This window comes from Oryza brachyantha, chromosome 6, assembly GCF_000231095.2.
Source record: "Oryza brachyantha chromosome 6, ObraRS2, whole genome shotgun sequence".
Lineage (NCBI taxonomy): Eukaryota > Viridiplantae > Streptophyta > Magnoliopsida > Poales > Poaceae > Oryza > Oryza brachyantha.
In genome coordinates, this window is record NC_023168.2 from 18,460,539 (window position 1) to 18,521,486 (window position 60,948).

Below are 60,948 nucleotides of genomic sequence, written 5' to 3' on the forward strand. Positions count from 1 at the left end.
ATAAAATTTAAGAGTTATATATGAAACCTAACCCTATATAAATCTACTAACTCCATGCAAATTATGCCGAGCAATCTCTTAGTTTTATAAAGATTACTGCTACCTCCGTTTCGTAATGTAAGATCTTTGACTGTTTTGGTTGCAACGTTTGATCATTCGTCTTATTCAAAAATTTAATATAAATATAAAAAAATATAAGTCGTGCTTAAAGTTCTTTTGATAATAAAGTAAGTCACAAGCAAAATAAATGATATTTTCATAGTTTTTAGCAATATTTATTTGTTGATGATCATGATATGTGTACGAAATACTTGTGTGCACATGATAAGTTTCCCATCAGAGTATTAATGTGTTGGATTCCGTTGCACCACAAAATCTAGGTCAATATCATCCTCATGTTTTCGTTTTGTTTTTTCTTATAATCTAAAATTTTAATTTTTAATTTTAATTTTAAATTTAGAGTTGATTTTGGAGGTTTTGCATCGAAGCATATTTTCCTGCCTTCGTTTTAATCGAATATAATTTTTTTTCAAATTTTTTTTGCAAATACGTAATTTGACATTTTTGGGTCGCAAGTATGCCTGCTTCCGACCAACAACGTTATTATTATCATTGACATCGAGTAAGGAAAACTAGCACTTGTTCTTCTTGCGTATATTAATTAATTAATTTGCCGCCGAAAGTACAAATTTAAAGTGCATATATACTCCGTACTTTGTACATATTCAGTGACGCATTGACTTTCGCGTCAACGGATCAGATCGGACAGAAGTAAACGTTAGGTCGACGTCAATTACATTGTGAATATATATGTACCCATCATATTAGGAGTGTAATTTCTCAACGCTTAACGCGTAGAGTCAACTACGAGCGAATTGGATATCAAATCATCCATCGTGCCCGTCAAAATCTAGCTCCATAGCGGGTTCAAGTTGAGAGCTTAAGTTTAACAAATATATTAATTTATACTCGCTCCGTCGCTGACGACATTAACTTTTTTTATACACGTTTGACTATTCATCTTATTAAAAAAATTTAAAATATGTAAGCTATATATATGTATAAAAATATACTTAACAATAAATAAAATGATATGAAAAATAATTAATAATTATGTAAATTTTTGAATAAGACGAATGGTCAAACGTATATAAAAAGTCAACGGCGTCTAACATTTAAGAACGGAGGTAGTACATCGAAATATATGTATTCTTTCGGTGATAAACGATATATCTTTTAATATTAAGTTGTTTGTGGTATGTGGCTTTGTTAATTATAATATATGTTCAGTCTCTTAAATGTGTTTGTAATATTATGTGTCCAACTGTATTTTTTGTGTATGCTTATGCTTAGAAGCCAAATTTTAAATTGTAAAACCTGGATTTTAAGTTGATTTTGAATTCTTTTGTCATAGTTTATTTTCACTTTTTGTTTTTAGATATCTAAGACCACATATAAATTTTTTATCTATAATTTATTTTTAATCATTAATAAACCATTTTGCTTATGTTTAATATAAGCTAAAAGATGAGGCTGCTAGCCACGTATTCCCATCGTATTCGGTCAACATGTCAACGAACTATGTTTCATTTTTCCTCCTAACTTACTCCAGTTCTTCTATAATAATAATTGATCGAAGTCAAGAATCTGGAAGGTCATGGCCATCTACACAAGTCAAACTTTAACGCTGTTTGCTAGCTAGTGCTTAAATTGACACGCACAAAAATGGCGCAATGCGTGCAGCATGCTTGCGAAGTAACGCTAGCTAGGAAAATGTTCGTATAAGCCATTGTCGATGTAAAATTTGATGTACATGATTATCTAAAGTGACATATCATTTAAAATGTTTGAAACTAGAATAAAATACACACTCTTAATGCATAGTTTCATCTTTATAAGATTACATGAAAGATACAAGCTGTCTAGGTAACTGTGCATACATGTTTTCATCTCCATGAACTCATTTCATCTCTCTTCATTAATACGTTATCACATCATCAAAAATATCTACATAACACCCTATTTATTGCTCATAAAACTTCCATTAAGACTGACCTAAGTCGATTGAGACAAGGGCACATTATTAATTTCCTCATGATTTTTCTATATATCTATCTGCACTAGGTATAATAAAATTATATTAAGAGTGTCCATCAACTAATTAAAGTTTTGTTACTGTCGTGGAGAATTCACGTTTTTATTACGTCCCACAGCTAATTACACTTATATGGTGTTTTGTAGCAAAATTTATCTTTTTTTTCACTTATGGTCAACATAAGCCTGACTTTAACACCATTATTAATTGTATATAAACAAATCCAAGATGGTACTCCAAATACTACTATTACTTATGTTTTAGGTTATAAGATGTTTGTATATAAACAATTGGTTCATAGACGAATTCAGAAAAAACCAAACAGAGTCTGTTTAGTTCCTAATTTTTTTTTCAAAAACAACACATGGAATCTTTCGACATCTAAATGAAGCATTAAACATAGATTAAATAAAAAATAATTCTACAGTTAAGTGAGAAATTGTGAGATGAATCTTTTAAACCTAATTAGTTCATGAGTAGCCATAAGTGCTACAGTAATCCATATATACTAATGAATAATTAGGCTTAAAAGATTCTTGTTTCTGTCAAAAATCCTTTCCGACTTCCGAGAAACGAATGATGCGATAACTAAAAATTTTCGCGAAGGGCGCAGTCTAATCACCTAAAGTGGAGGGGGGCAGGAAACAATGATTAACTGATGATGATCCCACTGACCGTACTAGCAGTCAATGGACAATGGCACTCGTTTAAAATAATTTAGCAAACAGTTTAGTCCAGTTAATAACTATACCTGGTCAGAACATAACTGACCAATAATTAACGGCGTGACTGGATTATATTTAGTCGTGACTGGCCTGCTGCATCACATGCACTAATTACTCGATACAACGATGTACGGCGGTATCTAGATCATATTTAAATCAAGTGAGCATGGAAACTCGCCGGTCGTATCGATATCCAAGGTTGATTGTATATATAAAAAACGACTGATCATAATTATTGGTCGAGCGAACACTTCCACGAATTGAATCTGACTAAGAGCAAGTTCAATTATGTACAGCCAACTACTAGCTCCAATTTATCTATAGTCATTTCATACAATATCTATCTACAAAACATCAATACATAGTCCCACATGTCATACACATATTTTGTCTTGGAGCCCGTGTGCCGCTGGCTACACAAATTAGTAGCCCACCTCTCTTCTCTCCCCCTCTTATCTCTTTAAAATATGCTTATAGCTGGCTTATAGCCTGCTATTGTACCTGCTCTAAGGTCATGTTTCCAGAGTTGAATATTTTAAGGAGTAGCCGGTAAAAAAGAATCCTTCATCAAAATATAGAAAAATCGGGTTTACTTCCGATATCAAGTTTATTTCTAGACAATACTACTCTAGAGTCTTACAAACTATGGCAAGTTTCTGACTTTTAGATATTCTGTGAAAAGTTAGAGTTGCCAAAAGTTTCTTAGATATACCCTAACTATAGATAAAAAGACACTCGCATATATCTAGTAGCGCATAGTTATTTTATACTCTATCTTTTTCAAAATATACTTTTTTAGCATTTAAATCTTATTATCAAAATAAGCATTTTCACTCATACCCATGAAACTATTTGTTACATTAGTTACTTCATATGTAAAGTCATTTTCTTCACCCCATCACTCTCATTCTCATCATTGCTTATTTATCAACAGCAATCAAGTCATCTCTCCTTAGATACAATACCACATAATATTTTATTTGTGCAGGTTAGTAAAAGACATTGGTGTCGGGTATGGGCCCAACACTGGATCATGGCACAACTCATCATGGTAAGAGATCGAGGAGGCAAACGCAGCTCACCATGGATGTGCCACCGATGCTGCTAGTTGTAGGCAGAGTCATCGATCAGCCGCATCTTGGCGTCGCTCGCCACGACGTACCACCGTTCGACCCCCATTGTTACCCCTGCGCCAGAGCTCAAGCCTGATCTGATTGGACCGCGCGAGGCTTCAGAAAGAAGAGAGCCAAGAAAGATGAGGAAAATATAAGCGGGAGGAAAGGTGAGGGAGAAATTAAAGGAGTGGTTGAGGGAGAGAGCACCAGATAATATATATATATATATATATATATATATATAGCTCGCATATATAATCTTATGGGTTTTTTTAGCATCCTTAAAAAGTACAAGAATTTTAGTATAAATTTTTGGTATCTCAAGATACAGATATTTTTTTAAGGTTGGTAAAAAATCTCTAATCTTATATACTCGGTTTGGTGCTTTGCATCGGCCTCCCCCTATTGGATATCAGGGCCGGGTTTGAGGGGTAGACGATATTGATGATTATTTTCTTAGTGTGAGCCAAATCGACCACTGTTGAGGTCATCGGTGCCGGTTATTCTAGTAATGGCACTGATAGGGCATGAGATGAGATCGTGAGTTTCGATTCTTTTGTCCAACCGATGCTCATAGCTTGTCATCAGTGTCGGATTATTGGTTTGGGCCGCATGGGTGCATCAAGGGTCCTATACCTCCTATCAGTGCCAGTTTTAGGATAAATGACACTAGGAGTTGATCGAAATGAGGGGTCTGGATGCAAACTTTGCAGTGATGCAGAGGAGTACTGTTCATGCGAAGAGAACAGAAATAATTGCCATAAACAGTGCACAGACACTATAACAACAGTAACCTAAAATATTGTTTATTACTATAGCAGTAACTGCAACAGTGAATCTGATCAATCCATTTTAATCCAATGGTTGAGGGGCATACCAAATGTATTGTTCTCAAATGCAGAGGATCCCATTCCCGAAACGAGGTAGGTAGTATCTGTGGCATTGTGTTAGTATACGTTTAAACGATACAATATACTTATATTCTAACACGAATGTTGTACTTGTTAACAGCTAGCTTCTGCCTGCCTAAAAGCTAGGATGAACGAGTCAAACAGCCAATCACATCTTGAAACATCGGCTCAAATAAGACCTTATTTAGTTGCCAAAAATTTTTGATAAAAGGGTCACGTCGAATATTTGACCGGATATTGAAAGGGGTGTTCGGACATGAATGAAAAAATGAATTTCACAGCTCGTCTGGAAAACACGAGAGGAATCTTTTGAGCCTAATTGATCCGTCATTAGCATATGTTGGTTACTGTAGCACTTATGGCTGATCATATACTAATTAGACTCAAAAAATTCGTCTCACGATTTTCTCTATAACTGTGTAATTAGTTTTATTTTTATCTATGTTTATTGCTCTATTTAAGTGTGTAAAAATTTGATACGATATTTTTAGAAAAAGTTTTGAGAAACAGGTCCTAAGACTCTCTCTCTCTCTCAACCGCGACCTAATTAAACAAGTGGCTTAATTAGTACTATCGTTTTTAAGTAGACAATACCGTTCGGTCTTAGACTTACGATTGACTATTCTTTTTATTAAAAATTATATGATTGTTCCAAAAGTACTTTAAATGACATATATTTTCATTATTTATATAAATTTTAATAAGACAAAACACACATCGCAAATATATGTCAAAAAGGTGAAAAATAGCTATTAAAAACCAGGAGGAGTAACTGCTCCCTCTATCCCGAACGGAATTTATTTTAAGCCTACCTTACATATATCTATACAAAGTAAAAAACATAGAACGCTCTTTATTTTTTTTCAACCACAATATATTATCCAATACCTTTTTATATATCTATACTTTTGCCCGCTACTTCACCAAACTTGGATAAAATAATTGTTGAAAATAAAGTCTTTGAGAGACACCATATGAGTCAAAGATGAAATCTTCTTGAAATGAAGGTAGTATTATACAACTTAATTATGCTACTTGCAGCCATGCATAATTTGGTAGAAAACGCATATTTTCTCAGTCCAAAAAAACTTAGATATTAAGGGAAGACCTAATATATCAATTAAATAGATCGAACAAGGCTGGCTAGCCCACCACCTCGGGAGCTAACCAGAAGACTACTAGGTGTTTCTCTTCTCAATCCCAAAATAGGTTATCATTTTGGTAAATCAAAATTGCCAAAATAAGTGGCTAGTTTGGAGCCTATAAGAAAAGAAACCAAATTAAATAGGAAGATGCAGAAATATTTCACATCCTTTTATCATCAAAATGGTAATAGATTGATGCACGAAGGTTATTCTTTAGAGTACTAATTTGTGTGAAATTTGCTGAACTTCACCATATATGTATTTATGAAGATGATGCTACGTATATATATATGCTGTGGCCCGTACGTCGGTGGGCAACGATGATCACTGCCTCACAGCTGGTTAATTCATTAACTACAGTAATCGCATGCAATGCAGATTAGCAGCTAGCTTATCACTCTCACACACGCCGACAGAACTATTGTTCTTTAACTACATTAATTATGATACTATATATACTGCATTTGTATAGTACTCCAAGGGAGTATCTCGAAAGGAGCATATTTGGCAGGCTTAACTAACACCCGAAGAAAGTTGCTCACCTTTAGTAGTAGTATTAGTGCTAAAATAGTACTAAATCAACAGCACTTTGTAGTGCACTCATGCTGCTTAGATTACCATTAGATATGGTTGATTGTTTGGTTTATTTGAAAAAAAAGTAAAACATCATATTTTAAATAAAAAATAATTTATGGATAAAATGTTTATATACGTGTTTCTAGTGATATAAAAGTTAAGGTTAAAAAATAAATTACAATAAAAAAACTCCCAAAATATATCTAAAATTTAAGATTGGAAATTCAAATTTTGTCTTATAAGCATAAACATAAACGAAATGGGGGCTGATAACCTCTTGCATTTAGAAACGTGTCCAAGACTTGAAAGTGCAACTTTAATTTGTCTTGCCTTAGTTTAATCATATGGTATCATGCATGCAAGCATCTCTCAGTACACTACAATCAACTGTCTATAGCTTAGCTAGCTACTAGTAGTAGATAATCAAAGATCATGTCATAAGCAAAATTAACACGTATGGCTAGCTTTTCTCTCAAAAGGGCCAAAAATTAAAGGGGAATCACTACCACCATTGCGTGACATGGTTTAGAGTCTACACAAAGAAGGGAACAAATTAAGTGACTAGTCCGATTTGGAATAACATAATTTGGCTTTTTTTGAGATTGATGCCAAGAAGGGCATTGACAAATGAGTTTTAGTACATGGCTAGGCATGGAAGGCATATAGAGATGGAAGCTACAAAAATACAGTAATGCCATTTTGTTAGCTTCTAGATTGCACTAGAAAAACATAAGGATCCACACGGTCCAGTTTGTATGCTGACCCTTCGAAACGTGCATGATAGGAATTGGAGAGCCTCATATTTCCTATGCTTATACGTTAAAATTTAAAATTTTAATTTTTAAGTAGATTTTGGTTTTTTATTTGATTTTATTTTCATCGTTGGGTTTTAAATCACTAAAAATCTTTATATAAAATTTTTTTTATCATAAATTAGTTTTTATTAATAAATATGTAGTTTGGTTTTTTACTGAATAATCTAAACAGTCACCTCGTAATTTAGATACATCATTTGTCTAGGTATATAGCCATATTGTATATATGTTGAAACGGATGGACTGTATGGCATATATGTACGTGCACATATATATGTATAACAATCAGCAGGTAATATGTTGTATCAATATACCACCATGCAAATTAAATGCATATGTTGGTTGTTTTAACAAGGAAGATGATTACTTTTGGTCTCTACAAATAGACATACAATTTTTTTTGTACAATATAGATGTGATGGGAAATTAGTTCTTTGATGATATAAAAAACACATTTAGATAAAGTTGATGCTACATACACAGTATGTAGGACATATATAAAGTATTTGATATTGTGCAAGAATGTGCTCTCTTTTGCGTGCATGCTTTGCATGCATGTTCATGATTGCTGATACTCAGAGGATGAACTCCTTTTGGATGGATAAGGATTTAGGGTTAGTTAACAAGGACAATGATTGGCAAATCTGTTGGCTATTACTTTTACTTTGTATGACAAGCTTATAGCATATTGTTTTGTACAATAATGGAATAAAGATACAAATAGCAAGGACAAGCAAATCTAATGCGATGCATTGATCAGGGATGCTAGAGTAAATTAAGAGAAAAAAAATGAGAGGCCCTAGAGGATAAGGCTCAAGCTCTAATCCTCATGTAAATCTCTTGCAAGAGGCATGTAGATATATGGCATCCGTACATGCATAAAGTTATCTGACACCGGTCAGTAACAGGAAGTACACTGGCTAGCTAGCTCAGATCAGATGGCTAGGGTTATTTAGACGAGACTAAACTATTAAATATAGACTAATAAAAAAACTAATTTCATAAATAAGTGGTAATCCGCGGGACAAATTTTTTAAGCCTAATTAATCCATAATTAGAGCATGTTTACTGTAGCATCACATAGACTAATCATGGATTAATTAGGCTCAATAGATTCGTCTCGCGAATTAGTCCAAGATTATAGATAGGTTTTATTAATAGTATACGTTCACTATTTATAATAAGCGTCCAAACATTCGATGGGACAAGAGACTAAAAATAAGTCTCTTATCCCAAACACCACCTAAGATCATTGTTCGTTAAAGTTCAGTAAAGAAAATTTTAAGTTCGTGTAGCATCAGGAATTTTTTTAAACCTTTTTAATAAATAATTTTATTACTAAACCTCGAGTGAAAATATTTTTACCGTACGAACATTTTGGCTTCAGGCTTGTCACGCCAGTGTCGATGGCACGCCTAATACTCTGCGTAGCAGCGTTGTCTTAACACGTTAATGTTGGTGGCATGGTTAAATGGTTGATACGGTAAAAATATTTTCTTTCGAGGTTTAGTAATAAAATTATTTATTTAAAAGGTTAAAATATAAAAGAAGTCCGTAGAATCATTACTCAAAAAAGAAACTGCTGCAAGACTGGATGTGCTCTCCGAATTTTCCAGGGCCCAGCATCCCTTTAGGCCCAACAACAAGCTGGGCTGCTCAAACATGCCGGCCTTATCACTCGGCCCAAGTGAGGTTACTCCAGAACTCTCCAGGTCCCCAAGTGTAGTACACTACTAAACTAAAAATCACACTAATAACGCACTAATTAGTGTGATGTTGTAATCCAATTTCAGGAGGCTCTCATGATCTCATCCACTTCATTTTTGTGATGCTCTGTGTCTGTCAGCTTGAGATCAGTGAGATCCATAGATGAGATACCAACTTTGTGTTGCTATCTATCACTTGTTTGTAGTGGACTACCAGCTCGCCCATTACTGCAGGAAAAAAAGAAAAAGCAAACTCAGTTTGGCTCGCAGAAGAGCAAAGCTGGCAGTTTGGAAGAGGTCCACATTGGTAAGCACCATATTGTCACCTAACAAGAATATGATAATGTGTTGCCAGAATCTACTAGTTGCTTTGACTGCTTGTGTACTTGCCGGAAGTTTAGCATTCTGGTCGAGGAAGTGGGTGGTCTCCAGGGTTTCCGAAACCACGGTTACCGTGACGATTATCGCGGTAATCGTGCTCTCCACGGAGGCATGTTTTGCTAAGCTGCGGTAACAGAGTTTAAATTTGAAGAGAATTTAAAAAAATTGAGGAAATTTAATAAAAAAAATATATGTTGTATATGTTGATATATAATGTAGTTTTGTCAAAGAAATTCATGAAAAAAAATGTATTTTCGGCATAATTAAAAATCATAAGCAAGAATTTCGGGAAACAAAATTAAAAAATAGCCTATTGCAAATAATATTTCATAGGAAGATGGTTAAGAATATTTTATCATTATTAATTTACACTAGACACTAGGGTACATAATGTTGAAATACAAATATACAATGATGGATATATGAAAAATATGTATGGAGAAAAATTATACGTGCACGTTAGTAATAATTGGTAGTAGTTATAGTTGTGATACGGCAATCAAAATGAAGTTATTACTTGTTATTGGTGTGAATTATTTGGTGAATGGTGATATGAGTCATATGACGGTGTATGTTTGTATGTTGCAATATCAAGAATTTAGAAAATGTCATATGAAAATTTTCTTGTTTTCTCTGAAACATGTTCTATTTTCCTATTTTTCTTATGTCACAACTCACAAATATAGTCAGAAAATATTTTCCTATTTTTCATGTATTTTTTTAAGATTTTTTAAGATTTTTTTGCATTTGACATCATACCCACGGTTTCCTCGCGGTAACCGCGGTTTTGGCTGCAAAAACCGCACGGAAAACCATGGTTTCCGCCGTTCTCATGCGCTGTTTCATTACTGCCCGAAACCGCGCGGTAACCGCGTTTACCATGCGGTTTTGAATTCAAATTTTTTGTTTTCAAATTCGTTGCGGGTTTTGCGGTTTTTACGGTTACCTTGTGGGATTCGCGGGAGCGCGGTACCGTGGTTTTCGCGGCGGTAACGGTAAGGAGAACCCTGGTGGTCTCCTTCTACTTGCCCAATCTTTTGAAGCTTTGATCCATTTTTTATATTATAATATAAGATGTTTTAATCGCATTAAGATTTATCCAATTATCAATTAATGAATGTTTTTAAATTTATGTATAGGGTTCATTATAATGTATATAGCGCGTGTAATATGAAACGGAGAGGTTGCTGTTGAATTTTAGTATGAGGTTTAACCATTTGTATTATTAGAAAACTTATTTTAAAAATATAAATTACCCTTAGTTTATTTAAGTTACAACAAAATAAACAGAACTCACATAATATGTTTAATAAGATGAATGATTAAATCTGATGCTAAAAACAAAAGCACACCATCTATCAAAAATCTGATGCAAATTTAGTACCATAATCGTAAAATAATGATATAGGCGTAGTAATATACTGCAAATGTGCCTATATTTCGGGTTGGTGTACTCCGCTACACTAGCAGTATCAAACAGACATGAAAAAATTATTAAAGTGTGAGAATTTGGGAAAAAAAGAAAAGAACAAGAAGAAGAGGAAAACGTTACGGAACGCCTTACCGTTGACCAACCCACTGGAGCCCCAGCGACACACCCGTGCGCCGTCGATCTGCACCGAGATTCGCGACCCCCCAGTGGGCCCCACCCTCTGACAGCCCGCCCACGGCGGCAAGTACGAGAGAGGGGGGCGGCGAGGCCCGCGCCCGCGAACCGCACCGAGCGCGCGGGCCCACCTGCCAGCCTCACAGCCCGGGCCCCCCACACCACCACCACCTCGCCTTCTCTCTCTCTCCGTTGGGGGGCGAGCCCGTCAAACCCAAGCAAAGCGGCCGCGGCCGGCGACGACCTCTCCCCCTCCTCCTCCTCGTGAGCTCCGAGGTCGCCGACGCCTCCCGCCCATGGCGACCCACGAGCCGCTCTCCCTGGCGCTCGTCCTCGTCGTCGCCGTCCTGGCCCTCGCCGGCGCCGCCCGAGGGTTCTACCTCCCCGGCGTCGCCCCCCGCGACTTCCGCAAGGTAGGGTAACGAACAATCATTTTCTTTCTTTCTTGATGGCTATGGCGCGGCGAGGCTCGCGAGCTAAACTGGTGGTTTGGGGTTTGGGGTTGGGGTTGGGGTGCAGAAGGACCAGCTCGCGGTGAAGGTGAACCAGCTGAGCTCCATCAAGACGCAGCTGCCCTACTCCTACTACTCCCTCCCCTTCTGCCGCCCGGGCACCATCGTCGACAGCGCCGAGAACCTCGGCGAGGTCCTCCGCGGCGACCGCATCGAGAACTCCCTCTACGTGGTCAGTGCCCTGCCCTCCTCGCATTTGGTCGCTCAACTGTGTTGAGCGAAAACTCTGACGATCTCTCCGTTGCAGTTCGAGATGAGGGAGCCGAGGCTGTGCCTGATCGTCTGCCGGACCGTGCTGAGCCATGAGGGTGCCAAGGATTTCGAGGAGAAGATCGACGACGAGTACCGCATAAACATGTCCGAGAAGAAAATTTTTTCTAATTTCTTGCTTTGCTCGGCTTGTCTTGGATCTTACTGTCCGTGTTCATTGCAGGATTCTTGACAACCTTCCTCTGGTCGTCCCGATCAAGAGGATGGATGATCACGAGGCGCCTACGGTTTATCAGCACGGCGTCCATGTCGGCGTCAAGGGCCAGTACTCCGGGGTGAGTGATGATCATCGCCCGTCTGATTGCTCGATCGCTGATGCATTGAGACCTGTGTGATATTCAGAACCATACTCTCAATTGGGTTTCAAATGATGCAGAGCAATGAGGAGAAACACTTCATCCACAACCACTTCTCGTTCCTGGTGAAGTATCACAGGGATGAGAACACGGATCTTGCCAGGATCGTGGCGTTTGAGGTCAAACCATTCAGGTTTGTGTGTTCTACTGCACTTGTGGCGTATGATGATGCTCAATGACACTTTGATGCAGTGATGCTCATACTAAGATCAGCTTATTGTGTCCCCTATGTATGCAGCGTCAAGCATGAATATGATGGTGATTGGAAGGACAGCGAGACCCGGCTCAAGACCTGCGATCCGCACTCGCGACGCCTCGTCGTGGACTCCGATTCGCCTCAAGAAGTGGAGGCCGGCAAGGAGATCATCTTCAGCTACGATGTCAACTTCGAGGTGATTCTACAATCTCAAGCTGCTGTGAGCATGTCATTCTGTAGATAGATCATTCAGTTTCAGATGCATTGGTGTGTCGTCCATGGCGGATGATGTGTTCAGGAGAGTGACATCAAGTGGGCGTCGCGCTGGGACAGCTACCTGCTGATGACGGACGATCAGATCCACTGGTTCTCCATCGTGAACTCGCTGATGATCGTGCTGTTCTTGTCGGGGATGCTGGCCATGATCATGCTGAGGACGCTGTACAGGGACATCTCCAAGTACAACCAGCTGGAGAGCCAGGAGGAGGCGCAGGAGGAGACCGGGTGGAAGCTGGTGCACGGCGACGTGTTCCGGCCGCCGGCGCGCGCCGACCTGCTGTGCGTGTACGTGGGCACGGGGGTGCAGTTCTTCGGGATGCTGCTGGTGACGCTGCTCTTCGCCATCCTGGGGCTCCTGTCGCCGTCGAATAGGGGCGGGCTCATGACGGCGATGCTGCTCGTGTGGGCGTTCATGGGCGTGCTCGCCGGGTACGCGGCGGCGCGGCTGCACAGGGCGTTCCGGGGCACGGAGTGGAAGAAGGTGACGCTGAGGACGGCGCTGATGTTCCCCGGCGCGGCGTTCGCGGTGTTCTTCGTGCTGAACGCGCTCATATGGGGGGAGAGGTCGTCCGGCGCCGTGCCCTTCACCACCATGACCGCGCTGGTGCTGCTCTGGTTCGGCATCTCCGTGCCGCTGGTGTTCGCGGGGAGCTACCTCGGGTTCAAGCAGCCGGCGATGGAGGACCCCGTGCGGACGAACAAGATCCCGCGGCCGATCCCGGAGCAGCCGTGGTACATGAACCCGGCCGTGTCGGTGCTCATCGGCGGGATCCTCCCCTTCGGCGCCGTGTTCATCGAGCTCTTCTTCATCCTCACCTCCATCTGGCTCCACCAGTTCTACTACATCTTCGGCTTCCTCTTCCTCGTCTTCGCCATCCTCGTCGTCACCTGCGCCGAGATCGCCGTCGTGCTCTGCTACTTCCAGCTCTGCGGCGAGGACTACGAGTGGTGGTGGAGGTCCTACCTCACCGCCGGCTCGTCGGCGCTCTACCTCTTCCTCTACGCCGCCTTCTACTTCTTCACCAAGCTCGACATCACCAAGGTCGTCTCCGGCGTGCTCTACTTCGGCTACATGCTCATCGCCTCCTACGCCTTCTTCGTCCTCACCGGCACCATCGGCTTCTTCGCCTGCTTCTGCTTCACTCGCCTCATCTACTCCTCCGTCAAGATCGACTAGACCCCTAATTACCTTGCTCTTGTTTTCAGACAATATCAGAGTTAATTAGCTTTCGACAATCTAATTAATTACCCTGCCTGCTTCTTCACAGTTTAGTTAAAAGTTCCAGTAACTTTTGATGTGTAATCTTACTACATACTTACATTAATCACACACAGCTTTCTGATAGTTATCAGAAGATGTAACCGCAAGCATTTGTATTGGATTAGTTCCCATCATCTTTGGCACATAGTAGCTGGGATTGCAAGGGTATAAAGAAATGATTTAACTGTAAAGATGAAATTTTGTTTAAAAAATCAAATCGAGGAGTTCAGAAAACCTAAATATCCTAAACCGTTGGATTCGAACGGGTTTTGTATTGTCCAAGCCAAATCCTCTTCACAATGTAAGAAGAGATGACAGAAAGAGGAGATTTTGATCATGGACAACATGACGCATACACTAATAAGCACAAGACAGTTTACATGGCGATCGACAGGCAAAGGGGAGATTATTATTCAAGCGAGTGATTACTGATAAGCTAGGTGATTAGCGATCTCCTTCTAAGGCCGGGGAACCGGCTGGTCCCCTTGCCTGCCCTGGCCCTCCTTCCCCTTGAACATAAAGTAGGCGACGCCGACGAGGAGGAGGCCGCCGGCGGCGAGCGTCGTTGGGTTGTAGCGCCGCAGCGGGCTGGACGGGTGCGACGCCGACGACGCACGCTTGAGAGGGTCCTCGGCCATGGACGCCCACGCCCTCATCTTCTCCGGCCACATGATCGCCGGCGACGGCGATCCTCTCGGTGTCTATCTCCACTAAAGCTTTCTTCGCTCACCTTTGTTGCGGCTGCTATGCGTTGATGAGGCTGCAACCCGCAGCCGTCTGGCTTTTTTATTGACGTGGCTACGTTAAGCGGCAGGGTGGCATGCGTGAGGTGACACGTGGACGCCGGTCACCTCCACGTGGCGGAGGGCCAGCGTCAGGTCACAGCCTCCAGCTCCTTCTCGTCGTTCGTTTGGTATTTTCAGAAATAAAACTTCTATAAACATGTTATTTAGTAATTTAAAAATAAAGATAGAAAAATAAATTATAATATAATTGTTCTAAAATCAATAATTGTTCTAAAATCAACCCTAAATATAAAAATTTAAAGTTTAACATGCAAGCACAGCTGACGAAAAGATGCAGCTGAACGTTTAGCTCTAGTTGTATAGTAGTCAAACAACATATTGCAGAAGATTTTACAAAGGAACAATAGTAAGAAAGCAGAAATTTCTTCTGTGATTGATTAATCTTATTTCTTATATGCCACCCCCATTTTAGTAGAGGCCTCGTAGTATGAAAATTTTGTTTCTCATTCAATTTCTTTGGTAGGTATGCTGTAGAATTCTAAAAGAATGGTAATTTACATCGGCAGAAATTTCAGGCTTCTGGTCAGGTACCTGAACAGCGTAGATTCGATGATCCTATGGAAGCTATGATCTACAGGGGCATCAGCCTTTTGTACTTGAAGAACCATAGGAAGCCGCAGAAGATGAAAGCGCCGACCACTCCAGTGATGATGAGGGTCCACTGGAATGCATTCTCTATGCTGAAAACAGAAGTCTCGAAGTTCATCCCAAATACCCCAGCAACCACTCCAAAAATAGCGACTACAAATGTCGCTGTTGTGAGCAAAAGTTCAAATTGGATCAGCTGGTTTCGAACATTATCCTGGAAGCACAAATAGGTTCATGGAATATAAATTAGTACTGATACATAGTGTGCAGGATGCCGAGGTGATGACTGTATTGTTGAGGGTAAGAAAGTTGCAGATTTACCAACTGAATGTTGATAAAATCTTCAGTGTCATCAATGTACTCCTTCAGCTGAAAGAAAGAAAAAAAAATCAGCGATCGTCTAGCTCCTAGTAAAAAAATAACAGGATTAATTGGGATTTGAGATAGGTGGCTCATTACTGATGTTAGCTTGTTGAGACTACTGTCGATGACGACGAAATATGCTTCCAATAACATTTCCAGCTCTTGAATATGTTCTGTTGCTGTGTTATCTGAGCTCTTCACACTGTCATGTCTGCTCCTACACAAGCTGAAAGCTTTCTCCAACTTCCGTGATTCTGTGGGAGATGAGACTGGCGATACAGGAGCTGAAGCTGATGTCCCAGCACCTACTGAATTGTAGCCCAACAAAGACTGGTCGCCATAGAAGGATGATTCCATTCTCAACTTCTTCTCAGTGAGATACATCTCGGCCATATCTCCATCGTCATCCATTAGCTGCTCTATCTCATCCCTGACCTATTGAAAGATACAATGCCAATTGGACAGTACGTCAAATGATTATCTGAAAGTAGAAAGTGGCATATAGATCATATGCAAATACCTTCTGAACTCTTCTCGTCAAAGCAACTAGTCTACTTTTTAATCGCCGGACACGTTCCAAATTCAGTGTACTGATTTTGGATGTCAGCTCATCTAACAAGGGATATGCTTCAATTTCCAATTCAGCCGCCTGCAAAAGAGAAGAGAAAAAAAGTTACTCATATCCTAAGTTAAACAGCTCTAAACAAAAATAGCATATTTTACATATACCACATTGAACAGGTAAGAGGGTCTAATTTTCAATAGCCAGACATGTTCCAAATTCAATACCAGCAAAATACACGAGATTGGTAGTAAAGCAGCATTTTTGTTAGCTGATGATGCATATCCTCTAAGCTAACATTGATTTTCCCAAGAACGAGAAGCATCGATTTTAACTATGAGGCATCTAACCTTTTACCACAAAAGATGCTAAAACCTTAATCAATGGTCAAGGATGCTGTCCACTTATAGCCTGTATAAAAACAGAATTCCTAAGAGCTAAAGTACGTAAGGCTCTATTGATCATATGAACAGTTCTTTAAAATATTTATAGCTGACTACTACTGTATTCTCTTTTTCTAAACCCAAAGAAGAATTAACAATATTGGAAACTCCTATCCAATCTCGATAAATCATACCGAATTAAAGCGGAAACATGCAGCACAGCAAGAGACAATCAGGCTCTGTTTCGAAATCAGGAATTGTGAATAATAGTTGTCATTTACAGTAAAGCTTCACTGTTACGATTACCAAAAAAATGTTAACCAATAAATTAATTACTTTACTAAAAGTGGCATGTTAAATTTTTCATATAAAATCAACAAGAGGAAAACCAACTCCACTCACCCTGTCAGTTCCCCACTCCCATCCCAATTTCCAAATATGCGGCTAGGTGAAGTCACTGTACTCATGAGGTAATAACTTCAAAGACAAGAATAGTATTTCTTGCTCTAGCAGAGAACAAAAATAGTAGCATCGCTGTTACACATTTTTCTTAACTGTTCACATTGGCTTTTGCCCAACTGATGAAAGACAGACACTTCAACCCCTATGAGATAACCATAAAATAACAACCAAGCTAAAGCAGCTATATACATCTATAAAGAAATGTTACAATTATGACTCAAGAAGATATACCTAATCGCAAAGGATTTACAGGTCAGGAGTTTAAAGGACAAAAGTATCTTTCTTTGTTCTCATAAGTCATAAACAGCAATAGGCATGAACGAAACTGCATGTGGAAGAAAAGAATCTACACATAAAAAGGTACTGACTTTTGAAAAGTATTATATTATATTGTAAATGTTGTGTTTGCATTGTATGCACAAAATCTAGCTAATCTCGTTCTAAAGCAACATAATTTATTTTCAACATTTACAGCAACCGACCTAACTATTAGCACAAAAGGACCAACTCTGAATCAGCAAGAGAAACCGGCAGAAGGTACTATCCAGAAATTGCTTAAAGCAAATTCGCCATTTGCTCATAATTTTAAATCAGATAGAAGAACTCTTTTGGTCAGACTGAACAATCAGATTGTTGCCAACAATGGATGGCAATGTTGATTGATCCTGAAAAGGGAAACGAAGTATTTCACAATCTCCTTCGATCAGGAGAAGCTAACACAGAGTCACACAAACTTGTTCTACTTTTGTGTTCTATACTAACCTCATATATCACAAAATTAGTTCTGGAATTGTATGATTATAATCACAGCTCATAAACCTACTAAATGAAAGAATTGTAGCCATCCTGGCATATCAGATATGAACTAGACCAACAGTGACCTCAAAAACTCCGTTCCAATCCACACCTAACAAGATATAGAGGAACCAATCTTTCTTGTCTGCTAGGAAACAAGAACTTAATAATATATGATCATCATAAGTTCATGACCCATATAAGATATAGTAACTGTCTAACTGACGGTGATGAAAAAACTGCAAAGAGGAAACTTTCGAACGTGAACTGAATTCACGCGAGCAGCCAAAGCAAATTTTGTGAAATGACAAGACTTGATTTCAGTAGATATGCACCAGCTGAAACGGCTCTGATTCAGGTATAAAATTATAGCAAAAGGTCGCGACATAGAATGGCATAATCGTATTCGTACGATGAAAAGGTTTCCATACAGCAAAAAAAGAAAAAGAAAGAAATTTGGACGGCGTCGGTCACCTGTGCATCGAGGAAGGAGCAGGCAGCCTCGAGGGAGAGCTCGAGCGCCCGGAATTCGAAGGGGAGATCGTCGCCCTCGGCGCGCTGGAGGAGGCGGCGCTGCAGCTCGGCGGCGTACTGGAGGACGTAGCTATCGAGGGAGTTGAGGAGGAGCACCTCATCGGCGGTGATGACGCACCGGATCTGCTCCAGGTTGACGACGATAGCGCGCTCCCTCCCGAGGATCGTGGAGGGGTACACGAAGAGCGGGTCGAGGAGGCGGAGGTCGCGGGCAGGGAGCTCGCACCGCCGCATCATGGTGGCCTTGTCGACCTCCAGCGTCTGCACGGAGGCCGTGGCGGCGTCCACCCGGATCCAGCTCCGCGTGCCCCCGCCGCGCTTCTTGAGGTTGGGGACGTCGAGCCCCCCCGGGAAGCGGCGGCCGGGGCCCGCGGCGGCGACCCCGGGGGGAGCCGACGGGAGGGACGGGGAGGACAGCGACGCGGCGTGCCCCTGCCCCCGCTGGTGGAGGAGGAGCGGCTGCTTGACGGAGTCCGCCGCAGCGGCGCCGGCGGCCGCCATGGCGCTCGGCGGCGGCGACGGCGAGCGACTGATTGGTCCGGCGGCGGCGGTGCCCCTTTTTGCGTATGGGCCCCTGGAGAAGCCGCAAATTCGGTTCGCGTCTCGCGCGGCGCGAATAGCGTGGATTTTGTGGTGGTGGTGTGGAGTCGAAAGGCTTTGAGGCGAACGAGGATTTTGTGTGTACTTTTTAGATAATAAAAAAGGTATTTTGTTTTTAGTTTACTAGTGTTTTTTCCTCTTTCCTTTTGTTTTCTTTATTGAGATGGATACTCTTTTTTTTTTCTCGATGCTGGAACAGGCGGGTAGATGATATAATACGCAATGTGAAGAGACACGCGACACATTTGTGGTCAAGTCCATAGAAGTAGAGTAACAAATAATAACACATTTGTAATATTGATTATCTTGTGACTGTCTCCAAAATCCTATATATATTAAACGTTTTGGTTTTGAAACCATCGGAGTAGTAGCCATGTGATTTGGTGATAGCCATGGGAGGGAGATGGTCGAGAACCTCCAGCCAAAAACACTGGACACATTCTCGAGGGACATCTCTATTTCTACGTGTAAAAATAAATTATATAAAAATTATTTTAAGAAATTAGATTAATCTATTTCTTAATTTTGCAATAGCTAATACTAATTAATTATGTGTTAATAGTTTTTCTCGTTTTGCGTATGCTAATTAACGCTCCCCCTCCCCACACCTTGCGAACCCCACTATGTGCGATGTGGTTTACTTGGACACATATACTACATATAGGGGTGGATAGAAAGCTTGTGGCTCATTGGCTCGCTCGACTTATGAAAAACTTGGCTCGGCTCATTTCATTTTTCTAATGAGCCGAGCTAACATTTTAGCTCGTTAGAGATAACGAGCCAGCTCGAGCTGGCTCGTGAGCTGCTCGCGAGCCTAACGAGCTAGACCAAAAACACAAGATTCACCGGTGTTCATTGATTTCACCCTGTAATGCATGTGTTCATTACTTCATAGGTTCACCATGTGATTTGTTAGTTCAAACTTTAATATTTAAATACAATTTCATATGATTTGTATATTTGAAATGAAAATTTACTTGTATAACCTATTGAAAAATTGTTTAGGTTAACTTTTTATGCATGGCTCACGAGCTTAACGAGCCAGCTCAAGCTTTATAACGAGTCGAGCCGAGCTAGGTTTTTAGCTCGTTATGATAACGAGCTGAGCCGAGCCAACTCGTTATCTTAACGAGCTGGACCGAGCCGAGCCGAGCTGGCTCGTTATCCAGCCCTAACTACATACTACGTAGAGATCAATCGGTAGTAAAACTCATGCTTGAATAAATTTTATCGGCCATCTTAAAATTACCATTGTTCCCAAGAGAGACTATATGACTTTTCCAAACAAAAATTGTGCACGTAGCAAGCCAATCACATGGTAACTTATTACCATCAAAATTTCAAACTTATAGCAAATTAGCAAAAATTACGTCAAAAGGTTACCCCAGTTTTTCTATGGATGAATATATAATAAATTATATATCTTTCTCACAATATTTCGGGATGGATACGAATAAGTTAATTGTTACAATGGTGAAAGGTTGTTTTAAAAGTACTATTTTATTTTAAGATTCTTATATATAGGAAACTTTTGTAAAACCGTACCAGTTAAGAGCTCAAAAAATGTTACCGTGATGCTCGGTTTAAAATTTAGCTTATAAACAGAAGCATAAGAAAAAAGATGATGGGTTTGATAATTAAGACTCACGGTTTACTGTCAACATCTGACAGCAAAGTATGGCAATCAGCAGCTTGCATTGCATATTTGCTATTAACAGTTCTCTACAAGAATAATCTGGCAAACTGGCAAAGGAAAAGATAAATGGAGCAGCAAGGTATGGAGATCCTCCACAAGTGCATCCACTTTAATTGGAATCTCAAATATATATGATAGGTTAGGTAAGGAAAAAGATAGCTAGATGCATGCCTGATTATAGGTTAAGTAAGACAAAGATAACTGAAGTTTATAAAAGGTTAAACCAAAGAGCAAGAACAGAAAATGAAATCAGATTTACAGTTAAAAAAAAACGTGATGCATATGTAAGTGTAAAATAATGTAGAAGATGCATTATCAGGTTATTACAACTATTGTGTAGTTAAACTCCAGAGTCATCAGTCATGACGTAGATCCTTGAAAAATTATGCAATTATGCATTCGATGAGGAAATAAAGCACCACTTCGTTTAATAGTAGTACTAGCTACAGCTTCTGAGAATAATTGGTTCCGGCCGTTTCAGAAAGAAGATATGGTTCCAATCTGTTTCAAAAAGATCCCTGTCAAAACGATGTGGGAACCCTGCAAGCATGCAATTAAAGCATTGATAATTTGATATAGACTTTTGGGAAATATTAGTGTAGTAATCACTCTATTTTATTTTATTTGATACAATTGGTTTTTGGATCTACTTTTTATTATTCGTATTCAAAAAATTACATAATTATTAATGATTCTATTGAATTCACTTTTTACTAATAGCACTATAGGTATGGCTTATAATACTGTGTATTTGCATAACAAAATTTGGATCACATCTCACTTGATTGTTTTTTTTCGGATTTTCACAACAGCAAGTATTGATAATTGCCAGCATTTTGATAAAGCCAACGACATCAAATAAAAAACAGAGGAAATACATTATTTGTGGACACTTAATGAGGCATTGATCCATTGACAATTACCCTCGAATATGGTGCATTATGACATGTAAATATGGTAAAAGAATTAAAAAATATATGTTTGGATAACATTTAATAGGCTTACTAATCATCCACCACAATTTTTGTCAAGTATGGCTGCGTTCGTTTGGTGTGGAAGATGGGTTAGTTATTCGGCGCGAAAAACGTAGTAATAGATTAGTACATGATTAATTAATTATTAATTATTAAAAAAATATAAAATAGATTAATATGGTATTTTAAAACAACTTTCCTATAAAAAATTTCTGCAAAAAATACACCGTTTAGTAGTTGTGCAAAAATACACCGTTTAGCAGTTTGAGAAGCGTGCGCGCGAAAAAAAAGTGAAGTTAGATATCTAACTCTGTGGCCGAACACGGCCTATATAGTATTGTGAAGGAAGATGATAAATCCTCCAGGTAATGAAGGTTCATTTTACCAGAGATGCACTAGAGTATCTTCAATACATTAGCTAATCTTACTAACAAAAAAAGACATAGTCATCGTATTACTAAGACCAGTCTCAATGCATAGTTTCATGGTATAGTTACAAAGACGGTAAACTAGGTAACCGAGCCACATAAGTTTTATGGGGATGAAACTCCTTTCTTTATCTCATGAAATTTCCTCATTTACAGTTAGCAATTTTGCTAATGTAGCACTCTATTTAATGTACATGACACCCCATAAAACATGCATTGAGACTGACCTAATACACTCTAAGAATATAGCCAAATGATGCTATACGCACTTTATACAGTATTATTTTTGGGTTTGAATAGTTAATAAGTGAAGACAGAAGATTACTACGCTATCCAAAATCTTAAATGTCTAGTCTCTTCGAGATAGTATCACGAAAATCAAGTTTTAGACTTTTAGCTCCCCAGTTATGTGGTTTCAATCTCGAGATTTGTGAGGAATAGAACATAGTTTGTATGAAAAACTAGACCAAATCATCTCCAATAGGCGAATAAATTGAGAATAAGAAGGGAAATTTCTCCATATATGAGATAACAAGAAGACCATCGATTGGATATTTGGATAGACCTCAATGCTGATCCATTAACATAGGCCAAATGATTAAACTAAAATCTTGGCCCACTATGCAGATGGGCCAGATTTCGGCTTAGCCGAACAAGGCCCTAGTGGGCTTCAAGTTGGGCCGGGCTCATGCCTGGCCTTCTAAGCCTACACTTTGGATGAAGGTGAAAGAGACCCTACATGGATAAAGCTGAGCTCAATTGCTACTCCACAAAATGGATTTGAGAGCAATTTAAGCAAGACACCACAATTTAAACACAAATATTAGTACCCACAGATCAGTATCATTCTAATTGTACCCTTTCCCTTACAATAAAACCGGGGGAAAGGCATACACACGAATAAACAGATCTTCAGTTCTAGCTGCTGCTACTACTACTGCTGCTTTTGTACAGCCATGCATACAATTTTGTTTGGACACAAATGAACAGAATTTTCAGTGCTATGAACAATATTAGATTCTAATACCAATGACAGAGACCAACGAGATGGGTGCTTCAATCCTCGTCGATCGGTGATCAGTGCAGCAACATCGATCCTTCAGGCGTCGAACCACCCGTCGTCGTCGTCGTCGTCGTTGAGGTAGGACCTGTACTTGTCCAGGTCCTCGTCGTCGAGCCCGTACTTGAGCCTCCAGTACTCCAGCCTCTCCTCGGCCTCCCTCAGGTTGCCCATCACCATCTGCACATGAGCATCGATCAGCAGCTGAATCTTAGGAGTTCTAGCGAGATGCAGAGAGATAGTTCGTGCTGATTTTAATCTGTTCTTGTGTTGTGTTCTTGGCTGATAATTCAGTGTGTTTTTTGTGTGGTGAGGGTGGAATTGGATTTAGTTGGTTACCTGGTAAGCCACGTTGATCCTCTGGAAATGGACGCCGCCGTCGCTCTCTTTGGTAACGTCTGGATGATACTGCACGGCAAGAACAGCGAGAGGATTTTTCATTTTTAGTTCTCAAGAATGGAAAGATTCATGCCAGGTACCGTGCAGATTCCGGCCGCCGGCGACGGTGGCCGGCGGCCGGGGCAAGGCACGCGTACGCACCGTGAGCGCGAGGCGGCGGAAGGCCTTCTTGACCTCGCCCTTGGTCGCCCCCGGCGGCAGCCGCAGCGTCCGGTAGTGCTCCTCGACCGGCCCCCCGGCCGCCACGGAGCTGCACCTCACCTCGACCCTCCCCCTCCCCACCCCCATCCCGCGCCGCCGCCCCCTCGCCGCCGACGCCGACGCCGGCGACGACGACGACGACAGGCACAGCACCCCTCCGGCCGCCATTAACCAAGAACGACGAACACCAAGCTCAAACAAACCTCGATGCACAGTAGTGATGGCCGATTTCAAAAAACCTCTTGCTCCGATCGAAGCGGGTGTCGGAGCGGAGGAGGATTTCCTGTAGAATTTATAGCGAGGGGAGGAAGGAGGAGGGGGTCGCTTTCTTTCGGCGGGTTGGTTATTTTGGCGGGCATGGCGTGCTGCCGCCCCGCCCCGCGCGCACGTTTGGATCGCGGGCGCGGCTGCGGTTGCGGGCGGTGCCGGCCGTCGTCGCCGTGGCCTCGCAGCGACAGGTCACCGTGTACATCCTATCCGCTTCTCCCGCGCCGCGTCCGCGCCCCCCGGTTTGGAGTTTTCCCGCGCGCGAAACGGGAAGCTTCCCCTCTGGCTGCGCTTCCCGCCACGGGACGGGCTGGGCTACAAGCCTGGAAGCCCCGGTTTCTTTTCTTTCTCACCAACCACATGTTTCCATCTCTCTGTATAATTATTTGTCATTTCATTTGCGTGGATTTTATTGCAGTCTCTCTCTCTCTCTCTCTCTCTCTCTCTCTCTCTACCCTTCTTCTTCCAAGTGTCCAATTGGCAGTTGCATTTGCTGTTAAATAGCTAAATCGGTGAGGTTTATATGGAGTGAAAATGGCGTTGCATGTCTACATGAGCAGTATCTCAAGTGTTGATAGGAGTCACGCAATCGGTAGACATGAACAACGAAACACCGGCCACGCAATCGGTACATATGAACAATGGAACACTGGTATCTTGTCGGGACGAATATTAGGAAGTTATGTGATTTATTTGGGGTAAAAATTATGGAGCTTAAAGAGCATGATAATTGATCTCTAAACGACACAACAATACAGAATTTTTCTTCGTCAGCATTTCTCATAAAACCTTTGAAAAAAACCAAATTATCAATTTTAAGTATTTTAACACATTCAGTCTATCCTTAAATAATCATCATAATAAAATCAATTACATCTATGATTTATCAACACTTTGAAACAGCCCCTCCAAATTGTCGGAGGAAGCTACCGCCGGAGACGGAGATGTTGCTGTCTGCATCGCCGTCGTTCATCCCCTGATCGGACGGCGAGGGGGTACCCACTGCGCACGGGTCCAGATCGCCGGAAGCGTCGCCGTGACGGTCTGAACCATCCGGCCACCCTCCCGGTTCCGTGGCTTTTCCACACGGGAACCGGCAGAGAAGTTCCCACGGGGCAACGTTGCCGTATTCTACGAGTAGGAGGCAAGCAACAGTGACGTGATGGAGAGAACATGCTGCTACTAGACTGTTTTTTTTAATATAAAAGATAAAACGTTATCTGATTTTTATAGTTATTTAATAATATAAATAATGTAACATTTAATCTAAAAGATCAGATGAACTTATTGTTTTTTAAAAATATCTAAATGTATACATAAAAATCGAGAGAAAAAAATGCAAGAATAATCTATATGTAACAACGCAGACCAGTCGACGTTGATAGTGGCCGGTTTGTGCTGTTCTGATGCGGCTGAATTTCCAGATCGATTGCATCCAATACGGTTTTCTCCCCCAAGATACGTACACCAAAGAGATTTCTTCGCAATTACGCGTTGCTGGTGTGAAGCAGTCACTGAATTTTCACGGTTGTGCCTGTGCAAGTCACAGACGGTGGTAAATTCGTCTTTCCCCAAAGACTATTTTTTCTCCCTCCGTATCAACTAGGAGTAAAAGATTTTTCCTCACCTGCAAATCAATGAAAAAACGTAGGCGGTCAGCTGAAGAGATCGCCTCAGGCCGCGTTCGGGGATTACGGGAAAAAAATGGTGGATTCCGACTGCAAATATCAGCCCGTGCAACTCTGATTTGGAGGTGCGACACGTGGATGAGAGTGAGATCCCACGTTCAATCGATCGGCTCCAGACTTCGAGAGGAAGGGAGAGAATATCGGCTCAGCTAGCTTGCGTTGGCTACGGCAAACAGAAGCATGGTCATTGAGCAGGTCGACGGCTGGATCTAATGCGCAGGCAGGCGCGCGCCTCCGCCGCATGCGATACATATAAGGATACGTATACATACATACATACTTTATCCGTCCCTAAATATTTGACACCGTTGATTTTTTAACACATATTTGACCGTTTGTTTTATTTTTAAAAAATATGTAAAACTATATATATGCATAAAAATATATTTAATAATAAATAAAATGATATATAAATAATTAATCATTATGTAATTTTTGAATAAGACGAATAATCAAACGTGTATAAAATGTCAACGACGTTAAATATTTAGAAACGGAGGGAGTATATATATATATGTATATAAACTTTATACCTACTTTTTTCCACCAAATTTTTTTCCATACCTACTTATCGGTGAGATGATACCTATTCATACAAATTGTATAAAGTTTATATGTATAAGGTTTACCTATATATAAGGCATATATGTATGTATACACTCGTAGTCCCGCTCAAGCTTCTCCTCGTAGTAGCCTACGCGAGCGAGCCGAGTCGAGGCGAGTATTCTCACCCAGCCTCTGGAAGTCTGGAGCTGAGCGCCTAAACATCGGATCTCACTCTCATCCACGTGTCGCACATTCAAATCGGGGTTGCACTGGCTAATGTTTGCAGCCGGTATCCACCAAATTTTTTTCCGGGGAGAAGTGGTCGTAAGTTAATTTATCCAATACGAAAAACGTAATAATAAATTACTGCATGATTAATTAATTATTAATTATTAAAAATATAAAATATATTATTATAATTTTTTTTTAAAATAGCTTTTCTATAGAAATTTTTTGTAAAAAATACACGGTTGAGCAGCTCGGAAATGTTCGCGCGGAAAACTGAGAGACAAGGAACTTGTCCGGGGCTAAACGCGGCCTCAACCGTCGGATTGTCATCCAACAGTACATGGCTTGACTTTTACCAGTGGCTAGCTTCTTGTTATCGCCGTGGTGTAGGGCGTTGACGTCCTTCGAGTTGTCATTAATTTTAGTTTTGTCTTAAAGCTAAACCTGTTTAAATTTAGCTAAGTTTATAAAAAATATGCAACAATATTTTCAACATAAAATAAATATATAAGTATATTCAATGATGGATTTGATAAACTAACTCGGTGTTGCCCTATATCAAACCTCTCTCAATTTAACTAGTTTTATGAAAAACGAACAACGATATTTATAATATAAAATAAATATAGAATAAAAATATATTCAGTGATGGATTTTATAAATCTAACTTGGTGTTGTCCAAAGTTAATCATCTTTAAATTTGACTAATTTTATAAAAACATTATAACAATATTTTCAATACAAAATAAATAGGGAATAAAAATATATTCGATAACGGATTTGATAAAACTAAATTGCGTTGCAGATGTTAGTATATTTTTATATAAATTTAATCAAATTTTAATATGTTTATTCATAACATGAAACAAAAGGAACAAAGGAACAGGATACAAGCTAGCTAAAATCAAACGAACATCTTCCAACGCTTAGATTGATAGAGCACTATGGTTTTAGATTTTAGCAACAAAACTTAAATGTCTCCCGTGTGGCATGAGCCTCTCCCTCTTGTATGTGCGTGGATTTTTTTTTAAAAAAAACTTTTTACCTTTTGATTTAAAATTAAATCTAACAGGAATTTTTTGCCCACACCACCGTTTCTAGTGACCAAATAACACTATCAGTGTGACGGTATTTTTCTATGACCAAATAATCTGTCATGACATCCAGAGGGCCGGCGTGGATAAAAGTTTTAAATCTGGAAATATTTTTTTCAAAGGATTTAATTTTAAATGAAAAATAAAAAAATGTTCAAAAAATAAAATAAAAAATTGTGTGCGCGGGGTACAGCTCGGAGCTATCCCAAATAGAGAAACTAATTAAGTTTATTAAGTAATGTCTTGTCTCTACTTTTATCTCTTATTTCTGTTACCAGTAGAATTTATTTCCACTATTTTGTATCGGCAACGAACCGACAGGATCAACAACATTCATCCCTGCAAGCCATTGATTCTTTCTTAAGGTCGTCTGAGCTTTGCTGCGTCCATGCAGCGCAGCCTCACCGCGCAGAAGACGATGCTGTCCAGTATCTGCTCCATCCCGTGCTTGTACCTGAACCCAAGCTCCCCCAGCTTGTCCGCCGGCGGCGGCACCCTCGCCACCACCTCCTACTCCTCCGTCCTGGCTCAGGCAAGATTAACCGGTCAGGTTTCGGGTTGCAAGGCATTTGCTTGTGCTGGGAGAGTTGAGAATTGGGTCGTGCTTTTATGAGCCAGTCTAAAGACACGGTGATCTGGCATGACAGAAAGCATGGCACGGTCCAACATGAATTGGGCTGAGCTGGCACGGCACGACCATGGTTCAGGTTTGAGCCTAGAACATAAGCACGTTGGATGGCACGACACGATCGTTGGGCCATGTTTGGATCGGCATGGCCCAAAAGAGGCACGAAACATTTACGTTTGGCTGATTTTCTTTCTGGACCGTGCTTTCACAATAGGTCGATTTTATTTCTAAGCCATTGATCATATTAGTGCCATATCCATATGTAACTTGGCATGCATGTGTCACGCACATTGTCAGACACTCACATGGACGTGACCATTTTGCCGATCAGGCGATTCCTCTTGTTCGATGCTTCGACACGATACGACATTGGTGGTTTAATGTCTTTGGTACATGGGCTACCGTAATATGATATGACAATACACAGTAGATTAGACAATTTGTACTGAACCGTGCTTGGGCCGACATAGCCCAAATAGACACGATACATTTTTAGGCCAGTAAGTCGGGCCGGGCTGGCACGAAGCACGATAGGCCGGGTCGTGCCCATCGTGCAAGAAGTGATCAGAGAGGAGATCGAGATGAGATGCTTACTCTTTGAGGACGTCGAGGCGATGGTACTTGCCGGCGTAGTACTCGGTGATGCCGTGGATGGTTGGATAGGCGGCGGAACAGAGAAACCGGCCGGCGAGGGACGGCTGCTCCATGCAGAAGACGAGCGCGGCTCAGACCGTCGTCGACCCCAGCACATCCTCTGCACGAGCCGCAGGAACATGAAGCTGGACTCGTTCCCGGCCAACGGCGACACGGCGTGCTCCAGCGTGTCCGGGACGCGGCCGAGGACCGTGTCGCCGGCGACGAGGGTGCAGGGCAGGGTGGCCGCCTCGAACGCCGGGCTCTCGCCGTCGTTGTAGCTCAGGAGCTCCTTCTCCGACAGCATCTTTGCCAGCACGTATTCCTGCGAATGATCGCGGTTAGTTTCAATTTGATTTCTTCCTCCCTTTTCTTTCCTCCTTTTTTGCATCGTGTTCTTGAAGAACAGAGGAGGAGGGCTCACATTGAAGGCGGCGGATATCGAGGCGGTGTGGATGACGCGCTTCACCGTCTTGGATTCCGCGCATTGCCGGAGGAATGGAGGATCTCGCGCACCGCGTCCACCTCGCTGCATCTGCCGTACTCTCGTACTGCGAGCAAAGATAAAATCAGAGCAGCAGAGGGATCCAATCCACATTGATGAGCTCTTGAGCTCACAATTCAAAGGTTCTTGTTATTTTCTTGTTTGAACAAATCAGAATTCACCTCCACAAACAAAATTTTCGCCCCAAAAACGTGCTCATGTTGTGATCAGCAGCATGAACCAGATAACCAGTCCATATACGGGGAAAATATAATTAAGAAAATGGAAATTTCACCATGAACAGTTGGACACCTCCCGGCTGTACGGTGTGGCGATGAGGAAGACGAACTGGTCGCCATCCACCATCCAATTGATCGAGCTTCCCAATCCACCACTGATCTCGCGTGCGTTAGTGCGTACCGATGCTTTGCAGCGTGGCGTGGACGGTGGCACGGTGCAGTCTCTCTCTCGAGTAGCTTCTTCACGAGCCAGAAGGCGATGAAGCCGGCGCCTCCGGTCACGCACACCTGGACGCCATACCCGCCGCCGCTGCTCCTCCCAGCTTCCGCCATTGCTGCTGGAGCTTTTTGGTATTTCAGCGACAAAACCAGATGGCTTCGCTAACTCAGTAACTGTGGTGACAGCTGGGTAGAAACAAGAAACTCTTGCACGGGCGCGGTACCACATGGGGTAGATTAGGCTCTGCGCCGGACCAAAAAATTACATTAAAAAATTATTAATTTTTAGTTAAAATTTAATTAAAAGATTTATATTTTATTATTGAGCCCGTAAATTTCTAGTTCCACCAATTGCATTATTATTTTTTTAACTTCTGATTACGTTTATAAGTCAAAATTTAAATTTTTAACATTAATTTAGAGTTGATTTTGAGGTTTTTTATCGAAGTTTATTTTCTAACTATTTCAGATTGCTAAGAATACATATATAAAAGTTGTATCGATAAATTGTTTTTCTTTTATAAATATATCATTTGCCTTTTCATTATCCCCTTAAAGTTTGACGGTTGTTGATTAACCAAAAGTTTTGTCAATTGACGGGTGAGTAATCGAGTCAAGCCTCAAGGCATCCAGCTGTTTAGCGCTGTCCATCCCAACAAAATAAACTTCTCTGTATCCCATCTTTCGCTATGTTTATGTTTATAAGCCAAAATTTAAATTTTTAATTTAAAGTTGATTTTAAAAATTTTTACCAAAGTTTATTTTTCAGGCTTATTTTTTAAGTCATTAAAAAACGTATATAAAAATTTTATTCCTAAGTGTACGAACAAATCCACCTCCCAATAACCCCGAACGGCGTGAGCTTGTGAAACGGACGTGACCTAGAATTTAGGTATTTTTATGAATTAAAATTAAACTTATTGTATACACTTATAAAATAAGCTTTGATTCTCTAAAACATTTTTAGATCCACCGCTGGACCATAACACATAAAGATTCATGCAAGTTTAATGTTCTTTAAACCTTATCTTATTCTTCCTCTTACCTCAATACCAAGCTCACCTAGATCGTTCACGCATTTCACTGTTATGTTCATCCAATTCTAACACGCACTCTATGACATTGTAAACATAACACCTCCCAGCTCTGGCGCTGTCTACCTCTAGGTTTATTTATCCCACTCTCACCTACAATCATCGCTCAATGTGTCTGTCCGTTTGGACGCGTCTTCTCTGACTTAAGTCAGAGGGACGTGAGTGGCTGACAGTGAGTCTCGCTATTTATAGGCACACATGTCAACCACCATAACATAAGTTAGAGGAGCCTGTCCGTTTACACTACACTTGATAAGTCTATCGACGTCCATATCCATCTGTCCAAAGTAACCCCATGCCCTAGGGCTCGCAGCGCCTCAGGACTTGGGGCGACCCCATAGGAAAGGGCTAGGCCAGTCAGACACTTAGGGGGATTGAGAAAACTTTCGGGAGAAATGTCACGTCAAATGTTTGACCGGATGTCGGAAGAGGTTTTTGGACACGAATGAAAAAAAACGAATTTCACGGCTAGCCTGGAAACCGCGAGACGAATCTTTTGAGCTTAATTAATCCATCATTAGCACATGGTGGTTACTGTAGAACTTATGGGTAATCATGGACTAATTAGGCTCAAAAGATTCGTCTCAAGATTTCTTCCGTAACTGTGCAATTAGTTTTTTGGTTCATCTATATTTAATACTTTATTAAGATGTCCAAAAATTTAATGCGATGTTTTTTTTAAAAAAAATTAAGAACTAAACAAAGCCTCAGTTGAAAAGATCCGCGACTAGTGAGAACCTGCCTAAGGAGGACTTGGAGGCACGGGAGTACCCCCACTGACCGCATTAATGCCAGACGCGCGTGGTTAGGAAGCATGCGCAAAAACCAAGAAAAAAAATATGTGTAAAAGAAGACAGCCAGGGCTTTGGACGTTTGAGCTATGTTGAGATTCACATTAAGCTTTGCTCATTGATCTTAATGGTTTGCTTTGGAGTGAGTAGAATCTTGGTATTTTAAATATAAATAGTTTAGTCTTGCTTAGATTTATATAGATATGCTAACGAAAATAGACGCATTGTTTTACTAAAATTAAGTATAGCAAAACATCTTATTAACGATCAAAAAATAATTTATTGATGAAAAAGTTCCAAAAACAACTTTTAAAATTTAGAATTTGACTTAAAATAAGCTTAAGCGAGATGATAGAATGCTTTAGAACTAACTGAGTATATATAACCATATGCCACTTGGCCTTTGAAATCTTGCCTTGTTGAGTGGTCTTCTTGATTAGAACTCTTCCTTTAGACACGTATGATACATGTATACAAGTCCATCTCTATGCTTGAATATCTCAAATTTATTACACCGATAAATAAATATACGACAAACAAGCACGGCAATTTGACTCCATCTTGGTCCTGAAATTGTTCAATTGCAACAAAAAGCCTCATCCAGTATGAACAGATTTGTTACTGATCCATATGTCATATTATAGATTTATAAGAATCCATATATCATAATAAGCGAGTGACAAATCTATTTTAATCGCTCGTGCGGTCTCAGCTTCGTGCGGTCTCAGCTTTGCTCTTCACGCCATTGAATTTCCCATATGCACTTGCCCTTCACGCCATTGATTCATCCTTCGTGCGGTCTCAGCTTTGCTGCGTCGATGTAGCCCAGCCTCACGGCGCAGTCGACGCTGCTGTCCAGTATCTGCGCCATCCCGTACTTGTACTTGAACCCCAGCTCGCCCAGCTTGTCCGCCGCCGGCTGCACCCTCGCCACCTCCTCCTCCGTCCTGGCGCCGCCATGTATGATCACCCGTTGAGATTTCAGATCGCGCGAGCAAGAAATGGTTGTTTGTTCGGAGAAAGAATCAGCTTACTTACTCCTTGAGGACGGCGAGGTGAGGGTACTTGGCGGCGTAGTGGTCGGTGATGTCGTGGATGGTCGGGTAGGCGGCGGAGCAGAGGAACCGGCCGGAGATGGACGGCTGCTCCATGCAGAAGACGAGCGCGTCGCAGACGTCGTCGACGTGCACCAGCGACATGGACCCCACCAGCCTCTGCAGCAGCCTCGGCAGAAAGAAGTAGGGCTCCTGCCCGGACACCGGCGAGACGGCGCTCTCCAGCGTCTCCGGGACGCGGCCGAGCACGGTGTCGCCGGCGACGAGGCCGCACGCCAGGGTGACCACCTCGAACGCCGGGCTCTCGCCGTCGTTGTAGCTCAGCAGCTCCTTCTCCGACAGCATCTTTGACAGGATGTATTTCTGCCCACATTGATTTGTTGGTTTAATTTCTACACCACTTTTTTTGCGTCGTGTTCTTGATTGGAGGAAGAGCAGAGGAGGAGAGGGCTCACATCGAAGTGGGCGCTCCGGAGCGGGTAGTCGACGTCGAGCGGCGTCCAGCAGGACTCGTCGATGAACGCTTTGTACCCGCCGGCGCCGGGGACGTCGAGTAGCGGTGAGGCGGCGGATATCGAGGCGGTGTGGATGACGCGCTTCACCGTCTTGGATTCCGCGCATTGCCGGAGGACCTCGCGCACCGCGTCCACCGCTGCATCCGCCGTGTTCTTGTACTGCGAGCAAAGCGCAGCGCAAATGCAGATCGACATGGTTGAGCTCATGAGCACGCGAATTCAACGGTTCTATTTGTCTCGATGGAACAAATTAGAATTAATCTCAATAAACAAACTTTTCGTCCAAATTCAAGTGTGTTCAGAATGAGTCGGGCTAGTTTATTCGCTTCTGAAATTCTTTCTTAAAATGAAAAAAAAACAGAGAGAGAGAGAGAAGAAATTGAACCTTGGAGTTGGACCCCTCCATCCCGAATGGCGTGGCGATGAGGAAGACGAACTGGCAGCCGGCGATGGCCGGCGCGAAGGTGGCGGCGTCAAAGAGGTCGGCCTCGAACAGCCGCAGCCGCTCCGCCGCGCCGGGGACGAGCCGCCGGAGCATCCCCGCCTTCTCCTCGTCCCCTGCAGCCACCAACCAACCCACCACCATTCAACCAAGCTTCCCAATCCCCCACCGATCTCGCGTGCGCTAGCTAGCTAGTACGCACCGATGCTTCGCAGGGTGGCGTGGACGGTGCAGCCCCTCTCGAGGAGCTTCTTCACGAGCCAGGACGCGATGAAGCCGGCGCCTCCGGTCACGCACACCCGGACGCCGTCTCCGGCGACGGCCGCGGCGGCGCCGCTCCTCCTCCCCTCTTCCGTCGCCATCGCTGCCGCGGGTGCCGCCTCCTGAGAGAGATATCGCCGATGTTTTTATAGGAACCATCAGGTTTGACTTTTCCACGCAAGGTTTGACCGTTGACTGGTGGGCAGGCGGTCTGCCTTGCTCGCAACCGTCGATCTGGGATAGGAGGATCGATCCGACGGCGGAAATCCCCTTGAGGCATGGAGTCGCGGAGTGTCGCGGTTCTCTCGTCGGACGGCGGCGGCGCAACGCCACCGTTGTCGAAGAGAAGGATGGCTGCGGTGGAATCCCAACGCCGGCATCGCTGCGTTGCAGAGAAGGATGGTGCGACTCGTGCCGTACGTAGCAGAGCATTGGCGCATACCCATGCCACCGAACGGCGAGGCCGAACTGAGGACATGGCTGCGCCGACCATCTTGCCGGCGAGCTCCACCCATGAGTTAGCTTGGCGTCACATTGAAAAGAGAAAGATGACGCCGGCGAATGAGGATGTATGTTAATGGCAGGTGTTGGCTCCTCCAAACCAGAGAAGTTCTAAGGCCCCATTCCGTAGGACTGAGGTGTGTCACTTATCCCGCGTGAAAAAAACGTAGTAATAGATTAATATATGATTAATTAATTATTAATTATTAAAAAATATAAAACACATTAATATGATTTTTAAAAATAACTTTCTTATAAAAAATTTTGTAAAAAAATACACTTTTAGTTGTCTGGGAAACGTGTGCACTGAAAAAGAAAGGCATAAGATAACTAATGGAGCTGCTGAACTCGGCCTAAGAGCAGGTACAATAGCAGACTATAAGCCAACTATAAGCATATTTTAAAGAGATAAGAGAGGAGAGAGAAGGGAGGTGTGCTATTAATTTGTAGCCATCTGTATATGGGCTCCAAGACAGTGCGTGTATGACATGTGGGACCATGTATTGATGTTTTGTAGGTAACTATTATATAAATTGACTATTAGATTAACTATAGAGGAATTGGAGCCAGTAGTTGGCTATACGAACTTGCTCTAAGTAACTTGGTGAAATTCAATAGTGGAAAGTGATGATTGGTCCAAAAGAAGAAAAATAAGTGGAAGACTCCCAAATCCTACCGACTGTTTATGTCATAATATAAGATGTTTGATTTATTTTTTTTAAATTTAATCATTCGTCTTATTATAAAATTTAGTATAAATATAAAAAATGACGAGTCGTGCTTAAAGTTCTTTTGATAATAAAGTAAGTAACAAGCAAAATAAATAATATTTTCATAATTTTTTGAATAAGATAAATGGTCAAACAATAAAAGAAAGAAGTCTAAATTATGAAACGGAGAGAGTAGTAAACATTGCGTTTCTTTGAAGAAAAATTCGAGATCATTAACTTGTTATAGACAGAGTCACAGAACCATGAGCAACATAACTCAAGTTTTGTCTCTGGAGATCACTCATTTGCATTAGATAATCAGTCACAGTGAAAAATGAAGCTCGGATTTGCGCACAGTAGATGGCTGAAGACCAATGACGACAAGGAGTGCTCCTTTTATTTACATATTACTCCAGTAAATAGACACACCAAAACATAATAATTGCTGGTAAATTTGCAGTGGGTTCATCATCCTTGCAAGCTAAGCTTGGATGCATCAAGCCAACCAAATCTGACAGCGCATTCGACGCTACCATCCAGTATCTCCTCGATTCCGTGCTTGTACTTGAATCCCAGCTCCCCCAACCTGTCAGAGTGAGACTGCAAGCTCGGCAATTCCTCCGTCCTGACACCAAATTCATTCAGTTTCTAAGATTAATGCAAAGTTCGTATCTGATGGATTAGTAGCGGACTCTGGTGTATTTTACTGGCAGTACAATTTATTCATATCGTTGATTTATTTTTATCCGACGGCTATGATTAAATATTTAAATTATACTACCAACAATATTATGTGTAGTAGAAATTTGAAGGGGTAATATCATCCTTTTTATTGTAATCTTTATTGTAAAAATATAAAATTACAAAATATTACTAATCAAGTAATTAACAAAATACAAAACTACCTTTTTTTTCTACTGGTAGTATAATACTATAAGTAAAATACATCGAAGAGTTGTCCGATAGATTAGTTTCAGCTCGTCAGAACTCCATCAATTTGTGAAAACTTTCTTGATGTGATTTGTTATGAAAAACTTAGGATGTGTTTGGTCCTAGGGATGGGATGGGTTGGGACAGAGCCAAACCCATCTCTGACCCTGTTTGGTTGATGAATAGGTGGGATGGGTCGAACCCAGAAAAGGAATATTTCTCTCAGATCCAGTTCCAACCCATCCCACTAAAACGGTGAGACGGATCCGTCCCAGGACAACCACGACGCACAGAAAGTTATTCATTTTATTTATTAAATTTATTTAAAATATATTACTTGTATAAATATACATTCAATTACTTTAGATTATTCATATATTAATTCTAGTATTTAATATTTTATTTTAGATATGAGAGGTAACCTTTATCTCATCTCGTCCCTTCAACCAAACAAAAATCAGGTCCAACCCATCCATCTCATCCCTTCCACCAAACAATTCAATCCATTCATCCAACCAAACAGAAAAATAAAACCAACCAATCCTACAATTCAGGATAGAGCAAAGCCAACCCACCTCGTCCACGAACCAAACGCATCCTTAGCCAACGTTTAGTTGGAGAAAATTTTTTGGAGAGAGGTCACATCAACGCGTACGGTCACATATTTGAAGTATTAAACGTAGTCTACTTACAAAACAAATTTTAGATTCCGCCTGAAAACTGCAAAACGAACTTTTTGAGTCTAATTAATCCGTCATTACCACATGTTGGTTACTGTAACACTTATGGCTAATCATGTACTAATTAGACTCAAAAGATTAATCTCACGATTTTCTTCGTAACTGTGTAATTAATTTTAATGTTTATGTATATTTAATACTTTATTTAGGTGTCTAAATATTCGATATGATGTTTTTAGAAAAAATTTTTAGGAACTAATGGCCTTACTCAAACTTTCTTGATGCGATTTGTTATGAAAAACTTACTCCTTGATGAGGTCGAGGTGAGGGTACTTGCCGGCGAAGTGATCGACGATCTCGGCGAGCGTCGGGTAAGCCGCCGAGCAGATGAACCGGCCGGTCATGGACGGCCTCTCCATGCAGAAGACGAGCGCGTCGCAGACGTCGTCGATGTGCGCCACCGGCACGGAGCCGAGCAGCCTCTGCATCGTCGTCAAGACCCAGAGGCCGCGACCGTTCCGGGACACCGGCGACGCGAGGCAGTCCATGGACAGCGGCGCCGCGTGTTCCAGGAGAGTGTCGCCGCCGACGGCGGCCAGCGGCAAGGTGACCACCTCGAACGCCGGGCTCTCGCCGGCGTTGTACCCGAGCAGCTCCTTCTCCGGTAGCAGCTTCGACTGGATGTATTCCTGTAGTGCGATGGGATGATGGACGACAGGTTCACTGAGTCCATGAAATCTTTCACCGTTATAGCATAACTCTGCGCTCCGGTGAGGGTGGTCGACGTCGAGCGGCGTCCAGCAGGACTCGTCGACGGAGCACTTGAACCCGGTGTAGTCCTCATTTACCGGCGAAGCTGCCACCACGGAGCTGGTGTAGATGACGCGCCTCACCGTCATGGAGTCCTCGCACTGACGGAGTATCGCTCGCGTCGCGTCCAGAGCTGCCTCCGCGCTGTTCTTGTACTGCCAGCTCCGCGGTCACCCGGAGAAGAACACCGTCAGAAATGCGATCATGATAAAGCGATTAATTTAGAGAGGATTTTTACCTTGGAGCTGCTGGTGTCGTGCTCGAACGGCGTGGCGATGAGGAAGACGAACTGGCAGCCGGCGATGGCCGGTGCGAACGTGGCGGCGTCGTAGAGGTCGGCCTCGAACAGACGCAGCCGCTGGTCCGGCGCCACCGCGCCTGGCCGCGGCCGGACGAGCCGCCGCAGCAGCCCCGCCTTCCTCTCGTCACCTGCAACCGCTTCCCCGGCGCGAGCGCTCGGTTCATCAATTCAAGTCGCGCGCGAAAACAAACCAAATCAAAACGACGCGCGCGAGATCGTGCACGCCCGCGACGGCGCGTGCGTACCGATGTTTCGCACGGTGGCGTGCACGATGTAGCCGGCGTCGAGGAGCTTCTTGATGAGCCACGAGCCGATGTACCCGGCGCCGCCGGTGACGCACACTCTGACGTCGCCGCCGCCGCCGCTGCTATTGCTTGACATCGTCGCCATTGCTGGCAGTCGCCGCGTCGCTAGCTGTGTGCACAGTTTGTGGATGGATGGGTCGCTCTTCGCCGCCGGCCCGGCGAAAGGACAGATGGATGGGCTGCTAGGCTTAGGCCTGTTTAATTCCCAAAAACTTTTCACCAAAACATCATATCGAATCCTTATACATATGAATGAAGCATTAAACATATATGAATATTAAAACTAATTACATGGTTACGGGAGAAATGGTGAGATGAATCTTTTGAGCCTAATTAGAACGTGATTGGTCATAAGTGCTACATTAACCAACATGTGTCAATGACGAATTAATTAGACTCAAAAGATTCGTCTCGTAGTTTTCAAGCGGAATCTAAAATTTATTTTATAATTAGACTACGTTTAATGCTTTAAATATATGACTGTACGTATCGATGCGATGATTTTGCAAAACGATTTTACAAATTGAACACAGCCTTAGCCGCATTTCTTCATACCTTCGCACCATGACCAATTGGCCAAATGATGGGGACATGACTGTACGTATCGATACGATCATTTTGCAAATTGAACACGGCCTTAGCCGCATTTCTTCATACCTTCGCACCACGACCAATTGGCCAAATGATGGGGACATTTGATAGATATTTTTTTCGTCCTAAATGTTTGACACCATTAATTTTTTTATAAAAGTTTGACTATTCGTCTTATTCAAAAATTTTATATAATTATTAACTATTTTTATATCATTTTATTTATTGTTAAATATATTTTTATGTATATATATAGCTTTACATATTTTAAAAAAGTTTAAATAAACCGAACGTTCAATCATGTGTGAGAAAGTCAACGGTGTCAAATATTTAGGGACGGAGGTAGTATTGTTTATGGCTTGTTTCGATGGTTGACATAATTATGACTAAGGCTAGATAAGTTTGGCTGAGTTAGGTGATAGATTGGTTCATAGCTATATTTATGATAAATTTTTCTCCATTATATAGGCGTAGATCCTACGTGTCATTAAGACAAAAGAAGTGTAACAGGAGCGTTTCGTAGTATGGTTCCAATTTTATCGACCTCAATTCCAATTTTATCAACCTCAAATTTCTTTGGATACTGCTCTTGTATTGACTAGATAAATGAGACTACTTAGTTTATCCGATCAGCCATGCTTTCTAAATAGTTGATGCATATAGCAGGGGGTCTAGCCATCGAGGTTAGAGGGCCTGAATAAGTTAGAATAAGTTTCAGCTCCATTTTTATTGATCTTTGACGTAAAATTTTAAAAGAAGTCTTTGTGAAGACTCTAATATCTTTAACAGGAGTAGCGGGACTCGAGCCTTCGCCGTCCCATGCTAGATCCATCCCTCATCCCTAGATGCATATATGGATGGGCGAGAAGCAAAATCATCTAGGTGACGTGTAATCATCTAGTATCAAAGTTATTTGCTATGGCGTTATAGAAAATCAAGCACTTACCTTTATAATGCTTTAGCTCTGTAGAATGAATAATAGTTCTAATCTAATTTATATGGATTATCTACAATGAAATCATACCAAGTACACTGGATGATAAGTGTTCAGCCCAGCCTATCGACTAACACTAGCAAGAAGTGCAAGCTGTAATCGTTGTTTATTGGCTATATCTATCAGACGACTAGGTTGATGTGATCAGGGCGTCAGAAATAGTCCTAGCTAGATGCCCATATCATGGATAAAATAGCCAGTAGTACAAAGAGCTATCTACTCTCTATGTCCCAAAAAGAACCAATTCTCTGGTTTTCATGTCCAACGTTTGACCAAAAAGAACCAATTTTTGAATAAGACGAAAAGTCAAAAATTGTAGGTAAAAAGTGAAAATTGGTTTATTTTGGGACGGGGGAGTATATTATTAGCTATTTGTACTTCTATACACAGAGAGAAAACAGATTTAGTGCATTGTGCTGTGTGCGAGATAAGCTAAGAGAGAGTCGCTGGCTCGATTTTTTATACACCTTCTCTTTCCTCCATATAGGATATATGCTGACGTGTACAACTAAATAGCTAGTTGACTCAACCTTGTTGAGGATGCCCTCAGAGCCTTGATTCAATGTACTTCCTTCTTGGGAGACGTTAGTGTCTATATTGAGAGTAGGCCTGGACGAAAAACTCGAAGCTCGGTAGCTCGCTCGGCTCGCGACCGACTCGGCTCGTTAGTATAACGAGCCGAGCCGAGCCAGCATTTTAGCTCGTTAGCGCTATCGAGCCAACTCGAGTTGGCTCGCAAACGGCTCACGAGCCATACGAGCTTAAAAATATGCCCCCAGAAAATAGGCCCAGTGCCAAATAGCCCATTAAGAAACCCTAATAGACATTCAGCCCCTAGCCCCCACGGGCCCCACCTAACCCGTCGCCTCCTCCCACTCCCACCGCCGCCCCCGTCGCCCCTCCCCGCCGCCATCGCCTCAACGGTGCCTCCGTCGCCCCACCGCCGCCCCCTCTTCTCCCCATCGCCGGCCCCGTCGCCCCCTCCCCGCCGCCATCGCCTCAATGGAGCCGCCGCCGTCGCCCCTCAACGGCACCGTCGCCGTCATCGCCCCACTGCTGCCCCCGTCGTCCCCCTCCCGAGCACCGCCGCCGTCGCCCCCCTTCCCGCTGCCATCGTCTCACCAGTGTCGACCCTCGTCGCCCCCTCAACGGCGTCGCTTCTCACCACTGCAACTCGTCGTCCCCCTCCCCACCGCCGTCCCCCGTCACCCCTCTCACCAGCACCGCCACTGTCGCCCCACCACCGCAGCCCCCGTCGCCCCCCTCCCTGACGTCGCCGCCCAAGGCCACCGGAGTCGTTCACGCATGTGCTATGATTGCTCACGAGCTAAACGAGCTGGCTCGAGCTTTTAACGAGCCGAGCTAAGCCAGCATTTTAGCTCGTTACTTATAACGAGCCAACTCGAGCCAGCTCGTTATCCTATCGAGTTATACCGAGTCGAGCCGAGCCGAGCCAGCTCGATATCCAGGCCTAATTGAGAGTGATCCCTTTCTACGTACAATTCAAGGAATCATTTCGTGATAGCATATCAGTCTTAGTTGTTCCTAGATCGGCCAATGATATATGTTCTAAATCTAGGCATTTATGTATCCATATCAATATCACAATAATGTTTTCCGTATGATGTTAGATATGCAATACTCCCGATAGCTATATGTGTAATGGTAAGTACGTTATATCCAGTGGTGAATCCAAAGCAAAAATTACCGGGGGTCCAATACATACTAATTATCTAATTTTTTATTACACACTAATTAATATGATATAATTTAGTGAGAATTGGATAATTTACCCGGGGTCCGACCCTGAACCCCGGGAGGATGAACATAGGTTCGCCCCTGGTTATATCTAATACGTACTCTGTCACGAACTATCTTTCAAAAAGATAGTTGCTTCAAAAGTTTTACGTAGTTTCTCCGAAAGCTTTATTACAATTGGCAACCCTTTCTAATTTGTTTGTTACTTGCTTTTTAATATTTGATGTATTCTTATTAGCGATTTTTCTCAGTCCACCATGTATACATACTAAGAACGTGCTTGCTGTATCGCTGTCTTTGGTTTGGCAAGTTTATTGAGTTGCTCTGCTGCCGCTTGATGTATAATCGTTTTCGTTTTGTCTCAGAAGAATACCTTTAAGATACCCCTTCCTAGAATATTTTAACTTCATTTCATATAAAATGATCTGGTTATTTATAGATTTATATATATACTAATAAATTTGAATACATCTATAAAGCATACTCCACCTATTTTATATTATAATATCTTTGTTCGCATCTAAATTTATCTATTAAGAAATGTATATGGTTTACATGTGTATCTATATTTATCAACATTCATGTAAATCTAAGCAAAACATGAAAGTATTACATTACATAACTATGTAACAATAAGAGTATTCATTGCTAATAGACATGGAACGAAAATCGAGGTATTTCTACTTTCTTTAGTATGTATTAAGGTTGTGGTAAAAAACCTTTTAATCACTTAAATAATTATTTTTTGGATTTTAAATGGTTTAGATTCCTTTTCAAAGCTTCTCATTGGTTAGAGAACCATTAATATGACGAGAGTCATGAGAATTAGCTTATATTATGGTGCAAAGTTAAATGTAACTAACAAGTCTCCTACGCGTGACAACAAAATTTTATTAAAAAATATCATTAGCATGTTATTAAAGTAAAATTAATAAAAATAGTTTGATATATATAGGTCTTAGTTATTTAAATAAGAATAGGAAAGAGTTGGTGGTAGGGTGATGATAAATTCACCACCACCACTACTCTTTAAGAGCAGTTCCAATGTGTGTTCTAAATAAAAAATCCAGCAACTTATCTAAATTTTATCATCTATATTGTCATTTAAATGATCATCCAAAATAAATTATCTATTCATATCGCACATCACTCTATCGGAACATTTATTTTGCATCATCCATATTTTATTAATGTTTTGTAACCATCTACTCTCATGTTGAAATTCTCTCCTCTTGTAATTGAATGTTGAAATGTGGATAAATGAGAGAGAACATCTAAATTTAGATAACCGGTCATCTATTTTTGCATGATGGGATGCATAATCTACTAAATCTTGTTTTTTCCTTCATATCATCTATTTTCAATATAGATGATTAGATGCATGAGCTGCTAGGTTTGCTCTTAAGAAGGTGCATGATAAGGAGAGAGAAATATATAAGATGGATGCTATACATTGGAAGAATGATGATAAGCTAAATTTTCTAAGCACCCATGACATGTCTATGCAACTAGTGCTTAGAAAAATATTTTAGCTATATATTTAATATTGTATGGCGTAGAAAGGTCAGAAGGATGTCTATCTTTTTATCTCAATAGATCCTACCGTAGTCTAAGCTATATAATAAGTCTAAACATTGAAGTACATTTAACCAAACTAACATCTTATAACATGTCTAGCCTTATATCTTACTGAGAAAATATACACTATAATACCCTAAGAGCAAGGCTAATAATATAGCCAACAAACTAGCTATAAGGTTTATTGTAGTCTTCTTAGTTAGCTCTTTATCATTAATGCAAGACTTACATGTCTCTCTCAATGATTTCTTGGTTATTGTGTCCAAGCTGGCTATAAGATTACAGCTCACTCCTCCTCTTTCTCCTCCACATAAGCATTTAGCTAGTCTGCTATTATACTTGCTCTAATGGGGCATAGATATAGATAAATATTTATATTTGAAACCGACGGATCAGTCAATAAGCCAACTTAACAGTGGTAGAGAGAAAAAAAATAAAGTTCAGAGTCTTCAAACTGCATAGTACTTGGCGTCTTGGCCGTGTGAATGAAGTGCAAGCCAAGGAGGGAAAGTGCCCGTTTTATTTATTTTGAGTGTGGTAATCAGAACGCCTAAAGAGGCAAACCAACGTCACAAAAGCGAACTGATCTTGGATGCATCGATGCAACCAAGTCCCACGGCGCATTCGACGCTGCTGTCCAGTATCTCCTCCATGCCGTACTTGTACTTGAATCCCAGATCCCCCAGCTTGTCGGAGTGAGCTTGCACGCTCGGCGATGTCTCCGTCCTGACACCAATTCGGCTTGCAGCATGTCATCTCCACGGATTACTTTCAGATTACGGATAGTTCATTGCAAAGAATCCATCATTCATGCCAAGAATGCCGAGTGGTTTATAGACTTACTCCTTGAGGAGGTCGAGGTGAGGGTACTTGCCGGCGAAGTGGTCGACGATGTCGGCGAGCGTCGGGTACGCGGCGGAGCAGAGGAACCGGCCGGTCATGGACGGCCTCTCCATGCAGAAGACGAGCGCGTCGCAGACGTCGTCGACGTGCACCACCGGCACCGAGCCCATCAGCCTCTGCAGCATCCTCAGCGCTCCGAAGCAGCGCTCGTCCCGGGACAGCGGAGACGCGAGGCAGTCCAGGCCCGTCGTCGAGTGCTCCTGGAGCGTCGCGCCGGCGACGACGGCGCACGGCACCGTGACCACCTCGAACGCCGGGCTCTCGCCGGCGTTGTACGCCAGCAGCTCCCGCTCCGACAGCAGCTTGGACAGGATGTACTCCTGCGCACATGCGAAATGGGTGAACGATTTTGAGGCCATGAAATCGTCGGCATTTTGTCATCGGAGCGGCGTGGTTAGTATACATCGAACCGTGCGCTCCGGTGAGGGTAGTCGACGGCGAGCGGCGTCCAGCAGGATTCGTCGATGGAATCCTTGAACCCGGTGGAGTCCTCCTTGAGCGGCGAAGACGCCGCCATGGAGCCGGTGTAGATGACGCGCTTCACCGTCTTGGAATCCTCGCACTGCCGGAGGATCACCCGCGCCGCGTCCAGGGCCGCCTCCGCCGTGTTCTTGTACTGCAACCGCACAACCACCGGGAGAGAGAGAGAGCAAAAATCTCGGTAAGGAACGCGCCGTCGTCTCACCAAGTAAGCACGGGATGTTGCGGAGCAAATGGATTTGTCTTTACCTTGGTGCTGGTGGCGTCGTGGACGAAGGGCGTGGCGACGAGGAAGACGAACCGGCAGCCGTCGATGGCCGGCGCGAACGTGGCGGCGTCGTAGAGGTCGGCCTCGAACAGCCGCAGCCGCCGCTCCGCCACCGCGCCGGGGACGAGCCCTCGAACCAGCCCCGCTTTCGCCTCGTCCCCTGCAGCAGCAGCAACGCCGCCCGTCGATCCATGGATCAAACCACACCACGACCAAATCAACCGCGCATGCCTACTTACCGACGCTTCGGAGGGTGGCGTGCACGGTGTAGCCGGCGTCGAGGAGCTTCTTGACGAGCCACGAGCCGATGAACCCGGCGCCGCCGGTGACGCACACTCTGACGCCGCCGGTGTTCGTCCTCCCTGCCTCCTCCTCCGCCATTGCTGCAATGCTGCTCCCCTTCCTGCGCCGTGTGACTTTGTGCACAACTGCAGATGGACAGCGAAATGCAACCAAATGATACGAGGGAGACTTGACAGTTCATCAGGCATCTTCTAGTGTATATTTTACTCCAGTTTGGTTAAAGATGCCTCATAAGTCCTCTTTTAGCTTTTGTCGATAAACAACATATTTATAACTGAAAATAATTTATAAATAAAATTTTTATGCATATTTTTCATATATTTCTCATATAAGACTAAAAATTAAATTATAATAAAAATATTAAAAGGAGCTATAAATTTAAAGTTGAAATTTAAATTTTAGGTCTTGTTTAGTTTGCAAAAAACTTTTAAAAAACATCGTATCAAAACTTTAAACACACATTTGAAGTATTAAACGTAGTCTAATTACAAAACAAGTTTTAGATTCCGCCTGAAAACCACGAGACGAATCTTTCTAGTCTAGTTATTCCGTCATTAGCACATATTGGATACTGTAGCACTTATGGCTAATCACGTCCTAATTAGACTTAAAAAATTCGTCTCACTATTTTCTCTATAACTGTGTAATTAGTTTTAATGTTTATATATATTTAATGCTTCATTTAGATGTTTAAAAATTTAATGTGATGTTTTTAGAAAAAGTTTTTGTAAACTAAATAGTGCCTTAGTTTATAAGCAAATAAATGTAAGCTGTCTCTCCGTACACACATTGAAACCTGCTCTCAGAGAGATCAGTGTGCGGCCGTTGAGTGTTGACTACTGGTGCCGCGACGTTGACTGGCTAATCTAAATTAAACCCAAGCCACGGCCCACATCCTGATTGGCTAGCCCACATTGGCCCGGCCGGCCGTAACACCCACCTTTTGGGCTCGTGGCAACCGGGCCCAACCGTCCGACGTGTCACGGTGAAGTATCCCTGACTTCTCCAACCATCTCGAACCGACGACACGTGGCGCGTACGGGCACGACACGTGGCGGTCGAATCCTTTGTAGCTGCTGCTTCGGTACGCTTCTAATCTAACTTCATACCCCCATCCAGCAGCAGGTAGCAGGAGCAGAGGAAGAAGACGATGGAGGGCAACGGGAAGGAGACGACGGCGATGTCCAGGGCCCCGAGGGACGCGGCGGCGGCCGGAGTCTCCGTGCGCGAGTCGCTGCAGCACGCCTGGGCCTCCTTCCTTGGCCTGGTAGGGCGAATAATATATTATCTCGATTTTATATTATAAGACTTTTTAAACTTATTTAGATTTATTTTATTTATGTGTTAATAAATCTAGACACGTGTATAAAACGTATATATTAATACCTGGATAAATCTAGACAAATACAGAAAATCTTATAATATAAAATAAAGAGAGAGTGGTACCCTGTGTTTGAGCTGCTGCTGCTTGATAGCAGTGCGTGTGGAGTCATGGCGATGGCGGTGTGTTCGCAGGTGAGGAAGGTGACGGCGAGGAGCGAGGAGGAGGCGGCGGAGGCGGACATGCGGGCGGCCAAGATGCAGGTGGAGGCCACCGACGAGGCGGAGGCCAAGAAGAAGCAGCTCGCGGACTGACGACCGCACGGCAGCTCCGCTCTCCTGCCTGCTCTTGCTTTTAATTAACCTTAGCCTGTAATAATACCATCTGAAACAGGCTAATAACATGTAGTACCAACATGATGATGTTAGTGTGTCGCTCGGTTTCTATGTAAGCACTGTAACTGGAATGTCAGACTCTAGGTTCAGCTTCATGAGCTAATTGCTTGCAAGTATGAATCCGGTTCAGCATGCAGTCATACAGACTGAAACTGCACCTGATATTGATGAATAAACACGGTTTCTGATGCGTACCTTTGAGCAAGAAAACCTGAATGTCCAGCCTTCCAAGCCCAAGGTGTACCGCTGCTGCATAGTCTCATCGATCATAGGACAAACATAGCATGTTAACCATATGGCATATAGCGATGTTTTGCGACTTCTTATGAGCGCAACCGCTTCCAAGCAACAAACTAAAAGCCACAACAGAACACCACCAAACACCTGAAAGAGCCAATGTATTACAAACTGAAGATAAGCTGCTTCCAAACTAAAATCCTACCAAGATAAAGCTGCCTCCAAATTAAAATCCTACCCAGACAGACACAACAGGTTACGAAGAAACCAATAACTGAAGTACAGTTACAAGGAACTAAGCGAATCGTCGCCTCTATTAGGTAGACAAGACTCAGCCCAGCATGGTCACTACCGGGCATCAGGAGATAAAAACTAACGGAAGTAGCAGTACCACACAGGCGTCTAAGGTATTGACCTCAACAAACCTCGCCAGCCCACATCAGTTTCTCTCTGAGATCCGTTCGAATAATCCCTTCTGGTAACATATGCACCCTACAGAGTAACAAGGCTACAAAAGAATAAGGGGAAAATATTCTCATGCAAAATTACTTGGACACTAATACTCAAGGTAGATATCGTGCAAGTTATCTATGGCACCAGGCACTGATGACCCAACTCATAAACAACTTGCATGGTTTCTAACTTGATTACTAGTAGTCAAACAACTTTACAAGAAAACGTTGTCCCTAAGTAGCGTTGTTACCCTGTAAGCTCCATATGTTGAAGAGAACGCCGGATCTCCCTTTAACTGTATAGGCGTTCGGCATAAGCTTGTCTCCAATTAATGAAGAGGTCAAGCAATGAAAGATCGTGTAAACACCGATATATGGTGTTAGTGTTGCTCCTCCTTTGGTGCAAGAGTCTCATGGGGGATTTGCTTCTTGATTTCCAGTGGAACCCCCGAGTGGACATCTTCATCCGTGGTCATATTCATGACTTCTTTCGGCGTCCCAATTTCAATAGGATCAGTTTGATCTACTTCAGTGGTCATGTTTGTGCCTTCATTTTGAACTTTTTTCACTGGATTCTCAACATGGCATGCTTCATCTGCTTCCATGGACATGCCCGTGCTTTCATCCTTAACTTCCACTGGTATTTCAGCAGGGTCATTTTCATTCATCGTTTCTTCACACGTAGCAGCTAGCTCTTCCCTTTTCATGTTCATTCTCACAGCATTTATTGATGTCCAAACCTTGTTTAAACCACTATGCTTCCTGCCCCGCAGATGGTCAGCCATGGTCACGTTGTTGTCACACCTAACTTTGCAGCGATCACACCACAGGTAATTGCTTCTTTGAACAACTTCATGCATTGCTCCATCTACTTGGATACATATTTTCTTAGGTGCATCACTAGGGCCTGCATCATCCTTATTCGCAGTGGTTTCCTTCAGGCTGTTTTTGCCATCCTTAATCATATTGCTGGCTCCGCAGTGAACCAGCTTTGCCTTGTGTTTTTTCCCTTCAAGATGTTCATTCAGAGCAGCTTCGCTAGTTGCACTCACTTGACATAGTGCACAGCTCCAGTCCTGGGCTGGTTTCTGTACTTTCACTGGTCCAGTAGTTGCAGGAATTGCATCTGTTTTCCTCTTCATTCCTGAAACCTTTGTTTCTGAAGGTTTCGCTTCTGAAGGTTTTGTTTCTGAAGGAACCTGAAAATGGAAGCTTCAGGTCAGCTATAAACTTAATATGCATCTGTGACTCTTCAAAATAATGCTCTACAACAAAAGCATAGTATGGGCATTCGCTTGATTGAAAGTATTTCTATGGATACCTACCAAAGGAATGCATGAATATTGGATAGAAGAACACAGATGTGAAGCAAAACAAAAGGCAAGAGGAATAAAAGAACTCAATAAGAAACTAATTGTTGGTTTATATATTGCAATAAAATGAAGAAACAATGGGAAGTGGTAACGGGCATGTGCGTCTTGAGTAAAGTCCTGTATTCCCGGCACCTTGATGTTGCTGTTGTACCGTTTCCTACGCTTCCTAATAAATTTGGCCAGCAGTCTTGGCCAGCCTGGTGAAAAGAAAATGGTTATGGATAACTACAGCCTGTACAGCCCTTCTTTCCCAAAGAATGTGGATATGCTCAGCCTATCTTCCATCAAGTTTACCCAATTCTCCTAAATCATAAATTGTACTTCAGAATGTTCATATGTTGAAAGGACAATAATATCTCTGGGCACCAAGTTCATCCATCTGGCTGAACCATAAATTTCATTTCAGAAATTTCTTCTGATCCAAAAGGGCAATAATATCTCGAAATCTTATTATGTAACTACAACTTGTACCTAAATTTTGAGATAAGTTCCTCCCACAGTTCTTCATTACTGAAATAATGGTTATAATTAAGTGAAAAAAAACTTCTACCTATATGAGATATATTGCAGTCAGTACTTGAAACTACTCCTGGAGTTATGTTGAATCAACAAAAACAATGACCACTCACAATAACAATAATTTACTCACTTGTTCATCTACCAGATTTAAGGTACCAACTAAATTCTAGGCTTTAGCTGACAAGTGAAACAATCACTGAGCTAAAATGGAATAAAGCTACAATCTAGAGGTTCTGTAATCAGATCCTTTTAAGTGACAGGGCAGAAATGTGGTAAAGGAATTTCAGAACAAGGTATCAGTGCTTTATGCCAAATGGGGGAAGAAAAGTTCAGAAGAATGAAGTGAACGCCATTTTCTTGCTACTCAGAGTAAGACGTGTTCGAGCAAACCTCGGAGGTTTCCCCAGGCTCGATCTCGCGCAGCTCGAGCTTATGCTTCGGCTTCGGCCGCGGCGGTGACCACCTCCTCTCCGCGCCAAGGAGCATCCTCTGCCCAAACCTAAAAGGAGCAGGAGCACCGCCCGGGTGCCGGCGAGGTCCAGGCCCCTGCATCCAGGGTCGCGGCGGCTCGTGCTGGAGCGGGTGCATGCCCATCAGCATCTCCGGAGGCGGTCGAGAGAAGGGATCGTGCGGGAACCAGCCGTGGAGGACGTTACCGAAGGCGAGCTCGCGGCGCACCTCCTCCTCGATGAGCCGCCGCTCCATCTCCTTCGCGACGAGCCGCCGCTCCACCTCCTGGCCGATGACCAGCTCCAGCCGCGCGGCCTCCTCCCACCCGAACGGCGGCAGCGGCGGCCGGGGCCCGCCGCGGAAAGGCCCCGGTGCGCCTGCACGGGGGGTGCCCGGGAAGAAACCGTCAGTTGCCTTCCAGCATAAGGAGCGAGCTCGCGGGCTCTGTTCGCCGGCGGCATGCTTACCTCGCATCCCTTGCGGCCCGGAGAAGTAGCCGCGGAGGGAGTCAGAGAACCGCGCCGACGACGGCCCGGAGGTAGCGGCGGTGGCGGAGGGGGGTCGCGGCCTGCGGTCGCCGGCGCGGAACCGGAACTCCATCGACCGCCCGTCGGGGAATGCGCCGCACCGCAGTGTGCTGCTCCCTACAGAGCAGGGCGGCGGCTTTCTCCGGCGGCCGCTTCGACGAGAAGGAAGAGAAGCGAAGCAAACTAGGGTTGTCGCTGGCTCGGTTGGCTCCCGCCTCCCGAGGCGAGTGCCGGGGGCGGCGTAGCCGTGCCATTTCTCGGCTTACAAATCAGAAGACATCTCGGTAATTTGCGGAAACGTTTGAAAAATTTTAAATACTAGCATATATCAATGCTCAAAATGAGATGAAAATATTAAGAACTTTGCGGCCACTGGCGAGATTGCAATTCAAACGTATAGTATAAATTTTAAAATTTCTCACGAGTTCTCTCGTGATACCGAATTTGCAAACCCCTGCAGGATGGGCAGCTTATGTTCTTTATGGACGATTGATATGATTGATATAATAATCATGGATCAAGGATAAGGATTGAAAGAACAGAAGAACGTGAAAAACACATGATTTTAATAGGATTGTATGCGTAAAACAAATAATTGTAGAACACAAAACAAATATATAAATAATCATTTGAATAGACCACACAAAAATAATAAAATCAGATAAGGAAGATATATTTAAAGGAAAATTTCCAAGAGATTAGAGCTCTTGCTAACTTTCCATCAAATTATCCATAGGAGTGTTCATTCCATAAAAATTCCACAGAAAATGGTAAGACTTTTTTTTTTGTTTCAACGGCCCTTATAAAAAATTTTCCTATGGGATTAAAGTCCTCCAAGTTCCCTTTTTTTTTTTACAAATCAAAGGGACCTTTTTGGAGGATGAATCAAATATTATATGCTATTAACCTAAAAAAAATAACATAAAATTTTATAGTAATAACTAAGCAATACTGATGTGATAAGTTTTTATCAAGAAAAAAATTAGTAAAATAACCATACGACAATTATGAAAAGCCATACGAGCAAGTAGTTTTGTCAAATGAGCACACCACCACTAGCGCATAGGACACTGTACACTCAATTAGGTAATTCATTTTCCATCCAAATGTACAGTTAGAAGACGTTTGATGGGTTAAACTTAAATCACAGCCTGAACTTACAAACTGGAGCTTCGAATGACAAACTGACTGGCTGCTAGCAGCAGAACAAGTTGGCCAGTATGAAGTGCCCCACGGGTGAAACATTGGGTCAACAATTTTAACACATACTGTATCTGATATGTACACTGAAAATTTCGTCAATTATGCCTGTACACTGTACAGCCAATTGAGACGTGATACACTGGCTGTTCTTTGGTGTACAGGTTTTATCGGGCTAGAACATCAGGAGCTACTGTCCGCGGTCACGCTGGCCACAAAAGTATAGGGTTAATAAGTGGGTAAAGGAAAAACGACAATGAATGGAAGAGATCGGCGTCTGCATCGCAGAAGGAAACTCACTGGATCTTACACTGCTCTGTGTCTCCTGCTGGTTGTGTTTATGTGTTGGCAGCCGATTGTTCTGCAGGACTGACATTCTTGTTCTGATTAACTGGCTTCTTGAACTGCACTAGGATCATTGTCATGTTGTCGCATCCTTCTCCACCTAAAGTTGATGGAGCCAGGCATCTATCTAACACTTTTTCGCATACTGCGGAAAGGGTGCTCTCCTGCATTTTGTTTTCAACTTTTCATCCCTCAAGTATCGCCAAAGACCAAAAATACATATAAACTTAGCGTTACACAAATAAACTGTTACTCACTGTGTTTATGTGTTCATGGATGAAATCAACCAGTTGTTGGCTAGACATGCAGTCCCTATTTATCATCAGAATATATGTTGGTTACTTATAACGGAAGCAACTCTGCAGCTAATAACTTGCACAAAGTAGCATTAGGCTGATAGCAATTATGGAACCAACTCTGCAGCTAATAACTTGCGCAAAGTAGCATAATAGGCTGATAGCAATTAGGGAACCCATCAATAGAGGACTTACCAGATGCCATCGCATGCTAAAACAAGAAAGTCATCATCGTCACAAAGCTCCACCTACAAAACAAATTAAGTTACATAAAATACCAGCAGGAAGGAAACAATAACAGGGCATAGCACCTAGAAAAATTTAAGGCCCTGTTTTGGGGAGCTTCTAGAAGTTGTAAAATCCATAAAATAAACTAGAAGCTAGAAAAACCTAGCTTTTCTAGATTCTAAGAAACTGGCTTCTCAGAATCTTAAGCTCCCCCTCACAGGGCCTAAATCAATGTTAGAAGTTGAAGTGCTTACAGTGTTGATGTCAGGGTTTGCGGTTAACATTTGCTTGTCAGGAGACAAAAACTTGTTCTGTTTAAATTCCATATCACCTACAGAAGTCTTTGCATGTATAAGGCATCATGTAAGATAGAAGGAATGAATAGAACAGCAAGTTCAGCACATACCAATTGCTCTTGCCAAGTTTATAGTTCCATTTACTCGTCCCATTTGGATGTAACCCCCTGCTTTTAGTATTCTTTCTCTCTCAGCTTCAAGCTCTGGTTTGTGGTCTCTTGATAAATTGTATGCCTACAGATAAAACAAAAAATGTGATCCTCTTGCATGCATCTTTATATATAAGTACACTACAAATCTCTGAGAAACAAGAATAACAGACCTGACCATTCCTTGAGATAACACAGCGGGAATCACCAGCATTTGCTACAAGAAGTTGGCTATTTCTTACTATGGCAACACAAGCTGTACTCCCACAGGTTGGCCCAGCAAAGTCAGAGTGTGGTCCCTGATATTACAAAAGTGTTGTAAGACTACCTGATGCACCTGATGCTAAATGTGAACATATAGAGAAATGCCAAAATGATAACATTATTACCCGCACCGCACAGCAGAAAAATGAGCCATAAGGCATTAATTCAGATATTAAAAATCTTTTATTTCATATGCTTGTCAAGAGTTCTGATTGTCGGTAACAGAAGCTCCAAGTCTGCATAACAGTTTAAAGTCGTTTTGTATGTAAACTCTCCTTCTCCAACTTTATACAATTAGCGAAGGTAGTATACTATATGCTATATGCCCAGTCATGACTGAAGACCGTTAAGTTTTACACATGCTTAAAAGACCATCTTGCAAGGGCTTTAGATGAAAAATCAGTCGCATAGACTCCCAGAAATAAATCCAAGAACCAGGCTAAATTATGCAGCAACCAATGTTACATGTTCTGTTATATTTGATTAGTCAGTTCATGGCAAGTGCACAAGTACCTCTTCAAAAGCCCAATCATCATTTTGATCATTTGAATCACTGCCTCTTGGAGACCAGATCAAGCCTTCTATCATGCCAGTAAACTGGTTTATCTTATCTCCAAGTGCCTGTAGTTCTCGCCAGCCTCTTTGACCACGCATCATCTCATCCATTCTGCAATGATGCAATCATCGTTCCTGTTATAAATATCATATTGTGCAAAAAATTGCCAATTGACCATGAATGAAAAGGCATTCGAGTTTCCTATACCTAAAGAAAGCTTTATGGGCTGCAGTGCCCAGATCACCTGCTGAATAGGCCTCACTTCTGAGAACTTCTCTGTGCAGATATTTTGCACAGAATTTGGCGACCACTCTTCCTGAGACAAGGTATTAGATCAATGTCCATTTTATCCAATGTTCAAAAGATCGTGTATAATGAAGAGCAATTGCTCTTTACAGGTAACAATACCTCCATGTCCATCGAAAACGCCAAAGAATGATGTGTCATTATCGAGATTTAGTAAAGCTGAGTGCTGGAACATTGCATGGAGAATTAAAGATTGCATTAAGAATTGAGCCAACACAATCATAGCTGAATCAAAAAGAACAAGTTTCAACTTATAAAAAGATGCAAACTAAACATATCAGGTAGAAATACTTTATCAATCTATTAAAGTCACCAAGTATTACCCATAGCTTATGCTTTAATGTAGTGATCAAGACCTATTGTGGATATGTCTAGATTACATTTCAGCAGCTAGTTTAAAATACCAGTATATGCAATTTTTCAGTATAATGTCAAAACTATAATATCAAACAAGATTTATGATGCCTTTAACATCCAATATCTGGAAAATAGATTGTCCTGGTAAAGTCAGCAAAGGCCACGTGTTTGTCATGGTTACCTTAACACCAGATCTAGCTAAAATGGAAGCCAGAGATCCTCAGTTAATTTATGATTTTGTTGATTAAAAATAAGTTCAGCAGATGCATGACAAGATATCACCCCTTTAGGCATGGGAAAAAGTTCAACAAACATAAAGACACCAACTCTCTCATGTTCACATGTTTGTACCTCTAACCATAGCAGCTATCATCACCAAATACATTCTCGGCTATATTTTTTTCCACAATGCGTATACCCCAGTCCTCAGCTAGCCTCAGTGACAACTTTATTATTGGAAAAGAAACTCTATCCATTGTACAAACACTGAATTTATATTTTTCCTAACTTTCTGGAGGTTTCCGGTGAGTAACGAATCTGGAAATACGAAAATAGTGAACAACATTAAGAAATAATGAATAGAAACTCACAGCATCCTCCATAGTTGCACGCCATCCTTGCATAGATGAGAGTCCAAATTTAAGTTTGTCATTTTCTCCATCTTCAGATAGCTTCTCAGTTTTGGGGGTACTAAGGTAAACTCCCATTTTTCACAAATGTACCTGACAACATAATATATCAGAAGGAAAAGAAGCCTAGTGCCCACAAACAAGCTTCTGGAGCACACATGAATGAAGCAGCATTCAACTACTTATCATATGACTGTACAGACAATCTAAACTTAGTTCCATAGTTCTTTCTGGAATGCCAATATGTTTATATCTCTGAAATTTCACTGAAATAAAAGCTTTCCACTCAAAAGCCCCTGAATACATGAAATCAAATAGTTTGGCGCCACCAGATAATAAAGAGCATTTCAGTGAAATTGCACTAAACAATAACTCTGCAAAGCACTAGTATAGATGTTTAAAACAAGCAAAGCATATCAAGGTGCAGCAAAAATCAGAGGAGCACGGTGTTTGGTCTGCTTTTTTGCCGACAACAAAAGGGAGATTCCAAGCATCAGGGCAAAAACAAAAACTATTTCGATACCACATGGATGCAGTATGATTCAGTGATGTAGTCAAGATTTAATCAAATCCACCCTATAGCAATCAACTACAGTGTGTCTCTTCCAGAGGCGGACCTCACGTACGTCACCGTGGGGTGCTAATTGAGGGCAACCGATCCAACTTCCAAGTCCGGATGGGTCTCCGATCTACGGCGGCGAATCGCGCGGCCGCGAGGAGGAGGAGGGGGAGGACGACGCAGGGGAACGAGCGATACCTTCAATTCGGTTCGTGCCGAGACGGACGCGGACGCGGGCGCCCCTCCAGACCTGCTGGCCGGCCGCGCGCGCGAGGGGGGGCACGCAGAGGAGGAGGCTAGGTCACGGGGCCCGGGGAGGAGAGGGGGAGGCCGTCCGCCCACGCCCGCGCGCTCTGGTGGGCCCACTCGCCGTCGACGGCCCCCCCGCGCGCCGGGGAAGACGAGCTGGGAGGATGGAGTAGACGACGACGACGACTAGCACTCGCAGTGAGCGAAGGAGAGGGATCGAAGGGACAGGGTTGGAGAGAGCAACTACCCAGGACGGCAGGACCCGGTCCTTTCTGCCATCTGAAGGACCCCTTGTTCAGTGATTGCCACGTGGCGAAGATACAGATCTCAAAGCAAATCACAAATCGTTGGGTGTGATTAATTATAATTTTACGAAAATTTGGCTGTCAACAATACTTGACATTAGTTTATGATTACAGAGGTATTTAACATACACACCATCCGTTTTATGATATAAGACTTTATAGTTTTGTTTAGACTCATATCAATAGTAATAAATATATATATATATATATCAATTGATGAATTTAGATAAAATTAAAAACCTTGTAATATAAAACAACTGCTGTTTGCTAAAATGAGAATGATATAACTTGTACCATCGTGCGAACGCACCAAGCCACCAAGAGGAAGACAGAGGATGAGTAGATAAGGACTGGGGCCACCGGGCCATCTAATCCCAGGATGAACACGTCTCTGATAAAGTGACACAAGTAACAAGTTTATTGCTTTGCTTTGCTTTATCGTCTGACGTCTCCCAGATAAACACTGTCAAAATAAACAAAACCATGCCTCCATGACCCACTCAATAGTACTAACAGTTCGGCAATCCATCATCAGGTCGTCCATGGAATAAATCTGAGAAAAAATCGCCCACGAAAATGATCTGCTTGATCTTTGCAGTTGTATGCGCCTTGACGGATGGAGAGGCAATTAATTGTGACGGAGCAAAAGAAAAGGTATCACTTTTGCTATTGTTTATACTTAAAAGTCAAAATTTAATTTTTTAATCTTAAAAATTTTAAAGTTGGTTAGTGTTTTTTTATTATTATATTTTAATCTTTTAGATCAATAGTAACACAGATAATGAGGGTGCCGATCTCCATCCGTTTCACCTAGGATCTGTCTTTTTTTTCTCCTTCTGTATTTTTATTTTTCAACTTTTACGCTTCCCAGAGCTTATAAACGGTACCCTTTGCGCAAAATTTTTCTATATAATTCTTAAGTACGTTTAAATATAAACCTTATAATTTCATGACAGTTAATTAATATATTTATACCATTAAATAATTATTTTAAATTAAAAATACACCAACTCTGACTTTAATATCTCAAACAGCGCAGGCTAGCACCATAGGAAAGGACTCGGTGCTGCGTACGGGCGTTCCCAACGACTTTTTCAAGCGCCGAATTGCGGTCAGGGTTTGCAATATTGACTAATTATAAATAATCGTTCGTATCACCTAGCACGATAACGATAAACTGCCATTAAGTTTAGCAAATATAGTGAGAATTCAATTTTTTTAATTGTTTTAAGATTCTTAAAAATCACGGTGATATATCATAATATTTGTGATATATATTACAATAATCACAACATATCGCATGGAACCATGATCATCAATATCATGGAGAGTGACGCGATTATCTTCCCAGATACAGTGGTTACCGTTCTTACCAAAACCGAGGGTTGGTTTGACTCCTAAAACCAATATAATTTTTATTTAAAAATTTTGAATTCAAAAGCACGTTGTGTTCACGTGATTATTATCGATAATAATGGTATCGCTGATGTGTGGTTACCCTGATCGCGGTGACGCGGTGCAGTTAATAAAGTGGGCGTTGCCTGTGGGTTGGCAACTCGTGCGAGTACGCGATGAACAACATGGGCCTGGCTCCGGTCTGTGCTGGCCGTGCATGATCAGCTATAGGCCCAAATTCTTCCATAGTCCATAGCTAGCTCCATCCCATATGGCCCATCTCTTTAGAGACATGCCCAAAAAATTACTAGCTGCATACACTCTTTAGCATTTTTTTTTTGCTTCTGCACCTTTTTACCTTTTCAAAATGTATAAAACACATTTTTAAACGAACAGTTAGATTTAATCTCTGCTACCATACCGTCTCTACCAGTCTAGGGTACCGTAAGCGTTCAATCTTTTTACTTCCAGTTGGTCGTATGTATACAGTACAACTATTACGATTTTGTCTCTTCCCAACGCATGTTCTTTTGCAGATGAAAAACGATAGATTCTTTAATTTTTTAGCTATTTAATGGAATAAATGATAAAATTAACTATTATAAAATTAAAAATCTACTTAAGAATGTAAGATGATAAACTTATCCATAGAGTTTTTTTATAAAAAATTTATCATTCAACTGTTTGAAAATAGTGCATTAGAAGTTGGGAAAAATAGTGAGAATAATCTATGCAAGAAAGCAGTTATACATGCCACCTCCCTCTGCCCACCAACAATTTTTTTTATTTTTAAACATTTTTAATAAATAATTTTATTAAGAAAAATATTTTACTGTATAAATCTTTTGGCCACCACCAACATTAGCGTTGCAAAATAACGCTGTCACACAAAATATTTGGCGTGGCAAGACAACGTTGCCACGCCGGTGTGGGTGGCGTGCCAAATACTCTGTGTGGCAGCATTGTCTTGTCGCGCCATCAATATTAGCGTGGCCAAAAGGTTACCTAAAAATATTTTTCTCTAATGTTTAGTAATAAAATTATGTATTAAAAATATTTTTTAAAAAATCGCTCACCAACACACATCACATTCAGAGATGACATGGCAGCGTGCGGGGAACAAAATTTTAAACCACCAACGCACGCTTGATATGCAAGCGCAAGCCAGAATCAATGAGGCTCAACTCAAGTATTCTTGGGTTATTCCAAGTTAGAATAGAATTCATTCATTCTGTGCGTCTGCAAGAAACAATAACGTAGCTGGAAGGTAAGTGAAGATGTAAAGAAACAGACAACGCCGATGAATTAATTAAGAACACCACTTCTCAGTAATCACCCTGCAAATTAAAAAAACGATGCGCGCTTCATCGAGCAGAGTTTAATTAGCAAAAGGCTGTCTGATTAATTATTTGTTTATTGTTAGCTTAGGAGAGAGAGAGAGATGGGGGAGGGGATCGCATCTCCTGAAGAAAAGCTCCGAATATTCTGAAGCGAAATTCGCATTAGCTGTGGGGGCAGCGATGGCTGGCAATCTGGCATGGCTCATGGTCCAGCAAGCCGATCGATCGAGTCAGCAGCGCCGCCAAGATCCGTCAGCCCTTTAGCCCGATAATCCGATAGACAACTCCTCTTAATTTTTCGAGTAAATTTCGCGTTTTTTAATTAAAAATTCGAGCTTGATTGAAACGGACTTTCAGTTTGAGACAAGGAGTTCAGGGAGAGATTGAAAAAAATATGATGTTTTTTCTTGTGAATTTCGTGTGAAATCATGGAGGATTCCGGGCTTTTTGAACCCGACCCGTTTGCGGGCGGGCGCGCCGCATGTATGCCGTGGACCGTGGTGGCGGCGGCGCGCGCGCGCGCTCGATCGAACGAGCCGTCGCCATCGGCATCTTCTTCCCCGTCGCCAACGCCCGATTCCATTCCATCCATGCAATACTATTCCTTCCCCTCCCCCTCCTCTCCCTCCTCTCCCCGAAGCCGCGGCCGCGCGCCTTCAGCTAGCTGGAGGAATAGCTCCGATATAGCCTCTCCACACGCCACTCCTCTCTATCGGCGGCGTTGAGCTAGCCAGCCAGCGGCGGCGTCGTCCTGGGCCAGGATGAGCTACTCCGGCGGCTGCTCGACCTGCCTCGAGGCCATCTTCTCCGTCGTGCTCCCGCCGCTCGGCGTCTTCTTCCGCTACGGCTTCTGCAGCGTAAGCACGCGCGCGTGGTGGTGCATACATGGATCGATACAATTCAGCTGCATGCTGCTGCTGCTCGATTCACCATTGATTAACAGTTAGCTCGTGGCCGTGCGTGCGTGCGTGCAGTCGGAGTTCGCCCTCTCGTCGGCTCTGACGGTCCTGTTCTACGTCCCCGGCGTCGTCTACTCCGTCTGGGTCATCGTCCTCAAGACGCCGCCGGAGCCACCGGGCATCGACGGGGAGCGGCCGTACTACATCCTCGCCTGACGACCGCAGCACTCAACGACCGGTGAATGAAATTCAGTTAGGTTGGTCGTTGAGCCTTCGCACAATTTAGTCTGTAAATTAGCTGTAACACTAGTGTTATATATACTCCTGCGTGCCAATTGGAAAAAAAACTAGTTACGGTTGGGGATGGATTTTAAGCTCTCAAAAATTCATTCATCTATTGCATATTATCTAAGCTATTACTTTTTAAACGGTATTGATGGATTAATGTACGACTCTATAAACATTTAGATTCAAATAGGATTTCTATGAGCTAGAATGGAAAAAAAAACAAATATCATCATGAAGATATACATGATAGTCAGCCTTTAATTTGATTTTTTCTATTACGACTTGTAAAATTATATTTGTGGAGTGATATATTGCATATTAATGTACCTATAAAATACCTTTTAATAAATAATAAGTATTTAGACGATAGGTAAGAGATGAGCGAGCTGTTTAGAATATTTTCCAGTTAGGGATTGTTCAGTTGGAGGGGAATTGGGCGGGATTGGGCCACAACCCTCGTGGATTTCTCCTCCACAGAATAAATCCTGACCCACAGAAAAAATCATAGTTTGGTTAAGCCTAGTCGAGGTTCTAGCCCAGCCTATCCTGTGAGATTTTTTTATTGTCTTGGCCGAGTAATTAATCCTCTCTATCAGTGGTGTGAAAAAAATCCCTCTTATGTGATAATGTGTAAAACCTTAATCTATTACTTTCTATAAATCTCTACCAAAACGAACAAATGTTTTTATGGAAGGGATTATGAAAAAGTTCGGGATTCAAACCCTACGGGATTAGATGACATGGGAGGGGTTCACCCAATCCCCGGGATAGATTTCTTTTAGGGATTAAATCCCAACTAACCGAATAAGGCCAGGCCTCAGTGGTTGGTTCAGGCAGCAGAGGTTTCCTGATTGTAGTATTTTACTGTTCTCTGTTGCTTCTTCTTGATTTTATTCCCTCTTTCTTCCGATAATTAT

The 60,948-nt window shown here is 42.3% G+C and overlaps 10 protein-coding genes and 1 pseudogene across 12 annotated transcripts; 3 read left to right on the top strand and 8 right to left on the bottom strand.

Moving 5' to 3' along the window:
- The first annotated feature begins 11,287 nt into the window (after nucleotides 1–11,287).
- LOC102716045 (transmembrane 9 superfamily member 9-like) lies at nucleotides 11,288–14,173 on the top strand. The gene is made up of 7 exons (XM_040525517.1): nucleotides 11,288–11,488; nucleotides 11,595–11,759; nucleotides 11,835–11,944; nucleotides 12,021–12,132; nucleotides 12,234–12,346; nucleotides 12,452–12,605; nucleotides 12,708–14,173. Exons 1-7 carry the CDS (start codon nucleotides 11,372–11,374, stop codon nucleotides 13,863–13,865), a joined length of 1,929 nt encoding a protein of 642 aa, XP_040381451.1. The 5' UTR covers nucleotides 11,288–11,371; the 3' UTR covers nucleotides 13,866–14,173.
- A 943-nt stretch (nucleotides 14,174–15,116) lies between these two features.
- On the bottom strand, nucleotides 15,117–19,099 carry LOC102716325 (magnesium transporter MRS2-B). Its single transcript, XM_006656245.3, has 5 exons — nucleotides 18,383–19,099; nucleotides 16,227–16,355; nucleotides 15,803–16,141; nucleotides 15,665–15,712; nucleotides 15,117–15,557 (listed from the first exon to the last, which is right to left on the bottom strand). Exons 1-5 carry the CDS (start codon nucleotides 18,941–18,943, stop codon nucleotides 15,327–15,329), a joined length of 1,308 nt encoding a protein of 435 aa, XP_006656308.2. The 5' UTR covers nucleotides 18,944–19,099; the 3' UTR covers nucleotides 15,117–15,326.
- A 3,571-nt stretch (nucleotides 19,100–22,670) lies between these two features.
- LOC107304425 (chaperone protein dnaJ 8, chloroplastic-like) lies at nucleotides 22,671–24,282 on the bottom strand. Its single transcript, XM_040525305.1, has 3 exons — nucleotides 23,741–24,282; nucleotides 23,540–23,608; nucleotides 22,671–23,380 (listed from the first exon to the last, which is right to left on the bottom strand). Exons 1-3 carry the CDS (start codon nucleotides 23,966–23,968, stop codon nucleotides 23,240–23,242), a joined length of 438 nt encoding a protein of 145 aa, XP_040381239.1. The 5' UTR covers nucleotides 23,969–24,282; the 3' UTR covers nucleotides 22,671–23,239.
- A 3,701-nt stretch (nucleotides 24,283–27,983) lies between these two features.
- On the bottom strand, nucleotides 27,984–29,940 carry LOC102716227 (annotated as a pseudogene).
- Nucleotides 29,941–32,113: 2,173 nt separating this feature from the next.
- LOC102716511 (putative anthocyanidin reductase) lies at nucleotides 32,114–34,095 on the bottom strand. Its single transcript, XM_006657133.3, has 5 exons — nucleotides 33,926–34,095; nucleotides 33,667–33,839; nucleotides 33,222–33,440; nucleotides 32,750–33,129; nucleotides 32,114–32,658 (listed from the first exon to the last, which is right to left on the bottom strand). Exons 1-5 carry the CDS (start codon nucleotides 34,083–34,085, stop codon nucleotides 32,496–32,498), a joined length of 1,095 nt encoding a protein of 364 aa, XP_006657196.1. The 5' UTR covers nucleotides 34,086–34,095; the 3' UTR covers nucleotides 32,114–32,495.
- Nucleotides 34,096–35,404: 1,309 nt separating this feature from the next.
- On the bottom strand, nucleotides 35,405–38,372 carry LOC102716603 (putative anthocyanidin reductase). Its single transcript, XM_006656246.2, has 4 exons — nucleotides 38,162–38,372; nucleotides 37,854–38,044; nucleotides 37,112–37,770; nucleotides 35,405–35,820 (listed from the first exon to the last, which is right to left on the bottom strand). Exons 1-4 carry the CDS (start codon nucleotides 38,304–38,306, stop codon nucleotides 35,664–35,666), a joined length of 1,152 nt encoding a protein of 383 aa, XP_006656309.2. The 5' UTR covers nucleotides 38,307–38,372; the 3' UTR covers nucleotides 35,405–35,663.
- Nucleotides 38,373–43,311: 4,939 nt separating this feature from the next.
- Nucleotides 43,312–45,246, bottom strand: LOC102716880 (putative anthocyanidin reductase). Its single transcript, XM_006656247.3, has 5 exons — nucleotides 45,033–45,246; nucleotides 44,775–44,953; nucleotides 44,449–44,661; nucleotides 43,986–44,365; nucleotides 43,312–43,868 (listed from the first exon to the last, which is right to left on the bottom strand). The coding sequence occupies exons 1-5, from the start codon at nucleotides 45,172–45,174 to the stop codon at nucleotides 43,712–43,714; spliced, it is 1,071 nt and encodes a 356-aa protein (XP_006656310.1). The 5' UTR covers nucleotides 45,175–45,246; the 3' UTR covers nucleotides 43,312–43,711.
- Nucleotides 45,247–46,117: 871 nt separating this feature from the next.
- On the top strand, nucleotides 46,118–47,023 carry LOC102717163. The gene is made up of 2 exons (XM_006656248.3): nucleotides 46,118–46,363; nucleotides 46,612–47,023. Exons 1-2 carry the CDS (start codon nucleotides 46,247–46,249, stop codon nucleotides 46,729–46,731), a joined length of 237 nt encoding a protein of 78 aa, XP_006656311.1. The 5' UTR covers nucleotides 46,118–46,246; the 3' UTR covers nucleotides 46,732–47,023.
- A 33-nt stretch (nucleotides 47,024–47,056) lies between these two features.
- On the bottom strand, nucleotides 47,057–50,589 carry LOC102716791. 3 transcript variants are annotated; one of them, XR_005812096.1, is made up of 3 exons: nucleotides 49,784–50,589; nucleotides 47,753–48,700; nucleotides 47,057–47,541 (listed from the first exon to the last, which is right to left on the bottom strand). XR_005812096.1 is itself a non-coding variant. In XM_040525602.1 (3 exons), exons 1-3 carry the CDS (start codon nucleotides 50,315–50,317, stop codon nucleotides 47,882–47,884), a joined length of 1,263 nt encoding a protein of 420 aa, XP_040381536.1. In that variant the 5' UTR covers nucleotides 50,318–50,330; the 3' UTR covers nucleotides 47,057–47,881. The 3 variants fall into 3 exon arrangements, 2 of the variants coding, with proteins under 2 accessions (XP_040381536.1, XP_006657197.2); XM_040525602.1 differs by having other exon boundaries at nucleotides 47,057–48,700; nucleotides 49,784–50,220; nucleotides 50,311–50,330; XM_006657134.3 differs by having other exon boundaries at nucleotides 47,057–48,700.
- An 863-nt stretch (nucleotides 50,590–51,452) lies between these two features.
- Nucleotides 51,453–56,014, bottom strand: LOC102717442 (probable protein phosphatase 2C 58). Its single transcript, XM_006656249.3, has 12 exons — nucleotides 55,754–56,014; nucleotides 54,958–55,089; nucleotides 54,113–54,176; nucleotides 53,912–54,020; nucleotides 53,662–53,815; nucleotides 53,058–53,183; nucleotides 52,846–52,969; nucleotides 52,694–52,770; nucleotides 52,407–52,459; nucleotides 52,173–52,227; nucleotides 51,871–52,079; nucleotides 51,453–51,778 (listed from the first exon to the last, which is right to left on the bottom strand). The coding sequence occupies exons 2-11, from the start codon at nucleotides 55,072–55,074 to the stop codon at nucleotides 51,909–51,911; spliced, it is 1,050 nt and encodes a 349-aa protein (XP_006656312.1). The 5' UTR covers nucleotides 55,075–55,089; nucleotides 55,754–56,014; the 3' UTR covers nucleotides 51,453–51,778; nucleotides 51,871–51,908.
- Nucleotides 56,015–59,570: 3,556 nt separating this feature from the next.
- Nucleotides 59,571–60,281, top strand: LOC102717719 (hydrophobic protein LTI6A-like). The gene is made up of 2 exons (XM_006656250.3): nucleotides 59,571–59,701; nucleotides 59,819–60,281. The coding sequence occupies exons 1-2, from the start codon at nucleotides 59,606–59,608 to the stop codon at nucleotides 59,957–59,959; spliced, it is 237 nt and encodes a 78-aa protein (XP_006656313.1). The 5' UTR covers nucleotides 59,571–59,605; the 3' UTR covers nucleotides 59,960–60,281.
- Nucleotides 60,282–60,948: the final 667 nt, after the last annotated feature.

Excerpts from the sequence above, each read along its gene's own strand:
- LOC102717719 (XM_006656250.3), top strand. The coding sequence starts at position 59,606 with ATGAGCTACTCCGGCGGCTGCTCGACCTGCCTCGAGGCCATCTTCTCC. Across the intron at positions 59,702-59,818 it reads TCCGCTACGGCTTCTGCAGC|TCGGAGTTCGCCCTCTCGTC; the intron begins GTAAGCACGCGC and ends GCGTGCGTGCAG.
- LOC102716603 (XM_006656246.2), bottom strand. The coding sequence starts at position 38,306 with ATGGCGACGATGTCAAGCAATAGCAGCGGCGGCGGCGGCGACGTCAGA. Across the intron at positions 37,771-37,853 it reads ACGACACCAGCAGCTCCAAG|TACAAGAACAGCGCGGAGGC; the intron begins GTAAAAATCCTC and ends CGGAGCTGGCAG. Across the intron at positions 35,821-37,111 it reads CACCTCGACCTCATCAAGGA|GACGGAGGAATTGCCGAGCT; the intron begins GTAAGTTTTTCA and ends ATTTGGTGTCAG.
- LOC107304425 (XM_040525305.1), bottom strand. The coding sequence starts at position 23,968 with ATGGCGGCCGGAGGGGTGCTGTGCCTGTCGTCGTCGTCGTCGCCGGCG. Across the intron at positions 23,609-23,740 it reads TCCGCCGCCTCGCGCTCACG|TATCATCCAGACGTTACCAA; the intron begins GTGCGTACGCGT and ends CTTGCCGTGCAG. Across the intron at positions 23,381-23,539 it reads GGATCAACGTGGCTTACCAG|ATGGTGATGGGCAACCTGAG; the intron begins GTAACCAACTAA and ends GCTCATGTGCAG.
- LOC102716791 (XM_006657134.3), bottom strand. The coding sequence starts at position 50,443 with ATGGAGTTCCGGTTCCGCGCCGGCGACCGCAGGCCGCGACCCCCCTCC. Across the intron at positions 48,701-49,783 it reads AGCCTGGGGAAACCTCCGAG|GTTCCTTCAGAAACAAAACC; the intron begins GTTTGCTCGAAC and ends TTCCATTTTCAG.
- LOC102716325 (XM_006656245.3), bottom strand. The coding sequence starts at position 18,943 with ATGGCGGCCGCCGGCGCCGCTGCGGCGGACTCCGTCAAGCAGCCGCTC. Across the intron at positions 16,356-18,382 it reads GCTCCTTCCTCGATGCACAG|GCGGCTGAATTGGAAATTGA; the intron begins GTGACCGACGCC and ends TCTCTTTTGCAG. Across the intron at positions 16,142-16,226 it reads TGACGAGAAGAGTTCAGAAG|GTCAGGGATGAGATAGAGCA; the intron begins GTATTTGCATAT and ends ATCTTTCAATAG.
- LOC102716511 (XM_006657133.3), bottom strand. The coding sequence starts at position 34,085 with ATGGCGACGGAAGAGGGGAGGAGGAGCGGCGCCGCCGCGGCCGTCGCC. Across the intron at positions 33,441-33,666 it reads TGGAGGGGTCCAACTCCAAG|TACAAGAACACGGCGGATGC; the intron begins GTTCAATTTCTT and ends CTTTGCTCGCAG. Across the intron at positions 33,130-33,221 it reads TCCGGAGCGCCCACTTCGAT|AAATACATCCTGTCAAAGAT; the intron begins GTGAGCCCTCTC and ends CAATGTGGGCAG.
- LOC102716880 (XM_006656247.3), bottom strand. The coding sequence starts at position 45,174 with ATGGCGGAGGAGGAGGCAGGGAGGACGAACACCGGCGGCGTCAGAGTG. Across the intron at positions 44,662-44,774 it reads ACGACGCCACCAGCACCAAG|TACAAGAACACGGCGGAGGC; the intron begins GTAAAGACAAAT and ends GTGCGGTTGCAG. Across the intron at positions 44,366-44,448 it reads ACCGGAGCGCACGGTTCGAT|GAGTACATCCTGTCCAAGCT; the intron begins GTATACTAACCA and ends GCATGTGCGCAG.
- LOC102717163 (XM_006656248.3), top strand. The coding sequence starts at position 46,247 with ATGGAGGGCAACGGGAAGGAGACGACGGCGATGTCCAGGGCCCCGAGG. Across the intron at positions 46,364-46,611 it reads GGGCCTCCTTCCTTGGCCTG|GTGAGGAAGGTGACGGCGAG; the intron begins GTAGGGCGAATA and ends GTGTGTTCGCAG.
- LOC102716045 (XM_040525517.1), top strand. The coding sequence starts at position 11,372 with ATGGCGACCCACGAGCCGCTCTCCCTGGCGCTCGTCCTCGTCGTCGCC. Across the intron at positions 11,489-11,594 it reads CCCCCCGCGACTTCCGCAAG|AAGGACCAGCTCGCGGTGAA; the intron begins GTAGGGTAACGA and ends GTTGGGGTGCAG. Across the intron at positions 12,347-12,451 it reads TTTGAGGTCAAACCATTCAG|CGTCAAGCATGAATATGATG; the intron begins GTTTGTGTGTTC and ends CTATGTATGCAG.
- LOC102717442 (XM_006656249.3), bottom strand. The coding sequence starts at position 55,074 with ATGGGAGTTTACCTTAGTACCCCCAAAACTGAGAAGCTATCTGAAGAT. Across the intron at positions 52,970-53,057 it reads TTATCTCAAGGAATGGTCAG|GCATACAATTTATCAAGAGA; the intron begins GTCTGTTATTCT and ends TTTTATCTGTAG. Across the intron at positions 52,228-52,406 it reads TTAGCATGCGATGGCATCTG|GGACTGCATGTCTAGCCAAC; the intron begins GTAAGTCCTCTA and ends GATGATAAATAG.